This window comes from Acinonyx jubatus, chromosome B4, assembly GCF_027475565.1.
Source record: "Acinonyx jubatus isolate Ajub_Pintada_27869175 chromosome B4, VMU_Ajub_asm_v1.0, whole genome shotgun sequence".
Taxonomy (NCBI): Eukaryota; Metazoa; Chordata; class Mammalia; order Carnivora; family Felidae; genus Acinonyx; species Acinonyx jubatus.
This window is the reverse complement of record NC_069387.1, coordinates 32,801,653-32,873,741: the sequence shown is the minus strand read 5'-3', so window position 1 is coordinate 32,873,741 and position 72,089 is coordinate 32,801,653.

Here is a 72,089-nt window from a genome sequence, read left to right as displayed (position 1 = left end):
CCTTGCTCAAGAAACTCATGGCTGCCTTACTTCCTTAATATTTTTGTTTCATTATAGATTAAAAGTAACCTTGTTAAGAGTAACTAGCCCCTCAAGGTCGTGAAAGCCTTGCTTCTAAATTCCTTAGAGACTTACACTATCCCAAACCCCCACTAACTTAAAAGTATATAATTTGTCACTTCTCACAATCCCAGTGAACTCTTTCTGTCCATGGGTGCTGTCCTTGTGCTTTAATAAAATCACATTTTTGCACCAAATATGTCTCAAGAATTCTTTCTTGGCCATTTTCTCAAGGACCCCATCACTGAGTATATAACAATTAAGAATGAGTGAATGTATAAGTTTTATGTACAATTTAAAATACTAGATTTTTAAATTTAAGATAAGTGTAATATTAATATCATATTTGTTTTTATTATTTAATAATAAAACATTTTGATAATGCTTTATTTTTTTAATCAAGTCAATGACAACTGTTCACAGAATGTTAACATAATTGGTTTATAAATTTTTATTTTATGGTATTTCAGACCCGCCGGAGGGATGGATCCACAGAGGCACAGCTTTGGGTGTTTGTGCGGTGCCAGCAAGTTCCCTGGCAGGAACTGGTTCCCTTTGGGATTTTGGCTGCAGGATGGGCGAGGGAGATGGTGCTGGCTAGCGCCTTTGTTCCCTGCCAACCTGAGTTCTGTCATCCGGGGCTCAACAACTCTCCCTCCCGTTGTCCTCTAGCCCTCCCGTTCTCCGAGCAGAGCTGTTAGCTTATAACCTTCCAGATGTCAAGTCCCGCTTGCTGTCGGAACACACTCCCTCCGGCCCCTTTGCTTTTGCAAGCCAGACTCGGGGACTCTGCTTGGCCTGCAGGCTGCCCCTCCGCCCTGGCTCCCTCCTGCCAGTCCGTGCAGCACGAACCGCCTCTCCGCCCTTCCTACCCTCTTCCGTGGGCCTCTCGTCTGCACTTGGCTCCGGATACTCTGTTCTGCTAGTCTTCTGGTGATTTTCTGGGTTATTTAGGCAGGTGTAGGTGGGATCTAAGTGATCAGCAGGACTCACGGTGAGCCCAATGTCCTCCTACACCGCCATCTTCCCAGGATTCCCCTATTTTATGGTATTTCAGATACTTGAATAAAACAAGGTGTAGAAAGTATGGGTGAATTCAATAAGATGGTTGACTTGGAATCCCTGAACACTCTTTTCCCAAATGAATATTGATTCAGCAAAAATTCATGGCTAAATTATCTTCATGAAAAATCCAACCTGAAATGAAAGGCTCCAGTACCCTCAGCCAAAATGAAAACCAACCCACTGAAGCCAGTAGGGAGGTATGAGACACACTCTTTCCAGAATCCCTAAAGCGAGTACAGTACCCTATGATCAAGAAGAGAGCTTTCAGCTTTCATCTTCTCCCATGGGAGGATAAGAAATACTAGTCTGTGAAAACCAGAAGTGACTGCTTTGTCTAATGCACAGAAACTGACACAGAAAGTCAAGAAAAATAAAGAAATGGTTAAGTATTTTACAAACAAAACAAAACAAGGTAAATTTCCAGAAATTAATACTAGTAAAACAGACTTATATGGGTGGAGGGGGGGGAGCCAAAATGGCAGAACAGCATGCAAGTATTTTGTGTGTCTTGCATCGATGAAATACAGCCAGACCAACACTAAACCAACCTGAAGATGTAGAACACTGATTGGAGGATTAACACAACAATCTGCACAACCTGAACCATAGAATTCAGCAGGTACACGGTGTGGAGAGGTGAACTTGGAGAGCGAGAAGCCACGGGAAGGGAAATACTTTTGCAGGCAGAGAGAGGACAGAGATGGGGGGTGGGGGAGAATGTGGGAAAAGCACCCCTCCCCAAAAGCAGCTGGAGAGAAAGTGGAAAATTAGAAACAGCCACAGGGAATAAACTAAAAAGGGAGAAAGGAGGAAGGAGAGGGTTTAACTTCCATTAAAACTGTAAACAAGGGGAGTGCAAAGTCTGCAAATTCTCAGCTCGAAACCTGGCTGTACTCTGGTGGGAAGGGTGAATCCCCAGGAGCAGAGTGGGGGCTGGGAGGTTCTTGGGCCACACGGGGAAAAGTAGTTCCACTACTGGAAGGACATTTGATAGAGACTGTTGAGACCACCTCGTACCAGCAGACTCCAGAAAATGGCCACATTCACTGATGCTGGAACAAGGTAATTAACGGTGAAGCTTGGTGGCAGATGTGTATTGTTATTTTCCATAATTCCTGAAACGCTGTTGCTACACTATCTTGCAAACTTTTCTGGGGTGGGCTGGCACCTGGCCATAGTCTCAGGGCACTGGCAGCAGCAGGGTCCAGCAAATGTTCCTGGGTGCAGCAGACATTCGGCCATTGTTTGGACAATGCTCAGTGAGACACTCCCACAGAGGGGCAGAAGGGTCAAAGCTGCAGTCCTTCAGAAGTAAAGGGCAGGGGAAAACAGCCACATGAGACAAAACTCGGGACAGAGGTACTGCCTTGGGCTTGGTCACAGACAGTGAAAAAGTGAGGAGTGGACAAAAGCTGAAGACAGAGGATGAGTGCTCAATTGCTGATCGGGGAGAACAGAGTTCTGATACTAGAGACTGGGTAGCTGGGTGACGCCATTTTAACTGCTCCCACGCATGTGCATACACACCTACTAGCACCACAAGACTCCACCCCAGTAGGCTAGTAGGCCATCTAGTGGAGAATGGAGCAGTTACACTTAGCCCCACACAACTGGGCCAACCTTTCTCTTCAGGAACACAAGTCTCACAGCCTGCTTTGCTTATGGACAATAAAGTGGTTCATAGTCTGACTTCTAGGGGAAAACGAAGTAATTTCACTCCTTTTTCAATCTGTTAGCAGGTACATCTGTTCAATTTTCTTTCTTTTTTTCCCTCTCTTTTTCACTTCTATTGTTTTTCTTCAATACAGAGAGAGAAAAAATTCATTTTTATTTTCAATTCTACAAAAGATATTTTTCTTTAATTTTTTACTATATTTTTTACTTTTGTGTAAATTTTTTTCAAATTCTATTTTACTTCATAATTTTATTTTAGTCTACTTCAGTGTATTCACTTTTTCAAATTTTCAAATGATTTCCTTTTTTTCTTTTCTATCTTTTTCATTTCTTTTCCTTGAATACAGAAAGAGAAAAACATTTTTATTTTTAATTTTCATTAAATTTTTTTCTTTATTTTTTTCTACTCTATTATTTACTTTTGTGTAATTTTTTTCAACTTCTATTTTACTTCCATTATTTCATTTTAGTTTACTCCAGTGTATTCATTTTTTCAAATTTTCAAACAATTTCCTTTCTTCCCCCTTTTTTCCTCTAATCTATCAAACCACTTTCAACATCCAGACCAAAACACACTTAGGAGCTAGCATCATTTATTCGATTTTTGTGTTTGTGTGTGTGTGTGTTTAATTTTATAACTTTAATATTTTTTTAATTTTAATTTTTTTAATTTTAATTTTTCTACCTCATTAATACATTTTCTGCCTTCAAAATGATGAAATGAAGGAATTCACCCCAAAAGAAAGAGCACAAAGAAATGACAGCCAGGGATTTAACCAACACAGACATAAGCAAGATGTCTGAATCAGAATTTAGAATCATGATAATAAGAATACTAGCAGGATACAAAAATAGATTAGAATCCCTTTCTGTGGAGATAAAAGAAGTAAAAGCTAGTCAGGATGAAATAAAAAATTCTATAACTGAGCTGCAATCTCGAATGGATGCTGCAGTGGCAAGGATGTATGAAGCAGAACAGAGAATCAGCTATATAGAGGACAAACTTATGGAGAATAATGAAGCAGAAAAGAAAAAAGCGTTATTAAGGTGAAAGAGCACGATTTAAGAATTAGAGAAATCAGTGACTCAGTAAAAAGGAACAACATCGGAATCATAGGGGTCCCAGAAGAAGAAGAGAGAGAAATACAGGTAGAAGGGTTATGTGAATAAATCATAGCGGAAAACTTTCCTAACCTGGGGAAAGACACAGACATCAAAATCCAGAAAGCACCCCCATAAGATTCAACAAAAACTGACCATCAACAAGGCATATAATAGTTAAATTCACAAAAGACTCAGGCAAAGAGAGAATCATGAAAGCAGCAAGGGAAAAAAAGTCCCAACCTACAAGGGAAGACAGATCAGTTTGCGGCACACCTATCCAAAAAAACTTGACAGGCCAGAAAGGAGTGGCAGGACATATTCAATGTGCTGAATCAGAAAAATATGCAGCTAAGAATTCTTTATCCAGCAAGGCTGATATTTAAAATAGAAGGAGAGATTAAAAGTTTCTCAGACAAACAAAAATTAAAGGAGTTTGTAAACAGTAAATCAGCTCTGCAAGAAACTTTAAGGGGGACTCTCTGAGGGGAGAAAAGATGAAAATATACATACATACATACATACATAAATACATACATACATACATACATACACACATATCAAAGGCAACAATGATTAAAATGGACCAGAGAACACCACCGGAACTCCAACTCTACAAGCATCATAATGGCAATAAATTCATATATTTCAGTACTCACTCTAAATGTCAATGGACTCAATGCTCCAATCAAAAGATGTAGGGTAACAGAATGGAAAAGAAAACAAGATCCATCTATTTGCTGTTTACAAGAGGCCCACTTTAGACCTAAAGACCTTACTTTCAAGTAAGGGGATGGAGAACCATCTACCATGCTAATGGTCAACAAAAGAAAACCGGAGTAGCCATACTTATACCTGACAATCTAGACTTTAAAATAAAGACTGTATCAGGAGATGCAGAAGAGCCTTATATCATAGTCAAAGGGCCTATGAACCAAGAAGACCTAACAATTATAAACATTTATGGACAAACTGCGGAACCACAAAAATATATAAATCAATTAATCACAAACGTAAAGAAACTCATTGATAATAATACCATAATAGTAGGAGACTTCAACACCCCACTCACAACAATGGACATTTCATCTAATCAAAAAATCAACACAGAAACAATGGCTTTGAATGACACACTGGACCAGATGGACTTAACAGATATATTCGGAACATTTCATCCTAAAGCAGCAGAATATACATTCTTCTCCAGTGCACATGGAACGCTCTCCAGAATAGACCACATACTGGGACACAAACCAGCCTTCAGCAAATACAAAAAGATCAAGATAATGCCGTGCATATTCTCAGACCACAACACTATGAAACTCGAAGTCAATCACAAGAAAAAATTTGGAAAGGTAACAAATACTTGGAGACTGAAGAACATTCTACTAAAAATGAATGGGCTAACCAAGCAGTTAAGAGGAAGTTAAAAAGTACATGGAAGCCAACAGAAATGACAATACCACAGCCCAAAACCTCTGAGACGCAGAAAAGACAGTCATAAGAGGAAAGTATATAGCAATCCAGATCTTCCTAAAGAAGGAAGAGACACATCAGATATAAAACCTAACCTTAAACCTTAAAGAGCTGTAAAAAGTGTTCTTTTTTACACTTTACCAGAAGAAGACAGGAAATAATAAAGATGAGAGCAGAAATCAATGCTATTGAAAGCAAGAAAACAGTAGAACAGATCAATGAAACCAAAAGCTGGTTCTTTGAAAGAATTACCAAAATTGATAAACCACTAGCCAGTTTGATCAAAAAGAAAAAGGAAAGGACCCAAATAAAATCAAGAATGAAAGAGGAGAGATCACAACCAACACAGCAGAAATAAAAATAATAATAAGAGAATATTATGAGCAATTATATGCCAATAAAATGGGCAATCTGGAAGAAATGGACAAATTCTTAGAAACATATAAACTACCAAAACTGAAACAGGAAGAAATAGAAAGTTTGAACAGACCCATAACCAGTAAGGAAATTGAATTAGTAATCAAAAATCTCCCCCAAAACAAGAGTCCAGGTCCAGATGGCTTTCCAGGAGAATTCTACCAAACATTTAAGGAAGAGTTAACACCTATTCTCTTGAAGCTGTTCCAAAAAATAGAAATGAAAGGAAAACTTCCAAACTCTTTCTATGAAGCCAGCATTACCTTGATTCCAAAACCAGACAGAGACCCCACTAACAAAGAGAACTATAGACCAATTTCCTTGATGAACATGGATGCAAGGCTCAACAAGATATTAGCCAACGGGATCCAACAATACATTAAAAAAAAAATTATTCACCACGACCAAGTGGGATTTATACCTGGGATTCAGGGCTTGTTCAATATCCACAAAACAATTAACGTGAGTTATCACACTAATAAAAGAAAGGACAAGAACCATATGATCCTCTCAATAGATGCAGAGAAAGCATTTGACAAAATACAGAACCCTTTCTTGATAAAAAAAAGCCCTCAAGAAAGTAGGGATAGAAGGATCATACCTCGAGATCATAAAAGCAATATATGAATGACCCAACACTAATATCATCTTCAATGGGGAAAAACCGAGAGCTTTCCCCCTAAGGTCAGGAACAAGACAGAGATGTCCACTCTCACCACTGTTATTCAGCATAGTATTGGAAGTATTAGCCTCTGCAATCAGACAACACAAAGAAATAAAAGGCATCCACATCGACCAGGAGGAGGTCAAACTTTCTCTCTTTGCAAATGACATGATGCTCTGTTTGAAAATCCCTAAATTTCCACCAAAAAACTGCTAGAACTGATTCATGAATTCAGCAAAGTCACAGGATATAAAATCAATGCACAGTAATCAGTTGCACTCCTATACACCAACAATGAAGTGACAGAAAGACAAATCAAGAAATCGATCCCATTTACAGTTGCACCAAAAACCATAAAATACCTAAGAATAAATCTAACCAAAGAAATGAAAAATCTATACACTGAAAACTATAGAAAGCTTATGAAAGAGATTGAAGAAGACACAAAAAACTTGGAAAAAGACTGCATGCTTCCAGATAGAAAGAACAAATATTGTTAAAATGTCAATACTATCCAAAGCAATCTACATATTCAATGAAATCCCTATCAAAATAACACCAGCATTCTTCACAGAGCTAGAGCAAATAATGCTAAAATTTTCATGGAATCAGAAAGACCCTGATTAGCCAAAGCAATTTTGAAAAAGAAAACCGAAGCAGAAGGCATCACAATCTCGGATTTCAAGCTGTGTTACAAAGCTGTCATCATCAAGACTGTATGGTACTGGCACAAGAACAGACACTCAGATCGATGGAACAGAATAGAGTACCTGGAAATGGACCCAAAAACCTATGGCCAACTAATCTTTGACAGAGCAGGAAAGAATATCCAATGGAATAAAGACAGTCTCTTCAGCAAGTGGTGTTGGGAAGATTGGACAGCGACAAGGAGAAGAATGAACCTGGATCACTTTCTTACACCATACACAAAAATAAACTCAAAATGGATGAAAGACCTAAATATAAGACAGGAAGCCATCAAAATCCTGGAGGAGCAAGCAGGCAAAAACCTCTTTGATTTTGGCCGCAGCAACTTCATACTTAACACGTCTCGGGAGACAAGGGAAACAAAAGCAAAAATGAACTACTAGGACCTCATCAAAATAAAAAGCTTCTGCACAGTGAAGGAAAAAATCAGAAAAACTGAAAGGCAACTGACAGAATGGGAGAAGATATTTGCAAATGACATGTCAGATAAAGGCTTAGTATCCCAAATCTATAAAGAACTTATCAAACCCAACACCCCAAAAAACAAATAACTCAGTGAAGAAATGGGCCAAAGACTTGAATAGACACTTCTCCAAAGAACACATCCAGATGACCAACTGACACAAGAAAAGATGCTCAACATCACTCATCATCAGGGAAATACAAATCAAAACCACCATGAGATACCGTCTTATACCTGTCAGAATGGCTAACATTAACAACTCAGGCAACAACAGATGTTGGTGAAGATGCAGAGAAAGAGGATCTCTTTTGCATTGCTGGTGGGAATGCAAGCGGTGCAGCCACTCTGGAAAGCAGTATGGAGGTTCCTCAAAAAACTAAAAATAGAACTCTCCTACGACCCAGCAATTGCACTACTAGTCATTTATCCACCAGATACTGGTGTGCTGTTTCAAAGGGACACATGCACCCCCATGTTTATAGCAGCACTATCAACAATAGCCAAAGTATGGTTAGAGCCCAAATGTCCATCGATGGATGGATGGATGGATAAAGAAGTGGTATATATATATACAATGGGGTATTCCTCAGCAATCAAAAAGAATGAAATCTTGCCATTTGCAACTATGTGGATGGAACTGGAGGGTATTATGCTAAGTGAAATTAGTCAGTTGGAGAAAGACAAAAATGATATGACTTCACTCATATGACGACTTTAAGAGACAAAACAGATGAGCCTAAGGGAAGGGAAGCAAAATTAATATAAAAACAGGGAGGGGGATAAAACATAAGAGACTCATAAATATGGAGAACAAACTGAGTGTTACTGTAGGGGTTGTGGGAGGGGGGATGGGCTAAATGGGTAAGGGGCACTAAGGACTCTAGTCCTGAAATCATTGTTGCACCATATGTTAACCAATTTGGATGTAAACTTAAAAAAATTAACATAAAAATTAAAAAAAATTATATGGTGATGATTCACCTGACATATAATTCAAAATAACTGTCATAAATAAGCTCAACAAGTTCAAGAAAATAATGCATGAACAAAAATAATTTTAACATACAGAGAATATATTAAAAAGTATGAAACAGAAGTTAAAGCACTGAAGAACACAATACCTGAAATGAAAAATTCACTAGAAGTGGTCAAAGTCAGACTAGGTCAAGCAAAAGAAAGGGTCAGTGAATTCAGATTATAAGTCATTGAAAATAGTTGATTCAGGGAAGCAAAAAGAAAAAAAAAGAATAAAAAATGATTAACAAAAGATTAAAGCATTTATGGGACATCATATATATGTGTTATGGGAGTCCCAGCACCCCAGCAGGAAAAGTTAGATAGAAAGAACCAGAAAGTTTGTTCAAAGAAATGATGGGTAAAACTCCCCAAATCTGGGAAAGGAAATGTGGACATTCAGAGTTAGGATGTGGAAAACACACCAATCAAGATGAACCCAAACAAATCCTCAAGACATATTATAATCAAATTGTCAAAAGTCATAAGGATAATAGTAAAAACAGTAAATGTAAAGTGACTCTGCACATAGCACAACTTGTCACAAACAAGGGACTCTCTTGAGACACTCAGTGGATACTCAGCAGAAAGCTTACAAGCAAGAAGAGAGTGGGGATGATACATTTAAGCTTAGAAAGAAATAATTTACCAACCAAGAATACTATATCCAGTAAAACTATCCTTTATAAACAGAGATAAAGACTCTCAGACAAACAAAAGTGAAAAAGTTTATCTCCACTATACTGTCTTATAAGAAATGCTACAGGTAACAAAAGGTTGCTAAAAACAACATGAAAGCATAAGAATGAAATTTATTGGTAAAGATAAATAAATATAAAATACTATAATACTGTAATATCGAGTAAATCACTTTTAATTATTCAATAGAAGTTAAAAGGAAAAATTATTTAAAAAACTAGAACTAAAAAATAGATGCACAACAAAGCAACAAAGTGATGCAAATTGTTTTATCTTTTATTTTATTTTTTTCAATATATGAAATTTATTGTCAAATTGGTTTCCATACAACACCCAGTGTTCATCCCAAAAGGTGCCCTCCTCAATACCCATCACCCACCCTCCCCTCCCTCCCACCCCCCATCAACCCTCAGTTTGTTCTCAGTTTTTAAGAGTCTCTTATGCTTTGGCTCTCTCCCACTCTAACCTCTTTTTTTTTTCCTTCCCCTCCCCCATGGGTTTCTGTTAAGTTTCTCAGGATCCGCATAAGTGTGAAAGCATATGGTATCTGTCTTTCTCTGTATGGCTTATTTCACTTAGCATCACACTCTCCAGTTCCATCCACGTTGCTACAAAGGGCCATACTTCGTTCTTTCTCATTGCCATGTAGTACTCCATTGTGTATATAAACCACAATTTCTTTATCCATTAATCAGTGGATGGACATTTAGGCTCTTTCTACAATTTGGCTATTGTTGAGAGTGCTGCTATGAACATTGGGGTACAAGTGCCCCTATGCATCAGTACTCCTGTAAATTACTCCTTGGGTAAATTCCTAGCAGTGCTATTGCTGGGTCATAGGGTAGGTCTATTTTTAATTTTCTGAGAAACCTCCACACTGTTTTCCAGAGTGGCTGCACCAGTTTGCATTCCACCAACAGTGCAGGAGGGTTCCCGTTTCTCCACATCCTCTCCAGCATCTATAGTCTCCTGATTTGTTCATTTTGGCCACTCTGACTGGCATGAGGTGATATCTGAGTGTGGTGTTGATTTGTATATCCCTGATGAGGAGCGACGTTGAGCATCTTTTCATGTGCCTGTTGGCCATCTGGATGTCTTCTTTAGAGAAGTGTCTATTCATGTTTTCTGCCCATTTCTTCACTGGGTTATTTGTTTTTAGGGTGTGGAATTTGGTGAGCTCTTTATAGATTTTGGATACTAGCCCTTTGTCCGATATGTCATTTGCAAATATCTTTTCCCATTCCATTGGTTGCCTTTTACTTTTGTTGTTTGTTTCCTTTGCTGTGCAGAAGCTTTTATCTTCATAAGGTCCCAGTAATTCATTTTTGCTTTTAATTCCCTTGCCTTTGGGGATGTGTCGAGTAAGAGATTGTTGTGGCTGAGGTCAGAGAGGTCTTTTCCTGCTTTCTCCTCTAGGGTTTTGAAGGTTTCCTGTCTCACATTCAGGTCCTTTATCCATTTTGAGTTTATTTTTGTGAATGGTGTGAGAAAGTGGTCTAGTTTCAACCTTCTGCATGTTGCTGTCCAGTTCTCCCAGCACCATTTGTTAAAGAGACTGTCTTTTTTCCACTGGATGTTCTTTCCTGCTTTGTCAAAGATGAGTTGGCCATACGTTTGTGGGTCTAGTTCTGGGGTTTCTATTCTATTCCATTGGTCTATGTGTCTGTTTTTGTGCCAATACCATGCTGTCTTGATGATGACAGCTTTGTAGTAGAGGCTAAAGTCTGGGATTGTGATGCCTCCTGCTTTGGTCTTCTTCTTCAAAATTACTTTGGCTATTCGGGGCCTTTTGTGGTTCCATATGAATTTTAGGATTGCTTGTTCTAGTTTCGAGAAGAATGCCGGTGCAATTTTGATTGGGATTGCATTGAATGTGTAGATAGCTTTGGGTAGTATTGAGATTTTGACAATATTTATTCTTCCAATCCATGAGCAGGGAATGTCTTTCCATTTCTTTAAATCTTCTTCAATTACCTTCGTAAGCTTTCTATAGTTTTCAGCATACAGATCCTTTCCATCTTTGGTTAGATTTATTCCTAGGTATTTTATGCTTCTTGGTGCAATTGTGAATGGGATCAGTTTCTTTATTTGTCTTTCTGTTGCTTCATTGTTAGTGTATAAGAATGCAACTGATTTCTGTACATTGATTTTGTATCCTGCAACTTGGCTGAATTCATGTATCAGTTCTAGCAGACTTCTGGTGGAGTCTATCAGATTTTCCATGTATAATATCATGTCATCTGCAAAAAGCGAAAGCTTGACTTCATCTTTGCCAATTTGGATGCCTTTGATTTCCTTTTGTTGTCTGATTGCTGATGCTAGAACTTCCAGCACTATGTTAAACAACAGCGGTGAGAGTGGGCATCCCTGTCGTGTTCCTGACCTCAGGGAAAAAGCTCTCAGTTTTTCTCCGTTGAGGATGATGTTAGCTGTGGGCTTTTCATAAATGGCTTTTATGATGTTTAAGTATGTTCCTTCTATCCCGACTTTCTCAAGGGTTTTTATTAAGAAAGGGTGTTGGATTTTGCCAAAGGCCTTTTCTGCATCGATTGACAGGATCATATGGTTCTTCTCTTTTCTTTTATTAACGTGTTTATCACGTTGATTGATTTGCGAATGTTGAACCAGCCCTACATCCCAGGAATGAATCCCACTTGATCATGGTGAATAATTCTTTTTATCTGCTGTTGAATTCGATTTGCTAGTATCTTATTGAGAATTTTTGCATCCATAATCATCAGGGATATTGGCCTGTAGTTCTCTTTTTTTACTGGGTCTCTGTCTGGTTTAGGAATCGAAGTAATACTGGCTTCATAGAATGAGTCTGGAAATTTTCCTTCCCTTTCTATTTCTTGGAATAGCTTGAGAAGGATAGGTATTATCTCTGCTTTAAACGTCTGGTAGAACTCCCCTGGGAAGCCATCTTGTCCTGGACTCTTATTTGTTGGGAGATTTTTGATAACTGATTCAATTTCTTTGCTGGTTATGGGTCTGTTCAAGCTTCCTATTCCTCCTGATTGAGTTTTGGAAGAGTGTGGATGTTTAGGAATGTGTCCATTTCTTCCAGCTTGTCCAATTTGTTGGCATATAATTTTTCATAGTATTCCCTGATAATTGTTTGTATCTCTGAGGGATTGGTTGTAATAATTCCATTTTCATTCATGGTTTTATCTATTTGGGTCATCTCCCTTTTCTTTTTGAGAAGCCTGGTTAGAGGTTTGTCAATTTTGTTTGTTTTTTCAAAAAACCAACTCTTGGTTTCGTTGATCTGCTCTACAGTTTTTTTAGATTCTATATTGTTTATTTCTGCTCTGATCTGTATTATTTCTTCTTCTTCTGCTGGGTTTAGTCTGCCTTTGCTGTTCTGCTTCTATTTCCTTTAGGTGTGCTGTTAGATTCTGTATTTGGGATTTTTCTTGTTTCTTGAGATAGGCCTGGATTGCAATGTATTTTCCTCTCAGGACTGCTTTCGCTGCGTCCCAAAGCGCTTGGATTGTTGTATTTTCACTTTCGTTTGTTCCCATATATTTTTTAATTTCTTCTTTAATTGCCTTGTTGACCAACTCATTCTTTAGTAAGGTGTTCTTTAACCTCCATGCTTTTGGAGGTTTTCCAGACTTTTTCCTATGGTTGATTTCAAGCTTCATAACATTGTGGTCTGAAAGTATGCATGGTATAATTTCAATTCTTGTATACTTATGAAGGGCTGTTTTGTGACCCAGTATATGATCTATCTTGGAGAATGTTCCATGTGCACTCAAGAAGAAAGTATATTCTGTTGCTTTGGGATGCAGAGTTCTAAATATATCTGTCAAGTCCATCTGATCCAATGTATCATTCAGGGCCCTGTTTCTTTATTGACCGTGTGTCTAGATGATCTATCCATTTCTGTAAGTGGAGTGTTAAAGTCCCGTGCAATTACCACATTCTTATCAATAAGGTTGCTTATGTTTGTGAGTATTTGTTTTATATATTTGGGGGCTCTGGTATTTGGCGCATAGACATTTATAATTGTTACCTCTTCCTGATGGATAGACCCTGTAATTATGATATAATGCCCTTCTTCAACCCTTGTTACAGCCTTTAATTTAAAGTCTAGTTTGTCTGATATAAGTATGGCTACTCCAGCTTTCTTTTGGCTTCCAGTAGCATGATAAATAGTTCTCCATCCCCTCACTCTCAATCTAAAGGTGTCCTCAGGTCTAAAATGAGTCTCTTGTAGACAGCAAATAGATGAGTCTTTTTTTTTTATCCATTCTGAATCCCTATGTCTTTTGGTTGGCGCATTTAATCCATTTACATTCAGTGTTGTTATAGAAAGATACGGGTTTAGAGTCATTGTGATGTCTGTATGTTTTATGCTTGTAGTGATGTCTTTGGTACTTTGTCTCACAGGGTCCCCCTTAGGATCTCTTGTAGGACTGGTTTAGTGGTGACAAATTCCTTCAGTTTTTGTTTGTTTGGGAAGACCTCTATCTCTCCTTCTATTCTAAATGACAGACTTGCTGGATAAAGGATTCTCGGCTGCATATTTTTTCTGTTCAACACATTGAAGATCTCCGGCCAATCCTTTCTGGCCTGCCAAGTTTCAAAAGAGAGATCAGTCCCGAGTCTTATAGGTCTCCATTTATATGTTAGGGCATGTTTATCCTTTGCTGCTTTCAGAATTTTCTCTTTATCCTTGTATTTTGCCAGTTTCACTATGATATGTCGTGCAGAAGATCGATTCAAGTTACGTCTGAAGGGAGTTCTCTGTGCCTCTTGGATTTCAATGCCTTTTTCCTTCCCCAGTTCAGGGAAGTTCTCAGCTATAATTTCTTCAAGTACCCCTTCAGCACCTTTCCCTCCCTCTTCTTCCTCTGGGATACCAATTATGCGTATATTATTTCTCTTTAGGGTATCACTTAGTTCTCTAATTTTCCCCTCATACTCCTGGATTTTTTTATCTCTCTTTTTCTCAGCTTCCTCTTTTTCCATAATTTTATCTTCTAATTCACCTATTCTCTCCTCTGCCTCTTGAATCCGAGCCGTGGTCGTTTCCATTTTATTTTGCATGTCATTTAAAATGTTTTTCAGCTCCTTGTGACTGTTCCTTAGTCCCTTGATGTCTGTAGCAAGAGATTCCCTGTGTCTTCTATACCATTTTCAAGCCCAGCGATTAATTTTAGGACTATTATCCTAAATTCACTTTCTGTTATATTATTTAAATCCTTTTTGATCAGTTCATTAGATGTTGTTATTTCCTGGAGATTCTTTTGAGGGGAATTCTTCCATTGGTCATTTTGGATAGTCCCTGGAGTGGTACGGACCTGCAGGGCACTTCCCCTGTGCTGTGCTGTATAAGTGGAGTTGGTGGGTGAGGCCGCAGTCAGACCTGATGTCTGCCCCCAGCCCACCGCTAGGGCCACAGTCAGACTGGTGTGTGCCTTCTCTTCCCCTCTGCTAGGGGCAGGATTCACTGTGGGGTTTTGAGGCCCGTCTGGGCTACTTGCACACTGCCAGGCTTGTGGTGCTGGGGATCTGGCATATTAGGTGGGGTGGGTAGGCAAGGTGTACGGGGGCAGGAGGGGCAGGCTTAGCTCACTTCTCCTTCAGTGATCCTCTTCAGGAGGGGCCCTGTGGCACTTGGAGGGAATCAGACTCGCCAGAGGGATGGATCCACAGAAGTACAACGTTGGGTGTTTGAGCAGAGCAAGCAAGTTCCCTGGCAGGAACTGGTTCCCTTTGGGATTTTGGCTGGGGGATGGGCGAGGGAGATGGCGCTGGCTAGCACATTTGTTCCCCGCCAAACTGAGCTCTGTTGTCCCGGGGCTCAGCAACTCTCCCTCCCTTTGTCCTCCAGCCTTCCCGCTTTCCGAGCAGAGCTGTTTACTTGTGACCTCCCAGATGTTAAGTCGCGCTTGCTGTTGGAACACTCCATCTGGCCCCTCCGCTTTTGCAAGCCAGACTCGGGGACTCTGCTTGGCCTGCGGGCCGCCCCTCCACCCCGGCTCCCTCCTGCCAGTCCGTGCAGCAGGAACCGCCTCTCCACCCTTCCTACCCTCTTCCGTGGGACTCTCATCTGTGCTTGGCTCCAGAGACTCCATTCTGCTAGTCTTCTGGTGGTTTTCCGGGTTATTTAGGCAGGTGTAGGTGGAATCTAAGTGATCAGTAGGACGCGGGGTGAGCCCAGTGTCCTCCTATGCCGCCATCTTCTGCCCTCTTGTAGGGGACTTTAATACTCCACATCATCTAGGCAGAAAATCAATTAGGAAACAATGGCTCTGAATGATACATGGGATCAGATGGACTTAACAAATACATTCAGAGCTTTTAATCCCAAAGCAGCAGAATACACATTCTTCTCAAGTGCACATAGAACATTCTCCAAAATAGATTACATACTAGGTCACATGCATATTTTGAGATCACACCATGCATATTTTGAGATCACAAGGTGATTAAATTTGAAATCAACTGCAAGAAAAAAAATTGGAAAGCCTACAAATACATGGAGGTTAATGAACATCCTACTAAAAAATGAATGGGTCTACCAAGAAATGAAAGAAGAAATTAAAAAACTATATGGAAGCAAATGAAAATGAAAACATAACCATCCAAACCCTTTGGGATGCAGCAAAGGCAGTACTAAGAGGAAAGTACATTGCAATTCAGACCTATCTCAAGAAGCAAGAAAAGTCCCAAATAAAGAACGTAACTTCACACCAAAACAACTAGAAAGGAAGCAGCAAAGAAAGCCCAAACCAGCAGAATAAAAGACATAATAAAGATTAGAGTGGAAATAAACAATATTGAATCCAAAACAAGAGTAGAACAGGTTAATGAATCTAACAGCTGTTTTTTTTTCAAAGAATAAACAAAATTGATAAACCCCTAGCCAGACTTTTCAAAAAGAAACAGAACCCAAATCGATAAAATCATGAATGAAAGAGGAGAGATCACAACCAATACCATAGAAATATAAGCAATTATTAAAGAATACTATGAAAATTATATGCCAACAAACTGGACAGTCTGATGAAATGGGCAAATTCCTACACATTCACACACTACCAAAACTTAATGGGAAGAAATAGAAAATTTGAACAGACCCATAACCAGTGAATAAATTGAATCAGTTATCAAAAGTCTCCCAACAAATAAGACTCCTGAGCCAGATGACTTCCCAGGGTAATTCTAGTAGATATTTAAAACAGTTAATACCTATTCTTCTCAAGCTGTTGCAAAAACTATAAATGGAAGGAAAGCTTCCAGACTCATTTTATGAATCCAAATTACTTTGATTCCAAAACCAGACAAAAGCCCCACTAAAAAGAAGAATTACAGGCCAAAATCCCTGATGAACATGAACGGAAAAATTCTCAAAAAGATACTAGCAAATTGAATCCAACAGTATATTAGAAGAATTATTCACCATGATCAAGTGGGATTCATTCCTGGGCTACAGGGCTGGTTCCGTATTCACAAATAAATCAATGTGGTACATCACATTAATAGAAGGATCAGAAGCATATGATCCTGTCAATAGATACAAAAGAAGCATTTGACAAAACACAGCATCCTTTCTTAATAAAAAACCCTCGAGAAAGTCGGGATAGAAGGAACATAGCTTAATGTCATAAAAGCCATATGCAAGATATCCACAGCTAATATCATGCTCAATGGGGAAAAAGTGATAACTTTCCCCCTGAGATCAGGAACATGACAGGGATGGCCACTTTCACCACTGTTGTTTAACACAGTGTTGGAAGTCCTAGCCTTAGCAATCAGACAACAAAATGAAATAAAATGCATCCAAATTGGCAAAGAAGAAGTCAAACTTTCACTCTTCACAGATGACATAATACTCCACATGGAAAACCTGAAAAAACCCACCAAAAAACTGCTAGAGTTGATACATAAATTCAGCAAATTTGCAGGATATGAAATCAATGTACATAAATTGGTTGTATTTCTATACAACAGAAACAGAAATCAAGGAATCAATCCCATTTACAATTGCACAAAGAACCAAATACCTAGACATTAACCTAACCAAGGAGGTAAAAGATCTGTACACTGAAAACTATAGAAAGCTTATGAAAGAAATTGGAGGAGACACAAAGAAATGGAAAAAAAAATTCCATGCTTGTGGATCAGAAGAACAAATATTGTTAAAATGTTGATATCACCCAAAGCAATCTACATATTCAATGCAATCCCAAACAAAATAGCACCAGAATTCTTCACAGAGCTAGAAGAAACAACCCTAAAATTTGTATGGAACCAGAAAAGACCCTAAATAGCCAAAATGATGTTGAAAAAGAAAACCAAAGATGGAGTCATCACAATCCTGGACTTTAGACTGTATTACAAAACTGTAATCATCAAGACAGTATGGTGTTGGCACAAAAACAGGCACATAAACCAATGGAATAGAAGACAACCCAGAAGTGGACCAACAAATATATGGCCAACTAATCTTTGACAAAGCAGGAAAGAGTATCCAATGGAAAAAAGACAGTCTCTTTAGCAAATGATGCTGGGAGAACTAGACAGCAATATGCAGAAGAATGGAACTGGATCACTTTTTTACACCATACACAAAAATAAACTGAAAATGGATGAAAGACCTAAATGTGAGACAGGAAATAATCAAAATCCTACAGGAGAAAACAGGCAGCAACCTCTTTGAACTTGTCTCAGCAATTTCTTTTACTTGACATGTCTTTGGAGGCAAGGGAAATAAAAGCAAAAATGAACAATTGAGACCTCAAGATAAAAATCTTCTGCACAGTAAAGGAAACAACAAAACTAAAAGGCAAACGACAGAAGGGGAGAAGATCTTTGCAAATGACATATCAGAAAAAGATTAGTATCAAAAATCTATAAAGAACTTATCAAACTCAACACTCCCTTAAATAACCCAGTGAAGAAATTAGGAGAAGCCATGAATAGACACTTTTCCAAAGAAGACATCCATATATCCAGACACATGAAAAGATGCTCAACATCATTCATCATTAGGAAAATACAAATCAAAATCACTTTGAGATACCACCTCATACTGGGCAGAGTGGCTAAAATTAAAAATTCAGGAAAAACAGATGTTGGCATGGATGTGGAAAAGGGGAACCCTCTTGATCTGTTAGTGAGAATACAAACTGATGCAGCTACTCTAGAAAATAGTATGAATGTTCCTCAAAAATTAAAAAAGAATTACTCTTCAACCCAGTAATTTCATTACTAGCAATTTATCCAAAGGATACAGGAGTGCTGATTTGAAGAGCGCATGTACACCAATGTTTATAGCAGTGCTATCAGCAATAGCCAAATTATGGAAAGAGCCCAAATGCCCATCGACTGATGAATGGATAAAGAAGATATGGAATTACATATATATATATATATATACACACATATATATATGTATATGTATATACATATATATATATTATATATATACCATATCTTCTTTATCCATTCATCCATTCATATATATATGCAATTCATATCCATTCATATATATATGGAATATTTGGTGATGGAAAAGAATGAAATGTTGCCATTTGCAACAACATCGATGGAACTGGAGGGTACTATGCTAAGCAAAATAAGTCAGTCATAGAAAGACAGATATCATATGATTTTACTCATATGTGGAATTTTTGAAACTTAACAGATAACCATAGGGGAAGGGAAGAAAAAATAAGATAAAAACAGAGAGGGAAGCAAACCATAAGAGACTCTTAAATATAGAGAACAAACTGAGGGTTGATAAGGGTGGGGGTTTGGGGGATGGGGAATATGGGTGATGGGCATTGAGGAGGGCACTTGTTGGGATGAGCACTGGGTATTGTATGTAAGTGATGAATCATGGGAATCTACTCCTGAAGCTGAAACTACACTATATGTGAGTTAACTTGACAATAAAAACAAACAAACAAACAAAAAACAAAAAACAAAGTTTCCTGGTACAATTTGTGAAAGCAGAATTTTATTTATCTTAGGATTTTATTTTTGAGTTGAAATTGCTTTTTCTTAATGTTTACTTTTAAAGAGAGAGAGAGATAGAGAGGATGAGTGGGGGAGGGGCAGAAATTGAAGTAGAGAGAGAATCCCAAACAAGCTCCATGCTCAGTATGGAGCCTGATTCATGGCTAGAGATCATTACATGAGCCCAAATCAAGAATTGGGTGCTCAACCCACTGAGCCACCCAGACATCCCTGAAATTATTTCTTATTTTATATATTTTTTAGTTAAGTGATCATTTATTAAAAGTCAAATATATATTTTGGGGGGCGTGTGGATGGCTCAGTCCATTAGACATCCAACTTCTGCTCAGGTCATTATCTCATGGTTCATGAGTTTGAGCCCTGCACTGGGCTCTGTACTGACAGTGTGGACCCCCACTTGGGATTCTCTCTCTCTCACTCTCTCTCTCGCTGCCCCTTCCCTACTTTCTCTCTCTCTCTCTCTCTCTCTCTCTCTCTCTCTCTCTAAGTAAATAAACTTTAAAAAATGTCAAAAATATATTTTTTTAATTAGGTGATGCAAAGTAGCAAATCTTTAAAATGAAGTGAAGATATCATTGGCAAAGGTGCATGGCAGAAAATGACAACATATTTTGAAACATAATGAAAGGAAAAGCCCATCTGTATGTTGGCATGTAAGTGCTCCTTAAAGAGATTTGAACTTTTATAAATGCTCTGCTTCTCTCCACAAAAGTTCTGTGAGCCACAATACTAAGAAAAGCAACTGGGCCCATCCACCTTCCCCACCATGAATTTTGGGAATTTATCAAGTAGAAAGATGGAGCAAGTCCATTTCATTTTTTTGTCCTAGACTATTATGTATGCATTTTCATCTTTGCTTCACATTTTTAAAAGAAATTTTCAAAACTTGAATTTCAGGAATATAAAATATAAAACAGATTGTCAACTATATCATTTATATGTTGAAGTATTTAAGCAAAAGTCATTCACTGCTGTTAGTCTGGTTTTCATTTTTGGAAAACTTTGTCTCAGAAAATGTACCTTCTCTTTGAATTCTCTACATTGCAGTATTCTAATTTTCTACGAATCGTCCAGACTATTTTTTTCCAATGTCTCAGAATTCTGTTTCTTGATTAGATTTATTCTGTTATTTGTAGATATCACAGAGTTTAATCATTATTTAATTCTGCTTAGACTTCTTATACCAGAAAGGTCCTAATTTCTCACATCTGAAGTATACAATGTAGTTGTGTGACAAATGTGTCTTTATTATTATAAAATTTGTGGTAGGAAACTGTTAAGATAGGAGATACTATAGATACATAGGTATATACATACATATATATATTTATATATGTGTACTTATTGTAAAACCAAATATAATTTATTAATTTGTATGAAGTTGAAAATGAAAATCTGTCATCTTCATTTTTATCTACCCTTCACTGATATCCATTCTTAATCCCTAGCTTTTCACAAGCAAGTGTTCATTATTGTTGACAGGCTTAAATTTATAATTTAAGACCATTTCTAGACATTATACTATACAAAATACATGCAAACGCTATATACTTATCCATGAATTGATTAATCCATTTTAATATCTATAAGAATAACTTGTACTAACTTTTGCAAGACACACACACTGAGAAATGACTTAGCACCATATGTTTATTTCTCAATTATGTTACAATTTGATGTGATTTAGCTGGAGTTCTTCCTTTTCTTTTTTCTTTTTTTAGTTTGTCCATCTGGAACACATAGTCTCATTGCACTAGAGCATAAGAAATACCTAACAGGCATTCCAGTTTTTACCTATCTCTGCTCAGGGGTGACATACATCAATCACTTAACAATGCATTGGCCAGACAGAGCCATATCACTGAAAACTTACTATAAAGGAGGCTGAAACATGAACTCAATATGCTGGATATTTGAAGAGCACTCAATGTTGTCTTTCACATTTACTTAACATATTCAAGATATCTCCCCATGTTAGTATACATGGTTATACCAAGAAAGATTTTGATTCGAATGAAATTCTTATAAACAGGTTTCATGCATCTTTTTTTTCCCTTTAAGACCATAAGAGTATTTTTTAGTGACATAAAATGAAATAACTAAACAAAACTCCAGATTATTTCTTGTCTATAAACATAAAAGGTGGAGATAGTAGGGATTCAGGACAAAACTGAGTCTCTTTCTCATCACTGTGTTTGAGGAAATTAGTAGTCCTGAAGCTAAAGCCTTCAATAGTATTTTGACTTTAGAAAGATAAGATAAATAGTGGCTGAATAATATACATGGTTCTGAAGTTACCCAATTCTACTCTGTATTATATGTGGTCAATAGTAAAATATCATAAGAACAAAGGGGCTTGCACACCTCTGATTTCATAAAAGTTGTTTCATCTATACCCATACAATTCACGACTACCTTTTTGACTGTTTTGACTTTTTCTTAAATAACCCTCATTTAAATTTTAAGTCCTCATTTAAATTTGTGAATTGTTAGTTGTTTTTCTCTTACATTTACTGTTACAATGTTATTAACTGGTGAATCTTGTGTCTATAGTTGAAAAAAACTACAAAATGTCATGAAATATTGTCAATATTATACTCAAAAAGCTAAATTACAAATTATGAACACTATATATGCCAAAGTATGACAGTATTCTTTTTGAAATTTCCTTATTGCATATTGTTTATCTCTGATTTTTTTAACTGAAGTATAGTTGACATGTAACATGTTAGTTTCAGAATTACAATATAATGATTGGACAATTGCATACATTATGAAATACTCACCATGATAGGTGTTGTAACCATCTGCCATTACTGAAAAATTATGTACCATATTTCCTATGTTGTACTTTCCATCCCTGTGACATATTTATTTTATAACTGGAACTTTGTACCTCTTAATTTCCTTCACCTATTTCACCCATCCCCTCACTCTTTCCCCCTCTGGTAACCTCCAATTTCTTCTCTGTATTTATGAATCTGTTTCCATTTTGTTATTATTCTTGTTGGTTTGTTATTCATTTGTTGTTTTTTTCTTTTTTAGATTACACATATAAGTGATAACATATGGTATTTGTCTTTCTCGGTCTGACTTATCTCATTTAGCATAATACCTGTTAGGTTCATGTATGTTTTTGTGAATAGCAAGATTTCATTCTTTCTTTAAGGCTGAGTAACATTCAATTGTGTATATGGCACAAGTTCTTTATCCATTCATCTATCGATGGATGATTAGGTACATATATATTTTCAAATTAGTGTTTTGTTTCAAATTTAGTGTTTTGGATAAATACTCAGAAGTAGAATTACTGGGTCATGTGGTGTTGCTATCTATAATTTTTTGAAAACCTCCCATAATGTTTTCCATAGTAGTTGCACATGTTTACATTCCCATCAGCAGTGCCTGAGGGTTTCCTTTTCTCCACATTGTTGTCAACACTTATTATTTCTTATCTTCTTGATACTAGCGATTTTAACTGGTGTGAAGTGATATCTCATTGTGGTTTTGATTAGCATTTCTGTCATGATTAGTGATGAAGAACATCTTTTCACATGTCTGTTGGCCATCTGTAGGTAGTCTTTGGAAAAATGTCTATTCAGTCCCTCTACCTATTTTTAATTGGATTATTTATTTTTCTATGTTGAGTTGTATGAGTTCTAAAACAATATTGCTAAGGCTGATGCCTAAGAGTATATCACCTATTTTCTTTCAGGATTTTCATGGTTTCAGGTCCTACATTTAGATCTTTAACCCATTTTGAGTTTATGTTTGTATACAGTGTAAGAAAGTAGTCCAAGTTTATTCTTTTGCATGTAGGTGTCCAGTTTTCCCAACACCATTTATTGAAGAGACTATATTTTCTCCCATAGTATATTCTTGCCTTCTTTATCATAGATTAATTGATCAATTCAATGTGGGTTTATTCCTGGGCTCTCCATTCTGTTCCATTGATCTATGTGTCAATGTTTTGTGCCAGTACCGTATTGTTTCAATAAATATAGATGTGCAGTATATCTTTAAATCTGGAATTATGGTACCTCCAGCTTTAATTCTTCTTTTTAAAAATTGTTTTCACTATTCAAGGTCTTCAGTGATTGCATGAAATTTTCAGATTATTCCATTTCTATAATAATTCTATTTTTTTAAATAGAGATTGCATTGAATCTTAGACTGTTTCAGGTAGTATGGACATTTTAACTATATTAATTATTGCAATCCATGAGCATATTATGTTTTTCCACTTACTTTTGTCACCTTCAATTTCTTTCATAGTGTCTTATAGTTTTCAGAGTTTAGGACTTTCACCACATTGCTTAAATTTACTCCTATGTACTATTTAGTCATGCTAATGCAGTTGCAAATGAGATTGTTTCCTTTTTAAAATTTATTTCTGATACAGTTAACATACAGTGTTATATTGGTTTCAGGTGTACAAATAGTGATTTAATAATTTCATACATCACCTAGTGCTCATCATGAAAAGTATACTTCTTAATCCCCATCACCTATTTCACCCATCCTCCCCATCCCCCACCTCCCCTCTGGTAATCATCAATTTGTTCTTTATAGTCAAGACTCTGTTTCTTGGTTTGTCTCTCCCTGTTTTTGCTTTGCACGTGTTGTTTCTTAAATTGTACATATGAGTGGAATCATATAGAATTTGTCTTTCTCTGACTTATTTTGCTTGTCATTATGTTCTTTATCACCATCCATGTCATTGCAAATGGCAAGATTTAATTCTTTCCATGGCTGGATAATATTCCATTATTTATCTGTCATCTATCTATCTATCTATCATCATCTATTTATCTATACCACTTCTTTATACATTTATTTATTGATGAAAACTTGGGCTGCTTCCATATCTTGGCTATTGTAAATAATGCTGCTATAAACATAGGGGTGCATTGTATCCCTTTGTATCAGAGTTTTTGTGATTTTGTGTGTGTGTGTATGCGTGTGTGTGTGTGTGTGTAAATACAAAGTAGTGTCACTGTTGGATTGTAGGGTAGTTATTTTTACTGTTTTCTGCAGTGGGTGCACCAGTTTGCATTTCTACCAACAGTGTATTTTGACCAATATTTGTTGTTTCTGGTGTTATTTGTTTGTCAGGGTTTTTAATTTTTATTTTTAAGTAATCTCTACACCCAACACGGGGCTCAGACTTATAACCCCAAGATCAAGAGTCACTTGCTCTACTGACTGACCCAGCCAGCTTTCCCCATGTATGGACTTTTTGACTTTTGACAGCCTGACAGGTGTGAAGTCTCATTGTATCTCATTATAGTTTTGCTTTGCATTTTCCTGACGTAAGTGAGGTTGAGAATCTTTTCATGTGTCTGTTGACTATCTGTATGTCCTCTTTGGAGAAATGTCTGTTCATGTCTTCTGCCCATTTTTAATTAGATTACTTATCTTTTGGGTGTTAAGTTGTATCAGTTCTTTATATATTTCGGGCACTAACCTTTATCAGATATGTTATTTACAAATATCTTCTCTCATTCTGTAGGTTCCCTTTTAATTTTATTTCCTTTGTGGTGCAGAAATTTTAATTTTGATGTATTTCCAATAGATTATTTTTGCTTTCACCTCCCGTGCCTCAGAAGACATATGTAGAAAAAAGTGGCTATGACCGATGTCACAAACATTACTGCCTGTGCTCTCTTTTAGGATTCTTACAGTTTTAGATCTCACATTTAGATCTTTAATCCATTTTGAACTCACATTCATTTATGATGAAAAAAAACTGGTCCTGTTTCATTCTTTTGCGTGTAACTGACCAGTTTACCCAACGCCATTTGTCGAAGAAACTGTCCTTTACCCATTGCATATTCTTTCTTGGTTTGTTGAAGATTAATTAAACATATAATTGTGGGTTTATTTCTACGGTTTTATTCTGTTGCAAATGGAATTGTTTTCTTAATTTCTCTTTCTGTGTTTTCATTAGTGATGTATAGATACACAACAGATTACTTTATATTGATTTTGCATACTGAAACTTTACTAAAGTCATTTATTAGTGCTAATAGATTTTCTGGTGGAGTCTAGGTTTTTCTATATCATACCATCTCCGAAAAGTTAACTTTTTTTCTCCCTTACCAATTTTGATGGCTTTTATTTCTTTTTTTCCTCTCTCTCTCTCCTTCTCTCTCTTTCTCTCTCTCATTCTCTCTCTGTCTGATCGTTGTTTCCAGGATTTCCATTCCTTTATTGAATAAAGGTGGTGAGAGTGGACATCCTTATCTTGTTCCTGACTTTAAAGGAAAAGCTTTCAGATTTTTACCACTGACAATAAAGTAGCTGTGAGTTTGTCATATATGGCCTTTATTATGCTGAGATATGTTTCTTTTGTATTCATTTTGTTGCGATTTGTTATCATGAATGGTTGTTAAATTTTGTAAAATGTTTTTCTGCATCTATCGAGAAGATTATATTGTTTTATTTTTCATTTTGTTAATGTAGTGTATCATGTTGATCTACTTATGGATGTTATATTATTTGTGCATCCCTGGAATAAATCCCATTTAATCAGGGTATATGATCTTTTAATGTATTATTGAATCCAGTTTGCCAATATTTTGTTGAGGATTTTTCAATCTATTTTTGTCAGGGATATTGGTCTCTAATTTTTTGTGTGTTGTCTTTGTCTGGTTTTGGTATAAGGGTAATGTTGTCTTTATAGAATAAATGTGGAAGCATTCCTTCTATTTTTTTTTTAATATTTTCGAAAGAATAACTGTACAAAGCCACTGTTTTCTTATTTATTTTCTGTGTAGGTGATCTATCCATTGATGTAAGTGGGAATTAAAGTCTCCTACCATTAATATATTACTGTGAATTTCCCCTTTCTGTCTACTTCATGTATTTAGGTGCTTCTATGTTGGGTGCATAAGTATTAATAATTATTATATCCTTTGGATTAATCTTTTTAGCATTATGTACTGCCCTTGTCTCTTACTACAGTCTGTTTTAAAGTATATTATGTCAGATATAAATATTGCTACCCCAGGTGTTTTATTTATTTATTTATTAGCCACCATTTGCATGGAAAATCTTCTTCCATCTTTGCACTTTTAGTCTGTATGTCTCTAGGTCTAAAGTGAATCTTTTTTAAGCAAAATATAGATGGGTTTTGTTTTTTTATCCATTCAGTCATCCTACATTCTTTTGATTGGAGCATTTAATGTTCTTACATTTAAAGTAATTATTAATTTTGGGCGTCTGGATGACTCAGTTTTTTGAGCATCCACTCAATTTCAGCTCAGGTCATGATCTCAGGGTCATGGGATCAAGCCCCACTTTGGGCTCCATTTTCAACAAGGAGCCTGCTTAAGATTGTCTTTCTCTTCCTCTGCCCATCTCTCCTCATGTTCTCTCTCTCTAAAATATAAATAAATAAATACATACACACATACATACATACATATATATATATACATAAATAAATAAATAAATAAATAAATAAATAAATAAATAGGTATGTACTTATTGCCATTTTGTTAATTGCCTTCTTGTTGTTTCTATAGTTCTTCTCTTTTCCTTTCTCCTTCTCTTGCTCTCTTCCCTTATGACTTCTTGACTTTCTTTAGTGTTATGCTTGGATTTCTCTTTACATTTGTGTATTAATTATAGGTGTTTGGTTTGTGGTTCCCATGAGGTTCATATATAACATTCTGTGTATGTAGCAATCTGTATTGTTGAGGGTCACCTAAGTTTAAGTACACTCTAAAAGCTCTGCATTTTATTACTACCTCCACATTTTATGTATATAATGTCATATTTTACATTTAAAACCTTTTGTGCATTTCTTGACTTTTTAGATATAATTGATTTTACTACTTTCATGTGTTCACCTTTATACCAGCTTTATATGTAATTGATCTACTCCTTTTATTCTGTGTTTGCTTGTACCTGTGGAATTTTTCAGTTCCATAATTTTCTTACTTCTCATTATGGCCCCTTTTTTCACTTAAAGAAGTTTCTTTTTTTTTTTTTTCAATATATGAAATTTCTTGTCAAATTGGTTTCCATACAACACCCAGTGCTCATCCCAAAAGGTGCCCTCCTCAATACCCATCACCCCCCCACCCCTCCCTCCCACCCCCCATCAACCCTCAGTTTGTTCTCAGTTTTTAAGAGTCTCTTAAAAAAAACCCTCCTCCATGGGTTTCTGTTAAGTTTCTCAGGATCCACATAAGAGTGAAAACATATGGTATCTGTCTTTCTCTGCATGGCTTATTTCACTTAGCATCACACTCTCCAGTTCCATCCACGTTGCTACAAAGGGCCATATTTCGTTCTTTCTCATTGCCATGTAGTACTCCATTGTGTATATAAATGTATGATGTCTGTATGTTTTATGTCTGTATGTTTTATGTCTGTATGTTTATGTTTTATGTCTGGGCTACTTGCACACTGCCAGGCTTGTGGTGCTGGGGATCTGCCGTATTAGTGGGGTGGGTAGGCAAGGAGCACAGGGGGGCAGGAGGGGCAGGCTTAGCCCACTTCTCCTTAGGTGATCCACTTCAGGAGGGGCCCTGTGGCAGCCAGAGGGAGTCAGACCCACTGCTGGAGAGGTGGCTCCGCAGAAGCACAGCGTTGGGTATTTGCGCAGAGCCAGCAAGTTCCCTGGCAGGAACTGGTTCCCTTTGGGATTTTGGCTGGGGGATGGGCGAGGGAGATGGTGCTGGCTAGCACCTTTGTTCCCCGCCAAACTGAGCTTTGTTGTCCTGGGGCTCAGCAACTCTCCCTCCCTTTGTCCTCCAGCCTTCCCGCTTTCCGAGCAGAGTTGTTAACTTATGACCTCCCAGATGCTAAGTCCTGCTTGCTGTCGGAACACACTCCATCTGGCCCCTCCGCTTTTGCAAGCCAGACTCGGGGGCTCTGCTTGGCTACGGGCCGCCCCTCCACCCCAGCTCCCTCCCGCCAGTCTGTGCAGCGCTCACCGCCTCTCCGCCCTTCCTACCCTCTTCCGTGGGCCTCTTGTCTGCGCTGGGCTCCGGATACTCCGTTCTGCTACTCTTCTGGTGGTTTTCTGGGTTAGTTAGGCAGGTGTAGGTGGGATCTAAGTGATCAGCAGGACGCACGGTGAGCCCAGCGTCCTCCTACGCCGCCATCTTTCCCCCGGAACCAAGAAGTCTCTTTAACATTTCTTGGAAGGCTGGTTTGTGGTGATGAACACCTATAACTTTTGTTTGTCTGGAGAACTGTTTATCTCTCCTTTAATTCTGAATAATAACTTTGTTAAGTAAAGTATTACTGGTTGTAGTTTTCTTCATCTCAGCACTTTGAGTATTCTATGACATTCCTTTCTGACCTGCAAAGTTTCCACCGGAAAAAAAATCAGCTGATAGCCTTATGTGTAATCTGTTACCTATAACTGTTTGCTTTTCTCCTGTGGCTTTTAAGATTCTCCATTTTTAATTTTTGACATTTTAATTATTATGTGTCTTGATATGGTGCTCCTTGGAATCATCATGTTTGGGGCTCTATAAGCTTCCTGGATCTGGATGTCTGTTTTGTTCTCCAGGTTAGGGAAATTTTCTGTTATTTTTTCTTCAAATACATTTTCTGCCACTTCCTCTTACTCTTCTCCTTCTGGGACCCCTATAATGCAAATGTTAGTACATTGATGTTGTCTCTGAGGTCCCTTAATCTATCTTAAATTTTATTTACTTTTATTTTTGCTGTGCTTGGTTGCTGTTCACTATTATCTTCTAGGTTGCTTATCTTTTCTTCTGAATTATCGACTCTAATGTTGACTCCTTCTAGTGTATTTTTTAGTTCAGTTATTTTTTTTTAGCTCAGATTGATTCTTTTTAATATTTTCTATATCTTTGTTGAAGGTTTCGCTATGTTCATCCATTCTTCTCTCAAGTCTAATAAGCATCTTTATAATCATTGCTTTGAATTATTTATCAGGCAGATTACTTATCTCCATTTTGTTTAGCTCTTTTTCTGTAATATTGTCTTGTACTTTCATTTGGAACACACTTCTCAGTCTCCTCATTTTTTCTGATTCTGTATTTCTATGTATTAGGTAAGTCAGCTATGTCTCCTGGTCTTGAAAATAGTGGTCTTATATGTAAGGCACCTGTGGCACTCAGTAGAACAATTCCTCATGGTCACTAGAACCAGGAACTCCAGGATGCTCCCTCTATGGGCTGCATTTCCCTCCTGTAGGGGCTTGGCTGGAACTGCTGCAGGTATGCTGGTGGGCAAGGCTGGTCCCATATGCACCTGTTTGAGAGGCCTAGCTGTAGCTTCTGGTGGGTGAGGCTAACAACCCCTTTCTCTGAGGCAGGAGCTGCTCTGGAGGAGCACTTATCCCAGTTGGAGCTGCCTTCCAGATATGACAAGGTGTTAGTTTCTTTAGGAGGATGCTAGACGTGACTGAGGCTGCCAGCTTGGTGTGGCAGGGAAGCATCACTTTGGAAAGGCACCTCACAGGACAAGTGGGTGGGGTGGAGTGTCTGTAAGGGAACACTAGAATGGATACAGTAGTGCTAACAGCAAGATAGATAGATGATGTCAGAACTGACTTCTGCAAATATCTAGTCATGTAGGTTTGAAAGAAGGCAAAAAAGTCACACCTGTTAGCATTCCATTTCTGGAGAAAGCTCCTGCAAATTCTTACTCCTCCTGCAAATGTCCTAAAACTAGACAACAAATCTTCATATAGGTGTTTTTCAAACTGTTGTTTCTTGCTGAGTCTTAGACCAAGTAATAATGGGCACTGGCCTTTTAAGGGTTAAGTCCCACGGGTTTTCAAAGCCAGGTGTTATGGAGCTCATCTTTTTGTGCATGTCTCTAGCACCAGAGTTGATCCTGATGTGGGGATTGATCCCTTTTCTCCTCCACACCTGCATTATCACTCCAGTATGTGGGTTGCCATGTCCAGGTTTGACTCTCAATTATCTCTTCCCCTTCTACCCTTCTTGATGTGGTCTTCTCTTTATGTCTTTAACTATAGAAAATATGCTCTAGTCTTTTAGGTCATTGTCCTTGAGTTGCATTACATGTTATTTTTGTCTTCATGTGCCCATGGGAGGAGGTGAGCTCAGGGTCCTACTACTATGCTGCCTTCCACTGATTCTGTCTTTGATATTTTTGATAATTACTAGAAAAATTACATCATTAAATTACACATTTTATTTAAAAAATTTCAGAAACTATTGATAACAGCTCATTTTTAAAAATAATATCAAAGGACGTAAGATTTACTCCCTTGCAAGTTTTATCCATTTGTTAATTAATTTCTGCTCATTAACTAAAATATTTACTTTTCCTAGAATTGATATGATTCCATAGAATCCCAGTTCAGTACTGATTGTGAAACAGGTTTGAGGTGGTGTTTTCATCAATGACAACACAATGCTTATGAGCTGTGTCTCGGAGAATGTGCAGGTAATCATAAGCCATAAATTTGGCAATTAATGTGATGGTATTTTGAGAGATGGGATGACCCAGTATTTGTTTTCCTATTCCTTTCCAAAGTCTCTTTTTAAAGTTAACTGTTTGATCCTGCTTAATGTGACTAACCAAATCTTTGCATATATTGAAGATTATTTTAGATTTACTTAGGAACATATGCAACACAACACTTGTCTGATCACAAGGAGAGTGACATTTTCTTTCCTTTATATGACCATAAAATTATTTGGGCCCTAGAATCTTTAAATTCTGAAGACTAGGACACAATACTTGAAATTTATACTTACTGGATGAGTGAAAACAGGGTAAAGTTATGTATGTGTTATGATTGAATGTTAATGCCTAGCCATGTGTCTTTTAAAGGTCTTTACCATATTTGTAAAGTGTGCTGATATGAGGTAATGGCAAGTGCCAAAGTATAGATTTTGTTACTTTGGATTAATACATTGAAATTTATCATCCATTAACATATTAATTTAAATTAATTGATCTCTTTCTAGAATGCAGAGGGAATATGACATAAGACCAGTTTGATTTAGTGGAAAGGAAGGTTCCAAAACATATCATGATGGAGAAGAGGTAAAGCTTAATAGAATCTCATAACTGAAGAACCTAGAAAATTAGCAGCTTATAGGAAATAAGTAAAGTAAATACAGATGGGGGCTCAAGATACAGTGATGAAAAATATTCTATTATATAATTTGACACAGTATTCTCACAGTATTATGTGTCCACCAAAGTGTAAATATAGGAAACTAACAAACTATATGTATACAGGTAGAACTAGGCAGAATGATGTTGGATAATCACTGAGGAATGAAAAAGATGAGTTGAAGCTAAAGATCAGATTTGCCAGTAGGAAAATAATACTATAGAAAATTTTCTTTCATTGTTTGACTAATCAATGCATTTTATGATTGGCTTTTAAAGATTTCTACAGAATCATTGTAGTATGCTTCCAATCATATCTTTCCACTAAAGATAACTATTTTAGCAGAGACTGCTGGTTCATGCCAATCTAAACTTGGTTTGCATATGGATGGAGTGGGAATTCAGCAGAGCCACCTGGAGACCTTGTTAAAGCGTATGTTGATGGGCCCCACAATCAGGGTTTCTGAATTAGTAGATCTTAGGATGGGGCCCCAAAAAATTAAACTTTAACAAATTTCCAGGTGCTGCTGCTGTTCTGGTAAATCACAGATGCAAATTTTCCAAACTCGGTGCAAATTATTAGTATGACAACTAGTGTAGATAATTTTATAGTTGATATAAGTTGAGAAACATTGGCTTATTTCTTTTAGCTGTTAGTCTTGATATTTTATTCTTGAGAATTGAGTTTCCAAATTAAATATTTGTATGTTATATACCAATTACTGTCTATTTACTTTGTTATGTGCATTTAAGGAAAAGCTGAATAATATGAGTTTTGAACAGGACTAGTTCAAATACATATCTATTATGGACTACATGAAATTCTAATAGGATGAGTTGACTTTTAGAAGCTTCTGATGATCACAATGGAATAAAAAAGTCAGAATCAATCCATGGTTCCTATTGTTCTTTGAGACATTTTCTGGATCAGTGACCGCATAGAGGGCATTACTTTTAAAATGGGAAAGCTGCCATCGACAAGATGGATCACAATAGCTCCACAGGAGAAAGTATCATTGGCCATGTCAATGATCCATACAATAAAATTCTGTGGCTTATTGTGTCAGTGAACTAAAGTGAGTGATTATTCATATATCTAAGGCCTTTGAAATTGTATTATTCTTCTTTTTCTTTTAAATCGAGGAGGAAGAGAAATTAATCATCAAAACAGTATATTGAAACTGTAAACTGCTCTAGAAACAAGTTTAATAATCATTTAAATTTCTAATGTATTTAAAGGAGAAGAATATAGCCTGTTTTACTATTTAAAAGATGATAGTTATGAGCAAAATATGTTGTGAACATTCTTAAGCTTATGAGCTTAATGTCATGTGGAGAAACTACAACATATTCTTACCTAATATCCCCTGGGGCCATTGTCAAAAACACAGACACCAGGTTAGCTGGACCACTTGTCTAATCTTCCTGATATTGTACAGCTATTCAAGAAAATGTTTTATGAGTTGTGCAACTATTCAAACTAACCTTCATTTGTAATTATATAACTTTAAATAATTTTAAAAGTATATTCACATGCATGATCCCTTGAAACATGTGAGGTAGGCAGAGCAATCCCATGACTAAACCAAATCTCACCTTCTGAAATAATCTATTCTGAAATAATAATTAGAAGTTCCTAATCTAAATGCTGTAAATCTGACCACCATGACTCAATGCAAAAATAAAGTATTTTGAGCAGTTTTATCATTTTGTCTTCCATCTCTCCTAGCAATTAGATATTATCATGGCAGTGAAGGGCCATTAAAAGCAGCCTCAGGCCTTCCTACTTCATGTTATAGATTTCTCCAGAACCACCTTATGTTCCTCTGATAGTAGTTTTCAACATAGTCCATGTTGCTCATAAAAAGTCAAGACTGTAAGCCACAATACCTAACATCTTTTTCTGACTCTTGCGCCTGGTTCCTCCCTGTTATTCATTTGAACATGCATTTTCTCATCCAGGTTGGAAAGACCTATACTGGATAATATAGTTGTAAATGATAATCACATCAACAGTGGATTAATGGAAACTGTAAAAAATTTACCCCAGCACCTATGTGCCAGATATCATGAAGTTTGCCAGGGATAAAACAATGAAAAGATGCATTGCCTGGCTTCAAGGAACATATTGCCTGGCATTGGGAAAGGCATAAAAAGCAAATATTACATATGGGATTATGACTACAATGGAAATATATAGTAAAAACAATTGAAGATTAAGAGGATGAGAATATGTATTAGGTTTTCATGGGCTAGATGAGACCAGGAATTTGAGAAAATGAAGTGCACATTTTTCAGTATAAATGTAAGGCATTTCATGACTGCCCTGTGATGAGATTATATCATAATACCCATGATATAAACAGCTTTATCAGAGTTTTGTATTTATTAAATGTGCCTTATATTTATTTCCTAAGTGTATTTTAAATATCTCCTCAAAATCCAGAGTTTCATCCATAAAACTGCTTTAAAAAATCTAAAGTGAAATACAAACATAAGAAATGATTATCTGTATCTATATCTATAACCATAATCACCTAAACTATTCTACACAGTACTTTGATTTTTCTCCCAAATAGTAACTTTTTTCTGATACAACTAAAATATGTTTATTTACTTAGTATGGGACCAACATTGCCCTAAGTTACTTATCTTACGGCATACCCTTTTACAGATAAGGAAACTGAGTTCAGGGATCTTAAGGGACTTTCCCAGAGTCATACTACTAAATAGTTTTAGAGTTTGTTTAATATCAAAAAGCAAAGATTGCAATAGCTTTATAGATTAGGAGAGTTAAGACTTCCAGCTTTGTTCTTTTTAAAGGTTATTTTTGGCTATTCAAGGTCATTTGCATTTTCTTATAAATTAAAGTGTCAAGGTCTTTTGCATTTCCCTATAAATTTTGAGAATACCTTGCCAATTTGTCAACAAAAGTCACCTGGGATCGTGATTTCTATAATATTTGAATCTATAGATGAACTTGGGAATAATTTATATGGTAACAATATTGGGTCTTCTAAACAATAAATACAGTACATAATTTCTGTATTTATTTTCTTAATTTTTCTAAGCAATATTTCGTTATTTTCAGTGCAGATGATATACATATCTTTTGTTAAATATATACCTATTTTTTATTTTTGATAATTTTTTATTAATTTGATAGATAAAAAAATTAGAATTTCTTTTTACTGTTAGCTGCCAATATTTAAATATACAGTCTTGTATATTAATTTGTCTAATTTTATTAGTTCTCTGTATATTTCTTTTTTTAAGTTTTTTTTTTGAAAGAGAGAAAGTGAGTGTGTGAGCAGGAGAGGGGTAGAGAAAAGGAGACAGAATCCCAATCAGGCTCTAAGCTGTTAGCACAGAGCCTGACACCAGGCTCAAACTCACTGTGAGATCATGACCTGACCTAAAAGCTAAAATCTAGAGTCATATTCTTAACTGACTCAGTCAGCCAGGCACCCCTAGTTCTTTGTATATTTCTTAAGTGTTGCCAGTAAAACATTATTTCTTCTGTAAATAGAATATTTTACATATTCTTTGTTGATCTTTATGCCTTTATGCCTTTTTCTGCTTACCTAGCCTTATTGAAATGACTAGTCTCTTGGCTATCATATTGAATAGAAGTGGTGAGAGTAAATACCCTTGATTTGTTCTCAAATGTTGGAAGAAAGTTTTTAATATTAAACCTTTAAGTATGATGCATGTAGCCTTTTTTTTTTATAAATGCCATTTAAGAGATTGAGGATATTTACTTGTATCCCTGGTTGCTGAGAGACTTTGTCATAAATAAGCATTAATATTTTGTCAATTAAATTTTCTACATCTGAATAAATCATATAAATGTTCTCTTTGCTTTGTTATTATGGTGAGTGACATTGATTGCTATCCTAATGACAAATCAATTTTGAGATCTTAGGGTAAGCCTACTTGGTCAAATATATTATTTTTTTTTAACATATTGCTGGATTTAATTTGCAAATATGTTATTAAGGGAGTTTTCACTATTGCTCATAGTGGATATTAGTTTTCAATGTTCTTTTCTTTCTTGGAAAACTCTTGTCATTATACTTGCTCCATTTAAAATAGAGACTATAGAGAACAAACTGAGGCTTGATGGAGGGAAGTTGGTGGGGGATGGGCTAGAGGGGTGAAGGATATTATTAAAAAGGGCACTTGTGATATGCACAAGGTATTATATGTAAGTAATGAATCACTAAATTCTACACCTGAAACCAATTTTACCATGTGTTAACTAACTAGATTCAAATAAAATTTGAAATAAAAAAAGAAAAGTAAAAGAAAAAAGTTAGAGAGTGCTTTCCCAGTATTGTATTAAAAAAAGATAATGTAATATTGGCTTTAATTCTTCATTAAATATAGAATATAATTTACTGATGAAACCACTCAGTCCTGGAGCTTTCTCTCTCATGAGGGTTTTGACAACAAATCAACATTTTTTTTTATAGAGCTGTTCAAATTTTCTGTTTACCTCTTGTCAGTTTTGGTAACTTGTATGTTAAAAAGTTTCTATTCCTTCAAAGCTATCATTTTTTTTGATTAAATAACTGAGCACTCATCAGTAACAGCCTTGCCAAGTTGACACACGAAACTAATCATCCTATTTACCATGTGTCAAGAAGTATTTCAGATCTTGTAGATAGGGCAGTGAACAAAATGGACAAAAAAAAAAAAAATCCATGACCCCATGTAGCTTATATTATACCAAAGGAAGAAAGATAATAAACAAGTAAAATATGCCCTGTTGTTGGTAATAAGTGCTGTGGTTAATTAAATTACATTAAAAAGAGATAGGGAGCAATTTCAAATAGGATAGTTTGGGAATGCAATATTTAAATCATGATAAAGAAAATGAAAGATCTATAAGAATATCAGATAGAAAAGTATTTTAGTCAAAGAGAATAATGAGGGCCAAATCTATGGGTCAGAATCCTGCCTGTGTGTTTAAAAAAATGGCAAAAATGCCAATGTAGTTGGAGGAAGCAAAATGAGAATATTAAGAGACACCATCAGAAAGCTACCTGTATGTTGAGGGTTGAAGTTCATGTAGGAATATCCTTTCATTCTTGCTAATTGGGGAATCAATAGTGTTCAAAACAAAGGAGTTTCACCTCTGTTCTAAGTTGATTCCACTGCCAACTATATGGAAAACATATTGTGAAAAGTGAGGTAAGTTGTTTGTGTGGGGAAGATCATAGGACTTTTAAATTGCTATTACAATAATTCAAGCAAAAGTGGTGATGACTTGGACCAGAGTAGTAACAGTAGAGGCGATGCAATGTGATTAGTTTTTAGAGTGCACATCTTTGACTCCTGGCATAGTACATTGTGTTGGTCACTAGGACAGAACAAAATTTCCTATATCCTGACCAGTAGCCCATATCTGCTATAGCTATCTTGTCTAACACAAAGAAGCCATCAAGTTATTAAGTTCAGTAATATCATTAACAAAAATCAATTATAAGCATACCACATATCTGAAAACAGCAGACTCTGAATATATCTAATTAGCATTTGTCCCATTGTGCTTGGCTCAGAAAGATCAAACAAATTGTCCATGGCTAAAAAAAAATTTACACAAAAGCAAATAGAATAGTATAAAGAAACCACATGTATTTACCAATAATTTCAACTATTATGACTTTATTATTATTATCTGCATAATTATCCTGTTTCACTCCAACCACACTCACTACCTAGCACACTGCCTATGCAATATGCACACGGAATTATTTTTTTCTCTTAATGTGAATCTTTTTCATATTTCCTCATGAGTAGATTTGGGCTATGTATGTACTTTAACAGGAATATCACAGAAGTGATATGGTGTCTTATTATATATAGGCTGCACATAATTTAGCTCTGTCCCATTATAGGTGATGTTGGTTTCAATTACTTGATGAAATGTTGCCTCACTGGTTTTCCCACCACATTTCCCTTTATATTTAACAAACATTTTGTGGCCAGATACTTTAAGAACATGTGAACGTTTTACTAGAATCAATTACTATTATGGTTGCCAGATTGTGATCTTCCAATTTCTTTGCTGGCATTACACCCTCAGGAACAGCTTTCTCTTTTTCTTGCTTATTTATTCACTTATTCCATATTATTATAAATTTATGGATTACTATTTTATTCACTAAGCTACAATCTGTTGCTATTATTATTTGCTTTGATATCCAAATATCTAGTACTTTCCTTGCCTCAGTCCTTGAATCATCCATTTCTTTAAGGAGTCCTGGTTCTTTTTAATGAAGAATGATATTCTGAAAGCAAAATAAGGAATTGGAAATGTATATATACACCTAAAATCAGCATTTATATTTTTACTTGTTTTTATATCTATCATTATATAGTGGAAACTCTGAATTCACACTGATATTCATAATTCCAAGTTAACAAATTATCCATTTTTAGTTTCTCCATTTTCCATATTTGTAAGTACCTTCTTCTGTAGTGAGAAAAATGTCTTCAGTATACTTAATATTGACTCAGCTGCCTATTTGTAATCAATCCCTATAACCCAGTGGATCACTGCTGTAGGCTGTCTGTCCTGTCTGGATTCCACTGAGCTATTTCCACTCCCCAGTGGTGCAACCACTTGTCTAATCATTGCTGTGCTACTAGGCTACTCTCTTCTTGAAATTCTGGTTCCAACCCTGCCACACTTTCCCCTGTTAAGGGTTTTGGTCTGAATTTTCAAGGAAGAAAGAAAAAAAATGAACAAACCTTTGTTTCTGTTCTCCAACTTTATTCTTTGGACTCTTTTTAAAAATGTTTTAAAATGTTTATTTATTGCTGAGAGAGAGAGAGAGAGAGAGACAGAGTACAAGCGTGGTAGGGGCAGAAAGAGACACACACACAGAATCTGAAGCAGGCTCTGGGCTCCCAGCAGTCAGCTCAGAACCTGACACTGGACATGAACCCACAAACACGAGATCCTAACCTGAGCTGAAGTCAGAGGCTTAACGGACTGAGCCATCCAGGTGCTCCTACACTCTTTCTTGAAAGTATGTCATACTATGCTAGAGTGTCCCCTAAAAATACTATAATGTTATAACCATTTCACTAAACCATTTAATCAAGGATTTCTGCTCTCATTTCTTGTCAATAGGTTCAAAAAATAGCATGGATGAAGAAATTGCACAGCTATCTATACATAAAAAGAAAAGAATGCTATTACATGCATTTCCCACAAGAAAGAGCAGTTGCCTGGAATGCACACTAGTTAATAATCCACTTAACAATCCATAGACTGTCAGGGGTCCAAGTCATTTGCAAATGTGTTTCTGTGGCATATACTACTAATCCCACAGATGTCTATTTAAACTAAAATTACAAGAAAATCCTAAAGTCTTGCTAGCTATTCTATGTGATCCTAAGTAGTTATCATACTATTTAACAAATTTTTATTGATCAAATGAGTGTAGCTACAACGCTAAAAGAAAGAATATTTACATAATAATATAAATTGACTTATTACTATATGTTTAGAATCAGAAACCTTGTTCATAATAGTGCTTTGTATTTATATTGGGCTTAGATATGTTTTTAAAACTGCATCATTTTGTGGTTTCTGGTATTCTTTTGATCGTGCTCATCTATTCTTCCAATGATCACTTAAAAATAATTTTATCATAGTATCTTTAGGGCTAGGCTACAGAGCATTAGCAATTTTTTTTCTCAGATATTAGTCTCAAAGTTTATTTAGGTCAGATATTTGTGTGGCATTTTTTGTTTGTTTTCATAGTTGAAAAAGAAAACTACATCCTTTCCAGAATATTCTATGTAAAGTCCCATAAGAGTCAAAGAACAGTTCACCTGAATAGACTCTACTCATGCATTACCCTTTCCTGTCTCTCATGCATTCCGTACGATACAACCTCACTCCACACATTCTCTGAAGTTGCTTTCACTAAAGTTGCAGACTAACAGTCTGATTACACACTTATTGGACTTAGCTTGTTTTCATGTTGCTCAAATAGTCTTAGGTGTACAAACCTACCAGCCTGAATTTTCTCCCTTGTGTTGTTCTTTATCGCACTCTCCTATGGTTATTCATCTCTGACCCTTCTTCTATGTTTTCCTATATAATTACTAAGTGTTGTATTTCCATAGACATCTATTTTACCCTCCATGTTTCTCATGAATACCTTCACCTACTTACAGGTTATCTGATATCATGTATATATTGGAACTTCTGTATTGAGGATTACACCATTATATCCAATGTCTTACTGAATATATTTAATGGAATGTCAGTTTCTTGAGGACTAGAACTGTGTTTAATTTTTCTTGTGTTTTTAGTGCAAATCAGCATGCACACATAGTAAATGTTTATTTATTAACAACATCTATCATAAACAATTAAAGTTGTCTTTTCCAAGAACCAATCAATTTCCAGTATTACTTACTTTCCTAAGTCAGAAAGACCAGGTACAAAAGCATAATTGTTGCTATGATATAATAATTGACTTCCCCATTCCATTAGTGTCCACAACCCATGGACAGATCCATCATTGCCTATCTTCATTGCTATAGTTTTACAGCCCCTTGTCTTCTCCTGACCCATTGCAATCATCTGTTATCTGTTCTCTCTCCCTCCATTCCTGACTTACTCTAAAAGAGCTCCCAAACTGCTGCCTTAGTTTGTGTTCTAAAAAGAAAATCTAACCATCCTCTTGCCCTACTTAAAATCTTTCAATAACTTCCTTTTGCCAAAAGCACAAGTCTAAACTTCTTATCCTTATAAAATCAAGACCATATATAATTTGACGTCTCTACCTTTCTGGTCTCTTCTCTCTGTGCTCTTTTGCCTTTCTATCTTGACCCACCATGCTAGTTGCATTTCTGCAGTTATGATAGACATTCCTGTACTTCTACTCATGCTGTTTCCTCTTCGAAGAATGTTTTCTCTCTTGTCTATTGAGAAATGCCTCTTCATCTTCCAAGCTTTATCTCAGGTGTTTCTTCCTGATGAATCCTTTCCTGGCCTTGCTCTCTGCTTCCTCAGTAAGATTGAGTAAATGCCTCCTTCTTGAGCACCTCCTATATATGTTCTACAGTAGTCTATCATAGAACCTAAAGGCTTTTTTCCACTTATTTTCATGGTTCTATACCCCAGTAACAAATTGTGCCTTCCTTGAGGTTAAATATAAACTCTTTTATTTTTATTTTTTACTTTAGTTCTATCCCAGTTTCATGCACTGGTGCTAGTTGGTGCTCAGTGAATATATGTTGAAAGAATAAAAAATTAATGAGAAAAAAAAGAAGAAAAGAAGAGAGAGAGAATGAGTGGTTGGACTCTATAGCTCACATTTAACACTATATTTTAATAAGAGATCCAATACAGAGAAGACATATGATATGTCATAAAAAGTAATTGGTGTATATTGGTTTAACACATCTCAAGATAAGCTAGTTTCCTGACATAGGATATAGACTTCCCAAGATCTGATACTTGTCCAGTAGCAACTGAATTGTCTGGCAACAGTGATGATACCAGGACAGTACATCTTTGTGCAGGATGTACAGATCTTAGTGTTGAAAGAGGTAGACTAGGCAGTCATATCACATAAATTTTCATTATAGCTCCATTGATTACCTGTTTAGTAAACTTAGTCCAGATGATAAATTACCCCATATGTTAAATGCAGATAAAATGAATATCCTAAAGGTAATTTCAAAAATTTAATTAGACTCTTCAAAGAGCTATGTTATAATATCAATGGAAATTTAATATAAATTCAAAGGTATCTGGGTACAGTTATTAAAATAATATGTTTAAATTAATCAATTTCCATATCCATTTTTAAAAATTAAAACTACCTTTATTTAAGCAGCTCATTGCTATGTAGTAAAAAGGTAGTAATTTACTATATTTATTCACTGATATGAAAATATCAATCATCCATATCTTCTCTGTCCAGAAAAAGACAGCATGGATTATGGTTTATTTTTTAACATTGATTCCAAGGTAGTTAGTTTATATATATATATATATATATATATATATTATATATATATATATATATAATATATATATATTATATAAAAATATATATAAATATATTTTATTTATATTATATTTATATTTAAATTATATATAAAATATATATATATATATATATATTTTAACTAACTACCTTGGAAAGTATACATACCTTGGAAAGTATATAAATTAAAAAAATATATATATATACTTTAAAAAAATTATAACGTTTATTTTTTGAGAGACAGAGCATGAGCTGGGGAGGGGACAGAGAGAGAGGGGGAGTCACAGATTCCAAAGCAGGCTCCAGGCTCTGAGTTGTCAGCACAGAGCCTGATGCAGGGCTTGAACCCATGAACCACAAGATCATGACCTGAGCTGAAGTCAGATGCTTAACCAACTGAGACACCGAGATGCTCCATACATATATATATATGTATATATATATATATATATATATATATATATATATGTATAATTTTTAATTTTAAAAAAATGTTATGTAAATCCAAATTGGTTTATATGTGTGTGAGGGTTTTTTTTAGGTTTTTATGTAAATCCAAGTTATTTAACATATAGTGTAATAATGGTTTCAGGAGTAGAATTTAGTAATTCATCACTTACATACAACACCCATTGTGCATCCCAAGTGCCCTCCCTAATGCCCATCAACCATTTAGCCCATCCGCCCACACAATATCCCTCTAGCAACTCACAGTTTGGTCTCTGTATTTAAGAGTCTCTTATGGTTTTCCTCCTTCACTGTTTGTATCTTATTTTCCCCTCCCTTCCCCTATGGTAATCCGTTTTGATTTTTAAATTCCACATATGAGTGAAAGCATATATTTGTCTTTCTCTGAATGACTTACTTCACTTACCCTAATACACTCTGTTCCATCTATGTTGTTGCAAATGGCAAGATTTTATTATTTTTTACTGCCAAGTAATACTCCATTGTATATATACATCACATCTTCTTTACCCATTCATCCGTTGGACATTTGGGCTCTTTCTGTAATTTGGCTATTGTCAATAGTGTTGTTACAAACATCAAGGTGCATGTGTCCCTTAAAATCAACACTTCTGTATCCTTTGGATAAATACCTAGTAGTGCACTTCTTGGGTCGTAGGGTAGTTCTATTTTTAATTTTTTTTAGGAATCTCCATACGTTTTCCAGAGTCACTGCACTAGTTTGTATTCCCATCAGTAGTGCAAAAGGGCTCCCCTTTCTCTGTATCCTTGTCAACATCTGTTGTTTCCTGAGTTTTTAATTTTAGGCATTCTAACAGTTATGAGGTGGTATCTCATTGTGGTTTTGATTTGTGTTTCCCTGATAATGAGTGATGTTGAACATCTTCTCATGTGTGTTATCCATTGGGATATCTTCTATGGAAAACTGTCTATTCATGTCTTTTGCCCATTTCTTTACTGGATTATTTATTTTTCAGGTGTTGAGTTTGGCAAGTTCTTTATACATTTTGGACACTAACCCTTTATCAGACATGTCATTTGCAAATATCTTCTCCCATTCCATCAGTTGAATTTTAGTTTTGCTGACTGTTTCCTTCACTGTGCAGAAGATTTTTATCTTGATGAGGTCCCAATAGTTCATTTTTGCTTTTGTTTCCCTTGCCTAAGGAGATATGTCAAGTAAAAAGTTGCTGTGACTGATGTCAAACAAGTTGTTGACTGTTTTCTCCCCTAGGATTTTGATGGCTTCCTGTCTTATATTTAGGCCTTTCATCCATTTTGAATTTATATTTGTGTATAGTCTAAGAAAGTGGTCTAGTTTCATTCTCTACATGTCACTACAATATTGCCAGTACTATTTGCTGAAGAAACTGTCTTTTTTCCATTAGATATTCTTTCCTGCTTTGTCAAAGATTACTTGGTCTTACATTTGTGGGTCCATTTCTGGGTTCTCTATTCTGTTCCACTGATTTATCTGTCTGTTTTTGTGCCAGTAGCATACTGTCTTGATGATTATAAGTTTGTAATACAGCTTGAAGTCGGGAATTGTTATGCCTCCAGCTTTGGTTTTCTTTTTAAACATTACTTTGGCTACTTGGGTTTTGTTTTGGTTCCATACCAATTGTAGGATTTTTTGCTCTACCTCTGTGAAGAATGCTGGTGGTTTTTTGACAGGGATTGCATTGAATATGCAGATTGCTTTTAGTAGTATCAACAGTTTAACAATATTTGTTTTTCTTATCCATGAGCATGGAATGTTTTTCTGATTTCTTTGTGTCTTCTTCAATTTCTTTCATAAGCTTTGTATAGTTTTCAGAGTATAGATCTTTTACCTCTTTGGCTAGGTTTATTCATAGGTATTTTGTGAGTTTTGGTGCAATTGTAAATGAGGTTGATTCCTTGATTTCTCTTTCTGTTGCTTCATTACTCGTGTAGTTTGGGTGTTGAGTTTGGTAAGTTCTTTATAGGTGTTGAATACTAACACTTTATCTGATATGTTATTTGCAAATATCTTCTCCCATTCTGTCAGTTGCCTTTAAGTTTTGCTGATTGTTTCCTTCACTGTGCAGAAGCTTTTTATTTTGATGGGGTCCCAATAGTTCATTTTTGCTTTTGTTCCCCTTGATCTGGAGACGTGTTGAGTAAGTTACTGAGGCCAAGATCAAAGAGGTTTTTGCCTGCTTGCTCCTCGAAGATTTTTATGGCTTCCTGTCTTACATTGAGGTCTTTCAACCATTTTGAGTTTATTTTTGTGTCTGGTGTAAGAAAGTGGTCCAGGTTCATTCTTCTGCATGTAACTGTCCAGTTTTCCCAGCACCACTTGAGGAGACTGTCTTTATTCCATTGGATATTCTTTCCTGCTTTGGCAAAAATTAGTTGGCCATATGTTTGTGGGTCCATTTCTGGGTTCTCTATTCTGTTCCATTTATCTGAGTGTCTGTTCTTGTGCCAGTACCATACTGTCTTGATGATTACAGCTTTCTAGTATAACTTGAAGTCTAGTATAACTTGAAGAAGTGATGTCTTCTGCTTTGGTTATCTTTTTCAAGATTGATTTGGCCATTTTTGGTTTCTGGTTCCATACAAATTTTAGGATTATTTGTTCTAAGTCTGTGAAGAATGTTGGTGGTATTTTGATAGTGATTGCACTGAATATGTAGATTGCTTTGGGTAGTATCAACATTTTAACAATATTTGTACTTCCTATCCAGGAGCAGAAATGCAACTGATTTCTGTACATTGATTTTATATCCTGCAAATTTGCAAAATTCATGTATCATCTCTGACAGTTTTTTGGTGGAGGCTTTTGGGTTTTCCACACAGACTATCATATATCTGCAAAGAGTGAAAGTTTGATTCCCTCCTTGCCAATTTGGATGCCTTGTATTTCATTTTGTTGTTTGATTGGAAAGGCTAGGGCTTCCAACACTAAGTTGAATGACAATGGTGAAAGTCGACATTCCTGTCATGTTCCTGACCTTAGGTGGAAAGCTTTCAGTTTTTCCCAGTTGAAGATGATATTAGCTATGGGTCTTTCATATATGGCCTTTATAATCTTGAGGTATGATCCTTCTATCCCTAATTTTTTGAGGGTTTTTGTTAAGAAAGGATGTGATATTTTTGTCAAATGTTTTTTTCTGCATCTATTGAGAGAATCATGTGTTTCTTATCCTTTCTTTTAGTGGTATGTATCACATTGATTGATTTGACGATATTAAACCAGACCTCCACCCCAGAAATAAATCCCACTTGATTGTGGTGAATAATTTTTTTAATGCATTGTTGGATCCGGTTGGCTAATACCTTGTTGAAAATTTTTTCATCCGTGTTCATCAGGGAAATCAGTCTGTAGTTCTCTTTTTTTAGCGTGGTCTCTGTCTGGTTTTTGAATCAAGGGAATGCTGGCCTCATAGAATGAGTTTGGGAGTTTCCCTTCCATTTCTATTTTTTGCAACAGCTTCAAAAGTCTACGTGTTAACTCTTCTTTAAATGGTAGAATTCCCCTGGAAAACCATCCGGCTTTGGACTTTTGTTTTTTGGGAGATTTTTGATTACTGAATCAGTTTCTTTACTGGTTATGGGTGTGTTCAAATTTTCTATGTCTTCCTGTTTCAGTTTTGGCAGTTCATATATTTCTAGCCATTTGTCAATTTCTTCCAGAATGCTCAATTTGTTGGCATATTATTTCATATTTTCTCTTATTATTGTTTGTATTTCTGTGGTTGGTTGTGATCTCTCCTCTTTCATTCTTGATTTTATTTATTTGGGTCCTTTCCTTTTTCTTTTTGATCAATCTGGCCAGGGGGTTAGCAGTTTTGTTAATTCTTTCAAAGAACAAACTCCTGGTTTCATTGACATGTTTTACTGTTTGGTTTTGTTGTGTTTTTATTTCAATATTATTGATTTCTGCTCTAATCTTTTAATTCCTCTGTTCTGCTGATTTTTGGCTTTATTTTCCATTCTTTTTCCAGCTCCTTTAGGTGTAAATTTTGGTTTTGTATCTGAAACCTTTCTTACCTCTTTAGGAAGGGCAAGTTTCCTATAAACTACCCTCTTATGGACCACTTTTGCTGTATCCCAGAGGTATTGGATTCTTGAATGTTCATTTTCATTGACTTCCATCCAATTTTTAATATCCTCTTTAATTTTTTGGTTAACCCATTCATTCTTCAGTAAGATAGTTTTTAATCCCCAAGTATTCATGGCATTTCCAATTTTTTTTTCTTGTGGTTGATTTCAAGTTTCATAACGTTGTATTCTGAAAATATCCATGGTATGATCTCGCTCTTTTTGTACTTGCTGAGGGCTGATTTGAGACACAGTATGTAATCTATCTTCCATTTGTACTTGAGAAGAATGTGTATTCTGCTGCTTTAGGATGAAATGTTCTGGATATATCTATTAAGTCCATCTGGTCCAGTGTATCATTCAAAGCCATCTCTTTCTTTTTGATTATCTGCTTAGATGATCTATCCATTGCTGTAAGTAGGGTGTTGAAGTCCCCTATTATTATGGTATTATTATCAATGAGTTTCATGATGTTTGTTATTAATTGATCTATATATTTTGTATACCAAGTTGGGGGCATAAATATTTACAATTGTTAGATCTTCTTGGTGGGTAGATCGCTTAATTAGGATATAATGACCTCTTCATCTCTTGTTACAGTATTTGTTTTAAAATCTAGTTTGTCTGATATAAGTATGGCTACTTGGGCTTTCTTTTGATGTCTAATAGCATGATTGTTAGTTCTCCATTCCCTTACTTTCTAACTTCAGATGTGTTTAGGTAAAATAAGTCTCTTGTAGACAGCATATAGATGGGTCTTGTTTTCTTATTTATTCTGAATCTGTATGTCTTTTGATTGGAGCATTTAGTCCATTTATATTTAGAGTGGTTAATAAAAGATGTGAATTTAGTGACACTCTATTGCCTATAGATTTGGTTTTTCTGGTGATGTTTGCTGGTCCTTCCCAGTCTTAGTTGCTTTTGGTCTGTTTTGTTTTATCTTGTCTTTTCTACACTCAAAGAGTCTCCCTTAAGCTTTCTTATAGGGCTAATCTAATGCTCATGAACTCCTTTAGTGTTTGTTTGTTTGTCTGTTTGTTTGTTTGTTTTGTCTGGGGAACGCTTTGTTTCTCCTATTTTGAATGACAGCCTTGCTGGATAAAGAATTCTTGGCTGAATATTTTTTCCTATATCCTGTTAGTCCTGTATGGACTGCCATGTTTCTGTGGACAGATTTTCTGTGAACATGATCTGTCTTCCCTTGTAGGTTATGGACTTTTTTTCCCCTGCTGCTTTCATAATTGTTTTCCTTTTCTGCATATATTTTTTTTCATTTTGATTATGATATGCCTTCATGATGGTTGTTTTTTGTTGAATCTAATTAGAGTTCTTTGGGCTTCTCGGATTTTGATGTCTGTGTCATTCCCCAGATTGGGAAAGTTTTCTGGTATAATTTTCTCACAGAAGCCTTCTGCCCCTACTTCCCTACCAGAGCACCACCAGACACTGGACTCCAAATCTTCAGACTCTGTGCTCCACTGTTTATAGAATCTTGGTGGTATGGAAACCCTCTCCTTTCTCCCTGTCAACGGTTTGGGGGAACAGATTTCTTTTTAATTCCCTGCAAGTGTTTTCACTCTTTCTCTCCCTTTCTCTCCAGCTACTTTCAGGGGGAGTGATCTTCTTGCTTCTCTATGTGCTACATTCTCCCCCTTTCTCTTTCTCTCTCTGTCCCCTCTCTGAAAAAATGGCTCTCTAACCTTTGTGGCTTTTCTCTCCCCCAATTCACTTCTTTGCATTGTGTACCTGCCAAGGTCTGTGACCATTGTTATACAGATTGTAGTGTTAATCCTCAGATCAATTTCTTAGGTGTTCAAAATAGTTTGGTACTGGTCTAGCTGTGTTTCAGGGAAAAGACAAGCTCAGCGTCCTCATACTGCTCTGCCATCTTAACCCCTCTAAAAAATATATTTGAAGAACAAATATTTTAATAAAATTATAAGAATAATAATGCTTTCATTAGCTTTAAATTATTTCAGCATCTACAAAGAAGTTAATTCTTCAAAGAAAGAGATATTTGCTAGGAAATGTTTCATAAATTTATGATAAAATTAAGCTTTGTGGGTGGGTGGTTGGGTTAAATGGGTGGTGGGTATTAAGGAGGGCACTTGTTGTAATGAGATTCAGTGTTATATGTTAGTGATGAATCACTAAATTCCAGTCCTGAAATTAATATTGCGCTATATATTAAGTGGATTTAAATAAAAACTTGAAACAAAAAGAAATAAAAATAAATAAAATTAAATTAAGCTTTGAAATTGATTATACTTCCCCTGTCTTTAGTATAAATGAAAGCTGTTAACTGTGATTTAAACTTCAGAACACTAACTTCATTAGTAATGCAATTCTTTATAATAGCAAGAATTCCAAGATTTATAGAATTTCTACTAATGATTATTGTTCCATCCCTAATTGCACTTTAGAGAAAGCTATAGAAGTTCCATTCCAGTATTGCCTGTCCAGTGCCACTTATTAGCAGGACTGGAGGTGTCTCACAATTTTGTGAGAAGCCAGAGTCATTGTTTTTACCACACCATCCTTATTACATGTGCAATGAAGTGTTTTTTCTTTTCTGGATTAATTTTGGAGAATAAACCTCTTTTGTTCATGGGGCTATATCATCTACGCCATATTCATTTGAGTTGTTATTAGATCCTACTTGTAAATGGTCAGATAATGGATCCTTTAAACTGGGTATAATATTCTTTATAGAGAGTTCTCAATTGTCCTATTACTATAATGGCTAGCCTTAGAGACTCCATTGACAAAATAAAATCACAGAAATTAGACTTAAGACTTAGAAATAAATATTCACATTTAATGTAAATTTCCATTAAATTCTAGCCTCGTGTACTTGTTAACTTACCTTTCCCCATAAGATTTGCAGGGAGCTCTCAGGCTTAATCTCTAGGTTCAAAGTGTATAGGTTGTTCATGTATGCTGAAAGCCAACAAATAAATTTAACAAAAGGACCTGAGAAATGGCAATGAGATTTGCTTTGCTCCTACCTTCCATGGATTGATAATCTGGCTCTGCCAGCTTTAGGCATTCCTAGGTAATGTTCTTGGCAGGCATATTCTTTGCAGGTGTATCTTCACTGCAGAAGAATCCATGTCTCTTGGACAGCAGCAAAATACACACAGCCCTTTTACCTCCCTTTGAAAAGATCTTACCAAATTTAGAGATTGAAAAGACTAATGACTATTCACAAACCTCTTTCACAGGAAAAAAGGACCAAAAATTTCTCTTAGGCTCTCCTACAAATGATCTACAGCCAAGAAAGCTTTTGTTAAAATGCTTTATACAGATTTTACAAAGATAAAAATCTTTTGATTGCAATTTTAGTTAAAAATAGTCCTAATATAAAGAAGCAAATTTAGTTTAAAAGGCAGGCCAATCTCTTGATATTCAGGCTGTAATCTAGTTCACAGAATTAAAAAACAACTGTTTGTCTTACAAATCTCTACAAAACCAGAAATGCAACTCTAGAAATAAGTCAAAGCCCCCCTAACTACCAATTTCAAATCTCATCTATTTCTCTTAACTGTTTGTGGATATTATGAAGGATTAAGATATTAAAACAATTATCCTGTACTTAAGAAAAACAAAGGTAAATTTTAAACTACAATTACCAAGAAACTTAGGAAAAAAACAAAATTATTCTTTCTCTCCTTTGAAATGATAGCTCTTATGTCTTTAAAATGTAAACATAGCCCACAATTGTTTTAAACGGAATAAATAAAAGGGACAAAGAGGTTTTTAAAAATATAAAAACTGCTGGGGTGCCTGGGTGGCTCAGTCGGTTAAGCATCTGACTTCAGCTCAGGTCACGATCTCACAGTTTGTGAGTTTGAGCCCTGTATCAGGCTCCATGCTGACAGCTCAACTCGAAGCCTGCTTTGGATTCTGTGTCCCTCTCTCCCTGCTCATGCTCTGCCTCTCTCTCCTTCAAATATATATAAACACTAAAAAAAGTACACACACACACACACACACACACACATACTGCTAAAATAGCTTTTATGTCCAGCTTCTAGCACCTTTCATAATAGACAGATATGTACCAAATCTCCACTTTAGAGAAAGTGTGGATACTTTCTTTGCCTTTGTGATGTTAATTTTCTAACTCCATTTTCTCTCTGACCTAAGAGCTAATCTGAAATACGTAGAATTAGAAGAATTTTAGGGAAAAGTATTTCACAAAAACAAGAAAAAAAGAGGGAGTTATTTGGAAATGGGCCTTTAATACACTTTCCACAAATAGAACAAAAACTAGAAGACTGTTTGCATCTCAACTGTGTTGTGTGTCCATATATAAATGCATGATATTTTTTCTGCCACCAGATGGTATTGCTAAGATTCATTTGTAAAAGAGCTCTGAGTAGTGATTTGAAGGCAAATGTTTATAAGAATTGGGTATTACATAACTCTAAAAGGTAGATGCTAACCAAAATATTTTTTCTTGTTCATGTGATCTTGGAAAATATTTGGTACTAAAGCTAATTTAAGGTTGTTGTTTTAAATAAAATAAAATTATCTTTAGTGTAATGCATTAAATGTAAGACTTATTTTACCTGTATTTAATGAAGGTCAAATGGGTTCTTGTCTTTGTTGTAACTTTGTAAAAAATAAAAAGAATAAGTTTGACTTTGCCTAATGCCTCATGAAGTTTTGTGTATAGTATGAAAATGATAGCTAAAAATAGTAGATTGAATGGACGTAACTAGATTAAAATTTTGAGAGGCAACTTTTGGGTGGCTTCCAAAATATTTGATAACCTGAAATTTTGGAATTTTGCTGAATTAGATGATGAGTTGAGTTTGTTAAATATCCATATCATTTCCAAATAAGATAAAATAATGAAACATTATAAACATAGGTTTGTCAACTTTTGTCTTATTACAGTGAAACTAAAGATAAGTAAGGATCTGTTAGTAATTAGCTGTGTGCTTTATTTTTAAAATAAACACTTTTTGAGAACAACAACAACAACCAATCAGTTAAATATTCAGGTGAACTTATTTTGAAAACATATTTCTTTTTACAATTATTTTGAAGCTTATTTATTCATTTTAAGAGAGAGCTGGGGAGGGAGAGAGAGAGAGAAAGAGAGAGAGAGAATCCCAAGCAGGCTCCACACTGTCAGCATGGAACCTGATGCAGGGCTCAAAACCACAAAACACAAGATTGTTACCTGAGCCAAAACAAAGAGTAAGACACTCAACTGACTGAGCCACCGAGGCACGCCTTGAAAACATATTTCATTTCAATTTTCCATTTTGTATATTTCCTTTTTTTATTTTATTTTTTATTTTTTAAAATTTATGCCCAAATTAGTTAGCATATAGTGAAACAATGATTTCAGATTTCTTAATGCCCCTTACCCATTTTGCCCATCCCATCTACCACAACCCTCCAGCAACCCTGTTTGTTCTCCATATTTATGAGTCTCTTCTGTTTTGTCCCCCACCCCGTTTTTGTATTATTTTTCTGTCCCTTCTCTTATGTTCATCTGTTTTGTCTCTTAAAGTCCTCATATAAGTGAAGTCATATGATTTTTGTCTTTCTCTGACTGATTTATTTCACTTAGCATAATACCCTCCAGTTCCATCCACGTAGTTGCAAATGGCAAGATTTTGTTCCTTTTGATTGCCGAAGAATACTCCATTGTATATATATACCACATCTTCTTTATCCATTCATCCATCGATGGACATTTGGGCTCTTTCCATACTTTGGCTATTGTTGATAGTGCTGCTATAAACATGGGGGTGCGTGTGTCCCTTTGAAACAGTACACTGGTATCTCGTGGATAAATGCCTAGTAGTGCAAATGCTGGGTCATAGGATAGTTCTATTTTTACATTTTGAGGAACCTCCATACTGTTTTCCAGAGTGGCTGTACCGGTTTGCATTGCTACCAACAATGCAAAAGATATCCTCCTACTCTGAATCCTCGCTAACATCTGTTCTTATCTGAGTTGTTAATGTTAGCCATTCTGACAGGTGTAAGGTGGTATCTAATTGTGGTTTTGATTTGTATTTCCCTGATGATGAGTGATGTGGAGCATTTTTTCATGTCTCAGTTGGCCATCTGGATGTCTTCTTTGGAGAAGTGTCTCTTCATGTCTTTCACCCATTTCTTCATTGGATTATTTGTTTCTTTGGGTGTTGAGTTTGATAAGTTCTTTATAGATTGTGGATACTAACCCTTTATCTGACATGTCATTTTCAAATATCTTCTCCCATTCTGTCGGTTGCCTTTTAGTTTTTCTGATGGTTTCCTTCACTGTGCAGAAGCTTTTTATTTTGATGAGGTCCCAATAGTTCATTTTTGCTTTTGTTTCCCTTGCCTCCTGAGACATGTTGAGTAAGAAGTTGCTGCGGCCAAGATCAAAGAGGTTTTTGCCTGCTTGCTCCTCCAGGATTTTGATGGTTTCCTGTCTTACATTGAGGTCTTTCACCCATTTTGAGTTTATTTTTGTGTCGGGTGTAAGAAAGTGATCCAGGTTCATTCTTCTGCATGTCGCTGTCCAGTTTTCCCAGCACCACTTGCTGAAGAGACTGTCTTTATTCCATTGGATATTCTTTTCTGCTTTGTCAAAGATTAGTTGGCCATACGTTTGTGGGTCCATTTCTGGGTTCTCTATTCTGTTCCATTGATCTGAGTTCTGTTCTTGTGCCAGTACCATACTGTCTTGATGATTATAGCTTTATAGTATAGCTTGAAGTCTGGGATTGTGATGTCTCCTGCTTTGGTTTTCTTTTTCAAGATTGCTTTGGCTATTCGGGGTCTTTTCTGGTTCCATACAAATTTTAGGATTATTTTTTTCTAGCTCTGTGAAGAATGCTGGTGTTACTTTGACAGGGATTGCATTGAATATGTAGATTACTTTGGGTAGTATTGACATTTTAACAATATTTGTTCTTTCTATCCAGGAGCATGAAATCTTTTTCCATTTTTTGTGTCTTCTTCAATTTCTTTCATAAGCTTTCTATAATTTTCAGTGTGTAGATTTTCACCTCTTTGGTTAGATTTATTCCTAGGTATTTTATGGGTTTGGGTGCAACTGTAAATGGGATTGATTCCTTGATTTCTCTTTCTGCCACTTCATTGTTGGTGTATAAGAATGCAACTGATTTCTGTGCATTGATTTTATATCCTGCAACTTTGCTAAATTCATGAATCAATTCTAGCAGTTTTTTGGTGGAATCTTTTGGGTTTCCCTACAGAGTATCATGTCATCTGCAAAGAATGAAAGTTTGGCCACCTCTTGGCCAATGTGGATGCCTTTTATTTCTTTGTGTTGTCTGATTGCAGAGGATAAGACTTCCAATACTATGTTGAATAACAGTGGTGAGAGTAAGCATCCCTGTCTTGTTCCTGACCTTAGAAGGAAAGCTCTCAGTTTTTCTCCATTGAGGATGATATTAGCATTGGGTTGTTCACATATGGCTTTTATGATCTCGAGGTATGATCCTTCTATCCCTACTTTCTTGAGAGTTTTTATCAAGAATGGTTGCTGTATTTTGTCAAATGCTTTCTCTGCATCTATTGAGAGGATCATATGGTTCTTGTCTTTACTTTTATTGATGTGATGAATCATGTTAATTGTTTTCCAGATATTGAACCAACCCTGCATCCCAGGTATAAACCCCACTTGGTCGTGGTGAATAATTTTTTTAATGTGTTGTTGGATCCAGTTGGCTAATATCTTGTTGAGGATTTTTGCATCCATGTACATCAGGGAAATTGGTCTATAGTTGTCCTTTTTAGTGGGGTCTCTGTCTGGTTTTGGAATCAAGGTAATTCTGGCATCATAGAAAGAGTTTGGAAGTTTTCCTTCCATTTCTATTTTTTTTGGAACAGCTTCAAGAGAATAGGTGTTAACTCTTCCTTAAATGTTTGGTAGAAATTCCCTGGAAAGTCATCTGGCCCCGGACTCTTGTTTTTTGACAGATTTTTTATTACTAAATTGATTTCCTTACTGGTTATGGGTCTGTTCAAATTTTCTTTTCCTTCCTGTTTCAGTTTTGGTAGTGGATATATTTCTAGGAATTTGTCTGTTACTTCCAGATTGGTCATTTTATTGGCATATAATTGCTCATAATATTCTCTTATTCTTTTTATTTCTGCTGTGTTGGTTGTGACCTCTCCTCTTTCATTCTTGATTTTATTTATTTGGGTCCTTTCCTTTGTGTTCTTGATGAAACTGGGTAGTGGTTTATCAATTTTGTTAATTCTTTCAAAGAACCAGCTTCTGGTTTCATTGTTCTGTTCTACTGTTTTGCTTGTTTGTTTGTTTGTTTTTGGTTTCTATAGCATTAATTTCTGCTCTATTATTTATTATTTCCTGTCTGTTTCTGGTTTTGGGTTTTATTTGCTGTTCTTTTTCCAGCTTCTTAAGGTGTAAGTTTACGTTGTGTACCTGAGATCTTTCTTCCTTCTTTAGGAAGGCCTGGATTGCTATATACTTTCCTCTTATGACTGCCTTTGCTGTGTCCCAGAGGTTTGGGGTTGTGGTGTTATCATTATCATTGACTTCCATATACTTTTTAATTTCCTCTTTCACTGCTTAGTTAGACCATTCATTCTTTAGTAGGATGTTCTTCAGTCTCCAACTGTTTGTTATCTTTCCAAAGTTTTTCTTGGTGTTGATTTCGAGTTTCATAGCATTGTGGTCTGAAAAGATGTACAGTATGATCTCGATCTTTTTGTACTTAGGGCTTGTTTGTGTCCCAGTATATGGTCTATTCTGGAGAACATTCCATGTGCACTGGAGAAAAATGTCTATTCTCCAGCTTTAAGGTGAAATGTTCTGAATATATCTGTTAAGTTCATCTGGTCCTATGTGTCATTCAAAGCTATTGTTTCCTTGTTGATTTTTTTGTTAGATTTTCTGTCCATGGCTGTGAGTGGGGTGTTGAAGTTTCCTACTATTATGGTATTGCTATTTATGAATTTCTTTATGTTTGTGATTAATTGATTTATATATTTTTGTGGTTCCGCATTTGCACATAAATGTTTATTATGGTTAGGTCTTCTTGGTCTATAGACCCCATGATTATGATATAATGCCCTTCTGCCTCTCTTGATACAGACTTTATTTTAAAGTCTAGATTGTCTGATATAAGTATGTCTACTCTTTCTTTTTTTGACCATTAGCATGATAGATGGTTCTCCATTCCCTTATTTTCAATCCGGATGTGTCTTTAGGTCTAAAGTGGGTCTCTTGTAAACAGCATATAGATGGATCTTGTTTTTTTTTCCATTCTGTTACCCTATGTCTTTTGATTGGAGCAATGAATCCATTGGCGTTTAGAGTGAGTACTGAAAGATATGAATATATTGCCATTATGATGCTTGTAGAGTTGAATTTCTGGTGGTGTTCTCTGGCCCATTCTAATCTTTGTGGCTTTTGGTATATATATATATATATATATATATATATATATATATATACATACCAATAATATATATCTAATGTATATATTATATATAAATATATATTGGTATATATATGTAAATATATATATATACACAATAATATATATTATATATATATATATATAAATCTTTTCTCCCCTCCGTGAGTCCCCCTTAGACTTTCTTGCAGGGCTGGTTTACTGGTCACAAACTACTTTAATTTTTGTTTATCTGGGAAACTTTTATCTCTCCTCCTATTCTGAATGACAGCCTTGCTGGATAAAGAATTCTTGGCTGCATATTTTTCTGATTCAGCACCTTGAATACATCCCGCCACTCCTTTCTGGCTGCCAAGTCTCTGTGGATAGGTCTGCTGCAAACCTCATCTGTCTTCCCTTGTAGGTTAGGGATCTTTTTTCCCTTGCTGCTTTCATGATTCTCTCCTTGCCTGAGTATTTTGTGAATTTGACTATGATCAGCATTGTTGATGGTCAGTTTTTGTTGAATCTAATGGGGGTCCTTTGTGTCTCCTGGATTTTGATGTCTGTGTATTTCCCCAGGTTAGGAAAGTTTTCTGCTATGATTCGCTCACATAGGCCTTCTACCCTTATTTCTCTCTCTTCTTCTTCTGGGACCCCTGTGATTCTGATGTCCCATTTTAATGAGTCACTGATTTCTCTAATTCTTAAATCATGTTCTTTTGCCTTAATCTCCCTCTTTTTTTCATCTTCCTTATTCTCTATAAGTTTGTCCTCTGTATCACTGATTCTCTGTTCTACCTCACCCATCCTTGCCGCTGCAGCATCCATCTGTGATTGCAGCTCAGTTATAGCATTTTTAATTTCATTCTGACTAGCTTTTACTTCTTTTTTTCTCTGAAGAAAGGGATTCTAATATATTTTTGACTCCAGCTAGTATTTTTTTATCATGATTCTAAATTCTGATTCAGACATCTTGCTTGTATCTGAGTTGGTTAAAACCCTGGCTGTCGTTTCTTCGTGCTCTTTTTTTAGGGGTGAATTCCTTTGTTTTGTCTTTTGGAATGGAGAAAAGGAATTAATGAGGCAGAAAAATTGAAATTTAAAAAATATTAAATTAAAAAATATTAAAATTAAAAATTACACACACACACAAATTGAATTGATGATGCTAGATCCTGGTGTGTTTTGGTCTGCGTGTTGAAAGAGGTTTGACAGATTAGAGAAAGAAAAAAAGGTGGGGGGGAGAAAATAAAGGAAATCATTTGAGAATTTGAAAAAATGAATACACTGAAGTAGAGTAAAATGAGGTGATGGGGGTAAAATAGAATTTGAAAAAAATATACACAAAAGTAAAGAATATAGTAGAAATAATTAAAGAAAAATATTTTTAATAAAAATTAAAAATAAATATGATTTTTTCATTTTCTGTATTTAAGACAAAGGAAAAGAAACAAAAAAAGAGAAAAATGATAAAAAAAGAAAAAAAGATTGAAAATTTGAAAAAGTGAATACAGTATAGTAGACTAAAATAAAATGATGAAGTAAGATAGAATTTGAAAAACAATACATAAAAGTGAAAAATATTGTAATAAAAATTAAATAAAAATATTTTAAAAAGTAATTGAATGTAAAAATGAAGTTTTTATATTTCTGTATTTAAGAAAAAGAACAGAAATGAAAAAGAAAAAAAAGTAAAACAAAGGAAAAAAAGGAAATTGTTTGAAAATTTGAAAATGTGAGTACACTGAAGTAGACTAAAATAAAGAGAAGCCAAGATGGCAGAATAGCATAGAAGTTTTTTGTGTGTCTCGCATCCATGAAATCCACACTAAACCATCCTACACACCTAGAAAACTGGAGGATTAATACAACAATCCACACAACCTGAACCACAAAATTCAGTAGGTACATGGCACAGAGAGTTGAACTTGGGAACGAGAAGCCATGAAAGGTACGGAACCACTTTTACAGGCAGAGAGAGGCAGAGACTGGGGGGTAGAAGAATATGGGGAAAACACCCCCCCCAAAAGCAGCTGGAGAGAAAGTGGAAAATTGGAAATAGCCACAGGGACTAAAGTAAATAGGGAGAAAGGAGAAAGGAGAAAGGAAAAAGGAGAAAGGAGAGGGTTTAAATTCCATTAAGAGTGTAAACAAGGAGACTGCAAAGGCTGCAACTCCACAGCTCGATACCTGGCGGTGCTCTGGTGGGAAGGGTGAATCCCCAGGAACAGAGTGTGGTCTGGGAGGTTCTTGGGCCCATGGGGAAAAGCAGTTCCACTGCTGTAAGGACATTTGGTAGAGACTATTGAAGCCACCTGCTCCCAGCAGACTCCAGAAGGTGGCCACATTTGCTGGTGCTGGGGCAAGGTCGTTAAGGGTGAAGCTTGGTGCCAGATGCATGTTGTGATTTTCCATAATCCCTGAAATGCTGCTGCTACACTGCCTGGCGAACTTTTTCTGGAGTGGGCTGACACCTGGCCACAGTCTCGGGGCACCAGCAACAACAGAGTCCAGTGGGCATTCCTGGGTGCAGCCGGTATCAGGACATTGCTCATTCAGCCATTGCTCGGTGAGACCCTCCTGCAGAGTGGCGGAATGTGTCAAAGCTACAGTCCTTTGGAAATAAGGGGCAGGGAAAAACTTGGGAAAAAACTGAGAGAAAACTTGGGAGAGAGGTACTGCCTGGGGCCTGGTCATGGAGAGTGAAAAAGTGGGGAGTAACGAGAGCTGAAGACAGAGGATAGGTGCGTGATGGCTGATCCGGGAGAACAGATGGGTAGCTGGGTGGTGCCATTTTCACTGCTCCTGCGCATGCGCATATGCACCTAGGAACGCTGCAACAACCCACCCCAGTAGGCTGGCAGTGCCATCTAGTGGAGATCAGAGCCCCGCCCAACTGGGCCAACTTCGCTCTTCAAGAATACAAGCCTCACAGCCAGATTAATATATGGACTATAAAGAGCTACATAGACTGACTGCTAGGGGAAAAACGAAGCAATTTCAGTCCGACTTCAATGTGTTAACAGGTTCATCTATTCAATTTTTTTTCTTTCTTTTTTCTCTTTTGCAATTCTTTTTTCTGGAATACAGAAAGAGAGAAACATTCATTTTTATTAAAAATATCTTTCTTTAATTTTTATTACTATATTTTTTACTTTTGTGTAAATTTTTTCAAATTCTACTTTACTTCTACCATTTTATTTTAGTCTACTTCAGTGTACTCACCTTTTCAATTTTCCATTTTGGATGACTTATCACAAACTAAAGGTGGAAGGGTAGTATCATCTTTATCATTTTCATTCCATTTTAAATGGGATAATAAAGGATTTGCCAGCAATTAGTGTAAATCCTTTTCCATTACAATGTTTCCACTATTTGTAAGGGCAACACACATAGAAATAGGCCTAAGGAAGCAGATATCACATAAACACCAGAAGTAATTATTCAGCAGGAAAGGCTGAAGTAAATGGACTATTTTAGTTTTGTTTTGTCTTCCTTGTTGTTCCCTAAGGTTTGGGTCATCAGCAGTAGTGAATGAAATAGATTGGGAATTGCAGGACAGCTATTGTTTACACACTGTGACTCACAACAATATTTACTTTTAAAAAAAGAGATAATGTGGGGCACCTGGGTGGCTTAAATGGTTAAGCATCTGACTCTTGATCTTGGCTCAGTCATAATTTTACATTTCGTGAGTTCAAGCCCTGCGATAGGCTTCTTGCTGAAGGCACAGAGCCTGATTGGGATTCTCTCTCCTTCTCTCTCTGCCCCTCCCTTGCTTGTGCTTTCTTTCTTTCTCAAAATTAAATGCATGAATTTAAAAGAAAATAAAAATAAAAAATAAAAACAGAGATAACACCATCCTGAATTAAATATAGTTTGCAAAAAAAAAAGTGTCTTCCAAAATTATAAATTCTACTGATTGGGGGGAAATTAATGTAAGGCAGAAAAAATTCATCTGATTAGAAGATAAGAATTTTAAGCCCTGAGTTGTGGAGCATTTAACAACAGTTACAGGAGAAATTAAAAGATACTTACATATCATAATATTCTTAATATAAAATCTCTGTCACTTGAGCAAGATAAATGTGGGTGTTTAAATGGTAAAATGGATCTTAACATTAAGGAAGTTGTTTTGAGATTAGAAAAAAATTAAATTTGTTATTATATTTAAAACTTACCTAATATTTTATTTTTTCCATTTAATATTTGAATATTCTTCTGTATTCACTATCTGTAAATAAGCCCTGATGCCTATATAAACATCTATTGGGATAGTGTATGATAAATGCTCACTCAATGATAGATAGGACCTAGAATTTAAGAAAATAAGCTTTTCTTCCTCCCCAAAGAAGCTTTTTATATGAAGAATTTTCACATATTTTCACATACCTAATCTGTACCCGCCACAATAAGGCATAAATGGCCCCCTTACTGTGAAGCTGATAAACACTGGAAAGAGCTCTGCATCAGGTTCAAGGGTGTACACCTCTAACCACAAGAAGTAACTTTGAGTCTCGATGTTATTCTGTCATATACTGAACCATAGGGCATACAGCCCTACCTTGGAGTCAGGTGGACTTAGGTTTGCATCTTAGCTCTGCACTTACCAGTTCTCAACAAGCAAACCTTGGTTTTTCTCTTCTGCAAAATGGGGACAATAGTACATATCTCAAGGAGTTGTAGTAAAAATTAAATAAATAATGGATAAAATACTTAAGATAATTGTTAGCGCATGACTAGTCTATCTAATTCATACTGGCTGTGAAACTAGGTAATTTGGCAAATACTATATTTGGTTTTGTTTAATAATAACTATTTTTCCAAAACCTTAAGAACTATAGTGTGAGAAAATTGTCTCACAGATTATTCCTGTACCACATTTCTGTATATTTATTTATTTATTTATTTATTTTTAATGTTTAAGTATTTTTGAGAGAGACAGAGACCAAATGTGAGTGTGTTTGGGGCAGACAGAGAGAGACACAGAATCTGAAGCAGGTTCTGGGCTCCAAGCTGTCAGCACAGAGCCTGACATGGGGCTTGAACTCACAAGCTATGAGATCATGACCTGGCCCAGAGTCAGATGCTCAACAGACTGAGCCACCCAGGCACCCCATATTTCTGTATTTTTTAATTGTTCCAGCCAAACCTGCAAGCTGTCAGGCAGTGACTACAAATTATCTCCTCAAACTCAGCTCTATATAAGAAATTGGTGAGACTGATCGAACATTGTGCTAAAGACAGTAAAATTTTATGTGAGTCATGTATACCTCACCTTTAGATTAGGTTTTGTTTCTCTAAAGTTCTCCAGTTAGTATGCAATTATCTCATGGAGCCAAAAATAATGAATCATGAAACACTGGCTTATTACATGCTTTTAAGATTTCTTTTTATCAGAGCGTGTAATCAAAATTACCTTAAGACTCAGGAGAATGCAGTTTTATGAAGGCAAGAAAATCCTAAAAGAAAAGCATTAATAAGATAATGTAGGCTATAGGCCAAATGGAGGACATGGGACAGACAAAGGGGAAAGACCCATAGAAGAGAAAGGTATAAAAAGGAAAGAATTGGAATGCCAAATAATAACCATCTCATTCCATTTAGGCTAGAAAAAACCCTGAATTAAATATGATAGGAAAGAAGAGTTAAGTTTTGATTATGTGTATAAGAGAAAGAAAGAAAGAACATGCAAGAGAGAAAGAAGAGAAGAAGAGGGAAAGAAAGGAAGGAGAGAAAGAGAAAAGCTTTTCTACATATCTCACTCACATATCTCATGACATACTGTAATGCTGCTAATATTAAACTGGGTAAAGATAACACAGGATTGGATAGAATTATCCTTAACACTTTTCTCATATTTGCTTTATCTCACCTTGCTTCTCCTAGGATTACATTATGAGTCAGCAGGAGAAAAAACAATGTTATCCCAAATGGATAGATCTGAAGGTGACTTGATGCTGTTGAAGCTAGAATTGAATCAGGATTGTGTGCCATTATTTGGATCAGTGCTTTTAAGTTTCAGATGAAGAACAGGTCTTGAACAACTTATATCTTTCAGTGGGAGTAGTTATAGTTTATTTTTTTTAAATAAGGTATTAGGCCAATACATTTCTATTATAGATAATCATGTTTTGTTCCCTGGATTATTCTAGAAGATAAACCAGCTTGCACCTTGAGAATGACATGGTGAAATATTTATGTTGTCACTGGATTTGATTATTAAAATGTTTTTTTCTCTTCCTGCAGGCAGGCTGTTTGTGACTAATTCTGTGTAAGTGGGAGACCTGTGGCTTGATTCTAGCAAGGTTGCAGAAGCAGACTGCAGTAGCATGATGTTGATTCTATTTTCTGGGTTGTGCTTTGAATAGATTTTTATCTGTAGAGCATTTATTAGGCAGACAAGTTTTTGGTGATCTTCTTCCACTGCTCAAATTCTTGCCTCTAGCTATCTTTTAAAGATTCTACAAATCTTTTGACTCTGGGCTCTTCATGCTTGTTTGTGGCTTTCAGAAAGTTTTCCTTCTGATAATGTGCTTTTTCTGAAAATTGATGATAGTAAATTATTAGGTAATGGCACCAAGTGAAAAAGTTCTTGATGAGGTGACAGTTACATCAAATAAGCAACAGGAAGCTAATTGCTTGCATCTTTAAAAATACCCCATTCTCTCATACGTTACTACTCATGACTTACCTAGTTTTGTGTTTCTGCTGTTCTTTTGAATCAAAATTAAATTTCTTCCTTATACTTAAAAGTAGTGACAAAGCAGCAGCTTTAAAATAATCTCTCCAATGTGTCTCTGCTTATATGTTTAAGGAACCACAATGCTAGTTTCTGTTTATTTCTCTGGCTTCTTTCTTATTCCCTTTGTGTCATGTCCCTCTTTACTGGCCTAAGAAGATTGCTCTTAGCTTCCTTTGGTTTTTATATCCTCTCTATTGGCCTCTTATTCTTTCTTTTTTTTTCTCTTTCATATTTTTTAGTGTCATTTACAAGTGTTCTTAACTTAATTAAACTGATGAATTGTAACTATAAATTTTATTTTACCTCTTCTTGCTTTTTTAGTTTACTATCTTAGATCAATAATTCAATCTGTGTTTTATCTGTTTATTTTGCATTTTGCATTTACTTGGATGGAACTCTTATACTACAATGGAAATTACTGAAAATTTTTAGTATGATTTGGAGAAATAAAGATGTGCAAATATAGCTTCCAAACACAGTTAATAACACAACCAACTTTATAGAGATTTTCAGGAAAGTAGTATCATTTCCTCTAGAAGTTCTTAAGGAATTAATGAATAAAATAAGATCATGTGCATTGTGTACATTTACATGCACAGTTGATAACTAAATATATGTAGATAGCATACCTGTGTTTTAATTAACCATTTTAATAAATAGCAATTCATTCCTAGATGTCCATTTTACCTTTTGTATAAGTTACATTTTTATTATTAGAAATTATATTAATGTAATTTTCTTCTTGAATGTTTATAAACTGTAAAGATCTTCCATGATGCAGTTTTCATATTTTGGTGTTGTTTTCAATATTTGTAGCAGAGACTAGGTACTAACCCAATTTTTTATCTCTTTTCCTGGGTCACATGTTATAATAGTTCCTGGGTAATGGTGATCATGCATTTGAGTTCTAGGCAATGAAATATGATTAGAAAGCTGTAAGTCATATTTGAACCTGTCCCTTTCATTCAATAATGGGGCTCCATTTTGTTGAGGAGGAAGAACTTCCTCTATGCTACAAGGTCCTTCTAGCTGGACTTAGAATCAAATGGACATGACAGAGTAACAAGAGAAAATGAAATTTAATAGGCATATATATGTATGGGGAATCTACACAGACATGAGATTCCAAAAACAATGAGACAGCATGAATTTTATATGAACTAAGGAGAGGGGTAGGGTCTTAGGATACATAGGAAAGGAAAGCCATTAGCAGGAAGGCAAACCATGTTTTGAAAAACAAAGTTGCCCTTTTATGGGGGTGAATTTCTTAGGTAAAAGTTAGTCTTTGTTAATAGTTCTCTTCCTGGTACAGGTGCCTCATTCAAATGTAAATTTAGGCAATTGAGGATCAGCAAGAGAGCTTTTCCTGGATCTGCTGGGTTTTGATTACTTTTAACTCAAAATAATATTCATGCCAAAGTGGCCCATCTTGGGGCAGCCTTCCCTTGGCCCCTACAGTTCCCTCCTCTAAAACTTCCGTCAAGTTTCAAACATTAAAGGTTGCACTGGTAAATTAATCCATCTCATTGAACCAGTCTTAGTTCTGACAATAGATCAGTTTGGTTAAACTCATTTCAGGAGTTGGTGATGCAGATGTGTTTTCAAAGTTAGGCCTATGCTTCCAGAAGTCAGGGATTAAACAAGAGGCATTTCTATAGAAAGAAAAGAAAGCAATGGTTAATGGTTAGGTCAAAATAAAAATCAGTTTCTGAGTTCTGAGGATAGTCAGCGGAGAAGATTTCTAGATGTCTAACTTGAAGCTTCTACTTGTCTAGAGTGGTAACAACCCCCAGATCAAATCTGCAAACCTTGTTTTGAAAACGGAACTACAATGTAGAAGGGGTTTTCTTCCTTCTTCTGATTGGAAAGCTGCTTAATTGGGAATGTCATATGAGTTATAATGAGAAATAAAATATTATTGTATTATGCTACTGAGATTTGAGGGTTTATATACAACATCTAGAATTACTTTAAGCAAAACAACATCTACCAAAAAGAGGTACTAGAATTAAATACAAAATGCTTTGTTAACTACAAATTTCAGATAAGCAATGACAAAGATTTTTAAATATAACTATGCCCCATACAATATCTGGAATATACTTATACTAAAAAAAAGTTTAATTTATCTAAAAATCAAATTATACTGAGTGTCTTGTATTTTTATTTGCTAAATCTGATAACACCACTCCAAAAAGATCCTGTGTGATAATAGTTATCAGATTAGAGACATTTGTCCCTCCTTATGACTTTCTTGATTTTCTAGTTTCAGGCATTTAGAAAATAATTAAAATACTCTATTTTAATTTTAGTGAAATAGTTTAGTATTGGTGAAAAAAACCACTATAGTGAAAATTTTCTAACTATTGTTTAAAAGAGATAGCATGAGATAGGGGAGGAGCAGAGAGAGGGGGAAAGAGAAAATCCCAAGCTGGCTCCATGCCCAGTGTGGAGCCTGACACAGGGTTTGATCCCAAGGCTGTGAGATCATGACATGAGCCAAAATCAAGAGTCAGTTGCTTAACCAATTGAGCCACCTAGGTGCTCTAAAAGTATTGTTTTTTAAACCTTGTACAGTATCAACATGTTTCCCAATATTATTTTTTAGAAGACCCTAAAGTATGCATTTAAATGTTTGGCTAATATTAAAAATATAATAATTACTTTTCCATTTTCTCTTTCTTGGCTGCTAAAAATATTTTGATTTCTTTCTCTTCAAGTCTGTACCTTGTTGGATTTTATGCAAAGCTTTTATTTATCATGGAACTGCATCTCTCATTTTCCTGGTTAATTTTCCTGTTGGTTAATTTAGCGACATCCTGTTCTATTTTGGTAACTATCTCATTTGGTAACTATCTCATTGGTTTACCTCTGCATATATTCCAGGACAGCCTACAATACTTTTGGTCTTTCATATCAGTAAATGTTTATTCCATTGTGAAAACTCTCAGAGTCCTTTGAGTGGCTCATCCTCACTGTGTGTACATTCTTCTTACCCCATTGGAAAATCTAGCAATCTTAGCCAATTGGCATCTCAGACAGCCAAAAGGCAAACTGTTGCCATAAAGCTCAATCTATTTATTAACAAAAGATAATGTTTATGACTTCCTTACCATGGGCCTGTCTGTGTGGTAAGCACATTATACAATTAATATATACATAATTTACATATACATTTATGTGTTTATTTATAAGTAATTATTATATTTATATATGTATATCATATTTATTATGATATTGTATATATATCAATATATATTGTGTGTATATATATATGATCACCCAAGCAGACTCAGAAAATTCATATCATTATTATTGCCAGTTTAAAATGAAAAACTGAAGTGAAATAATTAGTTCAGGTTGCCATCAGCACCATCAGCACAACTGTCTGTTAAATAAACAAGTAGGTTCTAAAGAGTAACATCATGAAAATGAAGTGGCAAAATTTATTTCACATAAATTGGAGAGGGAGAATCCTGGATCCTCAGATAGTAAGAGCCTCTGAAGATCCAAGACAATGTAATGCTTCTCTGGTCTAAGCGCAGGTCATCTAAGGATATGCCAGAGTGGGCTGGAGAGAACCCTGAGCTTAGAGGACATGTTTGAATTATAACCTCCATATGGTGGCTGTAGGCTGAGGGTATATTTCTATATCTCTGATTTTCAGCTTCCTTTTTTTCATGAAGCAATAGAATGTTCAATTACACAAATAATTTTACTCTGAGAGGATTTTTATCTGTCTTGTCCACATTTGAAGAAATGTGTACATTTGAGAAATATGTAACTGTCCTAATAAAGTGCTTTCCAATGGGGCATGTCATGCTTCCTCCACCCACCAATGTGTGGATAATATTATTGTAAGGTAGAATTGTAGACAACATAATGTTGAAACAACATTTTGTATATAAAATGTATTAATGCTTGGTAAAAAATAAAAAAAAATATTCTTAAACCATTAAGAAAAGTTATAAATATCTGATGATACATATTTCAAATATTTTCAATAAAAATTGAAAACTTTTACAAAGAAGGATCTAATTGATTATAAAACTTATTTAATGGCTATCTCACCCTAGATGAAATGGTATGCCATAAAAAGTTGCCTTTTTTTGTTGTTAAAGTTTATTTTGTGGGGGGTGGGGAGAGAGAGCGAGCATGTGTAGGAAGGGCTGAGAAAGTGAGGGAGAAAGAGAATCTCAAGCAGGCTCTGCATTGTCAGAGTGGAGCCTGATGCAGGGCTCAAACTCAGAAACTGTGAAATCATGACCTGAGCCCAAATCAAGATTCTGATGCTTAACTGACTGAGCCACACAAGCACCCCTCAAAAGTAGCTTTTTAATTACTTATGTCTTACTTTTGGTGTGTCCATTTTTGGCTATAGCTTTTATCTAAAAAAATAATTATAACTCAAAATAATTACTTTTTTTTTCAATGTTTCCTTGCTTCAAAATGTTTTCCATTTGTACTAGCATCTTTGTGTGCTGTAATAACTGAATGATTATACATTGGCCAACTCATTGGTTGATTTGAGGTTATGAAATGTACATATTACTATTTTGGAGACATTATAAATTTTATCCTTATTTACTGATAATTCACACAGCTCTAAACTTTGGGCAGACAAGAATTTATTACCAGGCAATTTGTACAGCTGCAGGATCAGGTCTCATGCTTGGTTTACAAGAACACCTGTCATTGGACTTAAAACTGCCTCTATGAACAGGAAAGCAGCCACTGTCACTGAGGGAACCTGCCAAGTCAGGAAGCTTCTGGTTGCAAATCTCCCATGTTTCTGCCATGGATCTTTTTCTCAAAAGTGTTGCTTTGTACTGACCTTCCTCCCTTTTCTCTGCCTAATCAGATTTGAATTAAATACTTCCAAATATATTGATAAAATGCAAATCACAGTTAGAAATCAGACTCAAAGGAAGTCTAACAATGAAGTATTAACATTTTAGTCTCTGCAGTGCAATACATTAAATGAGGGTTTCACATCCTCAGTACTATGGATATTTTAGGCCAGATAATTCTTTGTTGAAGGGAGCTGTGCTATGCATTGTAGGATGATTAGACTATACTCACTACATGTCAGTACTCTCCCCATTGTGACAGTCAAAAATACCTACAAACAATGCCAAATATCCCCCTGGGTATAAAATCACCCCATTTGAGAACAGCAGCATTAGACAGTGCTTTGCATTCTGCAGGTCACCACACATTACAGAGTTATAAAATTGATATTTTAAAAACACATAAAATTAGAATAAAATGTATACAGTTTCTTACTATTTATACTAAACTATACAATAGAAAACACAAGTATCTTAATAGGTAAGTATAGTTTCATAATATTTTCAATTCTGTCAATTTGTGTGTATGTGTGTTTACTGGACTTAAAGACTAATATATTTCCTATTGTGAATATCAATGAATTTTATATTGTGGATAGTTGTCAAAAGGTTTTAAAACAACTTGATTACAAGATTGCAGAAGTAGAGCAAACCTGGGGCACGTGGGTTCCTCGGTTGAGTGACTGGCTCTTGATTTTGGCTTAGGTCATGATCTCATGGTTCGTGGGATTGATCGCACAGTTTGTGAGATCAAGCCCCAGGTCATCAGCATGGAGCCTGCTTGGGATTCTCTCTCTCTCTGCCCCTCCTCCACTTGCACTCTGTCTCTCTTTCTCTAAATAAATAAATAGATAGATAAATAAATAAATAAAGTAGAACAAAGAGGTCCACAGTATACTCAACAATATTTTTTATTCTAAATATGACCAAAAAAGATCAATCAGCATTTCTTCCACTGCCTACACTATATCCCTCCCTATATAAAATTATGTATTATTGAACTTGCTTGTCTAATCTTTCTCTAATACTACTATACCACCTATAATCTGTCTTACATGTGCTGGATGACAGATATATGGCTCCATAATTTTTACAATTTAAGTATTTTCTTCCATACTTATTGGCAATCACATACATGTGATAAGTATGATAAAAAAATAAATTGCAGAGTTTCGTCTCATCTTATTCTTCTGGCTAACCCCCCCCCCCCACATATTGTTAAAGGAGCTTTTATTATTAAGACTAAAAGTTGCAATTTGATAGATATGCATCCAGTGACATATTTAGAAATATCTGTGGATAAGCCACAATATTGCCAATCTGTATAACTAAGATAAACATAGAAATGACTAGAGGCCAGTCTATTTTGTAGGACATTCTTGGACACTTGGGTGTGTCAGTTGGTTCATGATCTTGTGGTTTGTGAATTCTAGCCCCTTATCGGGCTCACTGCTGTCAGCACAAAGCCTGCTTCATATCCTCTCTCTCCTCTCTCAGCCCTTTCTTTGCTTGTGCTCTCTATCAAAATAAATAAATAAAAAATAAATAAACATTAAAAAACGTATTTTGTAGGCTATGCTATGCCTATTGTGCAAATAAGAATAATGTCCGTACCAAAGAGTATGACTCAAAAAGTTCATTGACTAAGATCCTACAAACACTAAATATTTTTGAAATAAAGTATCTATATTAAATATATCCACTAATATTTTTGTGACTAAACTATTTTAACCCTTTAAAGTGTTTTTAAATTTCATATATCACACAGGAACCCAGTGTCAAACTATGTTCATTACAACATTTCTACTCAATGCATAGTGTGTTGTTACTTAAGTTAATCCAGCATTATACTTTATAATAGAAAGATAAAACCACCAAGATGCAGATTTACATAATGTTTCTTCATTAAGGAAGCTATTAACCTTTACATGATTCATTTTAAGATTCAACAATAGTCTAATAATAATTAAATAGTAAAGTTCAATTTACACTATCAAGGAATAATCTTATTATATTGTTAGCCATATTAGTTATGTATTTAATACAAAGAACACAACTATAGTAGACAATACCACATGTTAAAGAATTATGTTTTGGGTGCTTATTTTTTCTGGTACCTCACTAAGGTTATTCTTTTAAAAAGAATGTCTTGCTAGTGATAAAAATATGATATGAAATGATTTGCTTGTATGCAGTAAATTTCAGCTTCTTATCAGATATGCTCAACAATCCTAAAAGGTTTCATTGTTCTTTCATTCCAGCATAACAATTTTTGACATAAAAGTCAAAACTATATATATATATATAAAGTTCTGCATTTAATAAATCTATCTATTTTGCACAGCCCTCATGTTGAAGCCATGTTGACAAAATTCACTGAATTCCAGAATTTTTGATGACTACATTTGTCACCAGATCCTAAAGTCTTACATTTTGCCAGTTCATGTTTTAGACCTCAGGGAACTCCAGAGTTAAATAATTCAGTGCCAGGACTTGCTTTATGAACATATCATCAAGTCTTGTCATGACTCTGTATCAATGGAAGCATTTTCATCAGTGTTTAATTTTCTCACCCTGCCCCATGTGTTCCTTTACCACATTTTCACATAAGTCAGGAAACATTATACAATCATGGGAAAAGTTTTGCTGTCAGTCAAGTGAGGCAGGACTGTAAAAACCACCCCATAATTTCAAGTAAGAGAAATGAAATTAAACCCATTTTCCATTTTCTCTTTTCCCCCAGGGCCAGTTTTAAGCAATTTTATGAAGTAAATTTTAGCAGCTCCCAGAATTCCACTTCTGGCCCCTGCTTTATGTCATAAACACAGCAACTTCTTAAGGTTTATTTTATAACTGTTTAAGCAAGTTTGGGATTTGGAACAGAACACCTGACTTAACACACATTGTCTACACATTCAAATAGTGCTGTGGCATGACTCTAGACATAGAGATTGAATAATTAATGTCTAGTTCTTTGCTGATCTTGTGGTGGCATAATTGATATTGCCTTCATTTCTGACTGCTGTGGTTCAGTTCCCAGTGCCCATTTTATCCCACTGAAATGAAATTATTGTGGATGATTGCTTGTTGTGTAGGGAGTATAGTAATCCTTACCGTCCAAAATTTTGTCATAGTTAGGGATTTTCACTTGGTCACAGTAAATTCAGAAAATTAACAAAAATAATGACTGATGGACCAAATTAATATTATAATTTCTAATACCATTTTGGCTTGATACAGTGCAGTTTTGTGTGTGATTAAAATTCCAATTAAGCTCCATCTTCTCAGAGCACCTTTTGTTCTAACACATCAGTAGAAGCAACTTTATACTTGGAATAAAGAGGAGTAACTGTGCTGAGGTTTAGGTAAATCTGGTATTTCAAATACTGATCCATTTTATCAGAGCCTGATAATTTCTGAATACTTATTTATTAAGGAAGAAAATCACTTAAGTGCAGCATCTCTACCTTAAGGGGAGGCTATTATCTAGCAGATCTTTTTGTTTGTTTGTTTATTTTACATGATTAGATAACAAACTTCTGGTAATGTTTTTTCACTCCTGTGAAATCACATAATAATTTAGTTTAATTATCAAATAATTTAAGGAACTACTAAACTCTAGCAAACTCCCAGACATGGTGAAAATAAAGAATATGAAAAATGTAGACTCTAGGACCTTCAAGATACTTGCAACCTAGTTAGGGAAGCAGATTATAAATATAGAAAAGTAGAATAGTGCACAAGTCAATTATAACATGACTCAACAGTAGGGGAATATTACAATAATATTTATTATTAGTTAAATGACAAATGTAAAATGTTTTCAGTTATTGCTTTGACTCTACTTTGGCTTAAATGGACAACCAAGAGTAAAATACACTGAATGAATCATTGTATTTGCCCACTTATTTCCAATATATAGAACACGGATATGGTAGATAATACCACATGTTAAAGAATGATGTTCTAGGTGCCTGTTTTTTTTTTTTTTTCTGGTACTCCATAACTTATGCTGTTTTTAGAATCATGTCTAGATTCCAGGTATACCAAGCTTCTCAGCCCAGCTCTGCAATTGTTGTAACAAGAAGTTCCAACTGCTTGCATGAAAATAAAATTACCATTAGAATCTAAATCCAAATTTAGAGCACTAAAGCCATGATTCTTTTGATGAATCATTTTCTGCAAGCTGTTAGACATCATGTGACAGAAGAAATGGTTATTAAAACTTTTGTCATCTGAGCTTTACTTTCCAAAATTGAAGTGCGTATATTTTAATGAAGGATCAAGGTATAATGCAACAAAACACTCTGTGTTTATATTTCCTCTTTAAGTGAAGTTATCAAACACTACTTGAGAATTAGGAAGTGGTATTTATTTTAAGAAGCTTTTAACAATTTAAAACACAAAACACTTAAAGTCATCTTTGTGACACTAAAACATAGAATAAAAATTTTGAGCAGTTATTTGGACATTCTTTCTTTATGTTTGAAACAACAACACATTTGGAAATATGATAATAAAGTTTGTTTTTAATATTACATAATTACCAATGAAAAACTTATAGTAATGTTTTGGACATGAAAAATAGACATTAGTGCCTTTGATAATAAACCTACTTTTCTAATTAGAAATAGCCTTCTATGAAAATAAAGTTAGATCTGCACACAGTATCTTTAGAAAGCCACCATTAAAATAAAGATAACAAGAATGATATTGTCAGAAATCACATTAACAAAAATTTGAATTTCTTACTATAAGTCCCTGGAAAATCTCTTGTCAGTATAAATACAGAAGTTTGTGATTTTTTTCTTGGAGCAGGGTGAGGGATGGAGTAAAAAGGAGTGATTCACAGCTCTCTAAAAAGATATGTGTTTATGTTCTTTCTGTAATTTGCCAGGGTTTCTCTCCCATCATCACCAGGGCACAGAGAAGAGAGAGCACTATTACCATTTTACAAATGCAGCTGCTTGCAGAAAGACAACACAGTAGTGATAGGACTCTGTCAGGAAATACAAAGGAGATATACAATCTGGCCTGGTTAACCTGATATTCCCGAAAGAGTTTATGCACCATTCTTAACCAAAGCAAAGGATTACCATAGA